At 45.5% G+C, this 60,948-nt stretch overlaps 7 protein-coding genes across 12 annotated transcripts; 4 read left to right on the top strand and 3 right to left on the bottom strand.

The window, feature by feature from the left end:
- Positions 1–1,785: 1,785 nt before the first annotated feature.
- On the top strand, positions 1,786–17,296 carry LOC120951240 (progestin and adipoQ receptor family member 4). Of its 4 annotated transcripts, none has more exons than XM_040369848.2 (8): positions 1,786–2,505; positions 5,707–5,996; positions 6,084–6,974; positions 7,336–7,551; positions 10,274–10,377; positions 10,468–10,605; positions 12,190–12,330; positions 13,475–17,296. In XM_040369848.2, exons 3-8 carry the CDS (start codon positions 6,707–6,709, stop codon positions 13,580–13,582), a joined length of 975 nt encoding a protein of 324 aa, XP_040225782.1. In that variant the 5' UTR covers positions 1,786–2,505; positions 5,707–5,996; positions 6,084–6,706; the 3' UTR covers positions 13,583–17,296. The 4 variants fall into 4 exon arrangements, with proteins under 4 accessions (XP_040225782.1, XP_049461147.1, XP_040225776.1 ...); XM_049605190.1 differs by having other exon boundaries at positions 6,081–6,974; XM_040369842.2 differs by having other exon boundaries at positions 5,707–6,974.
- Positions 17,297–19,561: 2,265 nt separating this feature from the next.
- LOC120955350 (probable cardiolipin synthase (CMP-forming)) lies at positions 19,562–21,355 on the top strand. Its single transcript, XM_040376177.2, has 2 exons — positions 19,562–20,750; positions 20,884–21,355. The coding sequence occupies exons 1-2, from the start codon at positions 20,004–20,006 to the stop codon at positions 21,130–21,132; spliced, it is 996 nt and encodes a 331-aa protein (XP_040232111.2). The 5' UTR covers positions 19,562–20,003; the 3' UTR covers positions 21,133–21,355.
- A 2,366-nt stretch (positions 21,356–23,721) lies between these two features.
- Positions 23,722–25,072, bottom strand: LOC120956052 (complex I intermediate-associated protein 30, mitochondrial). Its single transcript, XM_040377432.2, has 2 exons — positions 24,352–25,072; positions 23,722–24,261 (listed from the first exon to the last, which is right to left on the bottom strand). The coding sequence occupies exons 1-2, from the start codon at positions 24,907–24,909 to the stop codon at positions 23,845–23,847; spliced, it is 975 nt and encodes a 324-aa protein (XP_040233366.2). The 5' UTR covers positions 24,910–25,072; the 3' UTR covers positions 23,722–23,844.
- Positions 25,073–27,382: 2,310 nt separating this feature from the next.
- On the bottom strand, positions 27,383–37,279 carry LOC120956150 (uncharacterized). Of its 2 annotated transcripts, none has more exons than XM_040377528.2 (5): positions 36,963–37,279; positions 36,469–36,690; positions 36,326–36,383; positions 28,934–29,491; positions 27,383–28,856 (listed from the first exon to the last, which is right to left on the bottom strand). In XM_040377528.2, exons 1-5 carry the CDS (start codon positions 36,999–37,001, stop codon positions 28,681–28,683), a joined length of 1,053 nt encoding a protein of 350 aa, XP_040233462.1. In that variant the 5' UTR covers positions 37,002–37,279; the 3' UTR covers positions 27,383–28,680. The 2 variants fall into 2 exon arrangements, with proteins under 2 accessions (XP_040233462.1, XP_049461133.1); XM_049605176.1 differs by lacking the exon at positions 36,963–37,279 and adding an exon at positions 36,765–36,909.
- LOC125906417 (uncharacterized) lies at positions 29,549–36,207 on the top strand. 2 transcript variants are annotated; one of them, XM_049605147.1, is made up of 2 exons: positions 29,549–31,858; positions 31,999–36,207. In XM_049605147.1, the coding sequence occupies exon 2, from the start codon at positions 32,114–32,116 to the stop codon at positions 35,783–35,785; it is 3,672 nt and encodes a 1,223-aa protein (XP_049461104.1). In that variant the 5' UTR covers positions 29,549–31,858; positions 31,999–32,113; the 3' UTR covers positions 35,786–36,207. Both variants share the same exon structure in this region, with proteins under 2 accessions (XP_049461104.1, XP_049461106.1).
- Positions 37,280–39,755: 2,476 nt separating the features above from the next.
- On the top strand, positions 39,756–49,352 carry LOC120951313 (ras-related protein Rab-40C). Its single transcript, XM_040369972.2, has 3 exons — positions 39,756–40,830; positions 40,927–41,124; positions 46,077–49,352. The coding sequence occupies exons 2-3, from the start codon at positions 40,998–41,000 to the stop codon at positions 46,736–46,738; spliced, it is 789 nt and encodes a 262-aa protein (XP_040225906.1). The 5' UTR covers positions 39,756–40,830; positions 40,927–40,997; the 3' UTR covers positions 46,739–49,352.
- A 298-nt stretch (positions 49,353–49,650) lies between these two features.
- Positions 49,651–53,162, bottom strand: LOC120951311 (sodium channel protein Nach). The gene is made up of 3 exons (XM_040369958.2): positions 52,135–53,162; positions 51,517–52,020; positions 49,651–51,393 (listed from the first exon to the last, which is right to left on the bottom strand). Exons 1-3 carry the CDS (start codon positions 52,899–52,901, stop codon positions 50,748–50,750), a joined length of 1,917 nt encoding a protein of 638 aa, XP_040225892.2. The 5' UTR covers positions 52,902–53,162; the 3' UTR covers positions 49,651–50,747.
- Positions 53,163–60,948: the final 7,786 nt, after the last annotated feature.

Raw genomic sequence — 60,948 nt, 5'->3', positions numbered from 1 at the left:
CAACAGTGCAGTGCTGAAGACGCTTGTAAGGTTTTCTTTTGACAGTTGCAATTTCAAATTTCAAATTAAAAGCGAAATTTTTCATTGACATATTTCAAAGGCATTTAATTACTGCTAAATGCACTGCTGATCGCCTTCAATTCGCCGGCGATTACAAGGCGATTAGAAGGCATTTAACGGAAATTTGCTGGTAGGGAAATTAAGTAAAAATTACCGTGTTATCAATTGTATTTTGGCCGAAAACAGTGAATTTCGACACAAGCAGTGTAACTCGGGAGCAGACTGTAGTGCAGATAAAGGAATGTAAATTAGGAAGTATAGTTATGAGTTAATTGTTATAAATAATTGGCCAAGGGTCATGAAATTTATCTAAACATTAAAGGCTAAACATGGTTAAAAAGGCTAAACATTATTCCATCCCAAGCAGACCTCCCAAATCCCCACCACCAATCCCCACTAACTTCGGATTCATCCAAATCCGGGTGCAGACTCGTTTTGCCCATCACTAGTACGCACATTTAAAATAACCGTTCCGTATTATTTGTAACGAGAGCAAACAACTGTAAACCTTTGGGTGTGTTAAACTATTTCTTTCTATTTCTCTCATATTATCCTTTTCTTAACATATAAAAACAAAACAAAAAGCTGTCAGATTTAAAAAAAATTATGCTCATTTTCCACCAGGAAGTCAAGTTACCGGCCAAAGGGTGTAAAGAACAATGAAACAGCATGTGCTGCAAAACCGAGCCCGCTTTTCCGGCTGATTTTCCTTTCGTTTGAATTTTCCAATCGAACGCTTCGTCCCATTTGTTCTCCGCTTCTCTCGATTCGGCCACCCGCTCAGTGCTCTCTTGTGGGGCGTACGCCATTCCGCTCGCACGAACGATACGAAGATACCAAATTTGCGCTCCCCTCATCACCATTTTTCCGGACCCCCCCTTACCCGCTCTCTTGTCATTCCGCTGCCCGAGAGGGGCACTGCAGTTCGGCAAGCACCGTGTGCCTGTGTGTGTTTGCGTGGAAAACCGCCGCATACAGTGGGACAGAGCAAAGACAGGGAGGAACGTGCCAACGCATGGTCATGCGCACACGGTGTCATGGCAAGTAGCGAGCTTGGAACGGGCCCGCTGCTAAAAAGAACCGGCACAGCGGCCGAACACACACACAGATTACGAGGAGGAGGAGGGAGAGGTGCGGGGATGTGAAAGCAGTGCGAATGCGTTCACCTTTGTGGGTTCCGAAAGGACGCGGTCGAGTTCGATTGATGGAATTGGGGGAAAGCAAGGGCCAAGAGTGATAACTAAACGGCAAGAGAGAGAGAGAGAGAGAGAGAGAGAGAGAGAGAGCTGCACGAGAGTAACAGTCACCGATGAAAAAAGCAGCATGGTTCACTTTTCATCTTGTCTCACAAAGATGGGCCGATCGATTGATGTGCGGGAAATTTGTACCGGGGAAGGTGGTGGAGGAGGAGGGAGTGGGATGCGAGGGAACGGGGTTGGTTGGGAAAACGGTTTCAGTAAAATCGGGAGTACGATTTGAAGGGATGATTAGAAGGAGAGCACATAAATGAGTATAATAAAAATAGAGAAAAAGAGAGAGAGAGAGAGAGAGAGAGAGCGAGAAAGAGAGAGAGAAAGAGATAGATAGAAAGAGACCTGACACACACACGCGCTCGAGAGAGAGAGAGAGAGCGTCCAAGGAGGTTGATTGTGGATGTTGTGAGTGCGGGGTAAAGGGGGGTGGGTTGGAGAGGGGAGAGGGAAAGGGGGGGGGGGGGGTGGAGGCATGCGCCCGCTAAAAAGGGAAACGCCGAAAACTGTCGAAGCCGAAAAGAATCCTGCCCGGCGGCCCGATGGGCCGATTCGTCTAAAATGTGGAAGGGGGGGGGGAAGGAAGTGAAGGCTGAGAGGAATGAGGGGCAAAAACGGAAAATTGGATCCGGCGACGAATCGCGAATCCAGTGTTCTCCCGTCCGTCGCTCGATCTAGTCCTGCGCGCCCGCACCGGCATATATGTGTGTGTGTGTGTGCATGCGAGTGTGTGTGTGTGCGTGCGTGTGTGTGTGTCCTCGTGTATGTGTCGTGCGTGTGAGCGAGTGAATGTGTGTCCGTGTGTGTCCGTGTGTGTTTGTCCGTGTGAGTTTCTAGGATAAACGGCCGCCAAGGTGCGATCATTGCCATCACATACGCGGCACAAAAACGCACACCCACACACACACACACCCATCCACAGAGAGCAAAAGTGATGCTGCCCGGCGCGGCACCGCATCCTTAGCTAGGTGGGTGGTGCGGGCGGTGAGGTTCTAGCGCACCGCATGGCGCTTGGTGCACGCTTGCGTCCCACACCACACAATCACACAGCGTCACCGTGCCGAAAGGACTGGAGGAGTCAAGTGCAGTGATTCAACAAAACCCACGGCCAGCGAGACAGAGAGAGAGAGAGAGACAGAGAGAGAGAGAGAGAGAGAGAGAGAGAGAGAGAGAGATAAAAAAAAGCAAAGCGAAGGTAATCATGTTTATGAGTGTGCAGCCCCGCACTACACCTTACCCCGTTTCTCGGCCTTCCTTATTTAAGAAAGCACCTGCAGCAACCGCAGCACGTGCACACGGTGACACTTCAAATCAAATTCCGAGGCTCCCCGTACATCATCGTTTGCTAGTGAAAGTGGGCAAAACTGTCTTTTTGTATATTTTCGCTTTGTTGTTGCTGTCAAGTAGAGCTGCTGTAAGTGTGATCCGTTTTTGTTTATGGTTTTCGCCCGAATGTCCCACAACTCAACCCGACAACACGACCCAAAGGTGCACAAACAACGAACCCTGGGAGGAGCTGGCTTCCCTTCGCGAGCCGTCCGCTTTCCCTGTGCGGTGTTTCGCTTCAAATCCTCTTCAACCATCAAACACCCGCAAAGGCTCCTTGCCGCTCTGGCCGGAGCAAGCCGCCACCACCACGAACCACCACGGCCGGGATTGGCCCATGTGGTGTAATCAACACACCACCACAAGTGTCGACGGCCCAAACCAATAAACGCGGCCGAAGAAGGAAAAAAAAACCTCCTCATCTTCCACCAAACTCCGGCCACCCCGGGAGGACATTCCGGGACAGTGTGCCGGAGGGCCGGAGTATTGAAGGCTCGAGCCTACCGCTCGACTACGGTGGTGGTGTGTTATGTAAAGGCTTCCGTAAAGGCGGCCGTAGGCGTGCGGTGTTTCGTGTGATTTTTTTTTTTTTTTTGCGAATTGGGAAAATTTGTCTCCATCACTGCGTCCGTTAATGGTAGCCGCTTGGGAATTTTCCTTTTATTTTGTCTTTTTATTTATTTATTTGGAGGATCTTTTTTCCTTGCCTCATGTGTGTCTGTGAGTGTGTGCTTAACGGGCGAATCATAAGGGCAATCACGTTGCAAAGAAAAAGGCCTATGTAATGGCGGCAAGCGTAGTGTATGAAAGTAAGCCCGAGCGAATGGGGTCTCCTCGCATCCCTTTTATTGGAATTCGAAGGCTCTCCTGCCGCTACGCTCGACACGAAACCCATACACACACAGACACACACACACACACATGCAGGGCATTTTGGCATGTGATGGCGGCCGCTGCGCCTTCAAACTTTCTCCGTCCGTCGCAAAGGGCCGTCCTGCCTAGAGCCGAATCCTCGGGCTCGGAAATGTCACGCGCGTACAAGCCCTTCCTCTTCCCTCCTTCTTCCACCCTCACCCTGGGGATCGTTCTGTGTCACGCGAGAGAGCGTACGTGAAATCACGGCAGGCAAAGGTGAGGCGCACGTGAGTGACAAAAAAAAAACAAAATAGTGCTCATGCTCCTCCACCTTCTTCTCGGCGTGTGCGAAATTCGTTTTTTTCCTCCCAACACAATTCCCTATCGCACACACACACACACACACACTGCCCTCTAAGTACGCGGGGCTGGCAGTTTTGATCTATTTTAAACCAGTCAAACTGTCAGTACCCCCACCCCCACCCCCCTCAGCAAAAAAAAGGCCCACACACACACATGGGAGAGCGTGCGCGCGCGCGCGCTCGCGCTCGTTTCGGAAAAACACACCACCAGTCGTCACACCGGGCACAGTGTGTGTTACCATGTGAAGGTACCAACCCCCCCCTCTCCCGCTCCCCCGATTCTGAGTCGGTTTATGGAGCACCGGATGGGAGGGAAAGGGGAAGGGTAGCGGGTGTGCGCCCCCGTACTCCCTTCACTCATCCTGCGGTGTGCGTGAAATTTACGAGCACGTGAACGGTGTGCGAAATGACGCTAATTATGGTTTGCCCAGAAGGGAGAGTAGTTAGACGTGGAGTGAAGGGGGGGGGGGGGGGGGGGGGGGAGATGCTAATGTCAACAATATGCTCGGACAGCAACCTTGGCGGAGTGCGCGCCTGGGTCGGGCCAAACTGCTGCACAGATTGCGCCAACATCCCCCCCCCCTACACTACCCGCGTCCCACCGCCAGTGTGTGTGTGTGTTTTAATAGCAATCGAAAGTTCGGGCGTTTGTTTGTTTTCCAGAAAAGTCCCAGCCCGGCCGACATCAAAAACTACTGCATCTCTGTGATTTAACCAACCATCTAGTGATGTGCTCTTTGGAACCGACTTCGGCTATTGTTAGTTCGAGTACGACTCCGGCAAAATCCGAACCAATAGTTCCACCGGGAGTCGGAGTCGTTTGGAGTCGTAGTTGAGCGGGTGGGAGTTTTTCGGAGTCATCCAGAGTCGCCCAAAGTCGTTTGGTGTCAGAGTTGTCCAAAGTCGGCTGGAGTCGGAGTCGTCCGAAGTGGCCCGAAGTCGTTCGGAGTTGTCCGGAGTCGTTTAGTATCAGAGTCCTTCGGAGTCGGCTGGAGTCGGAATCGTCCAGAGTCGTCCGGAGTCATCATGAGTCGTTCGGAGTCGTTCGGGGTCGCTCGGAGTCACCCGGAATCGTCTGGAGTCTCCCGAAATCGTTCCGAGTTATTCGCAATCGGATCGTCCAGAGTCGTCCGGAGTCGTGCGGAGTCGCCCGCAGTCGTTCGGAGTCGCCCGGAGTCGCCCGGAGTCGTTTGGTGTTAGAGTCATTTGGAGTCGCCCGGAGCCGACCAGAGTCGGAGTCATTCAGAGTCGGTCGGAGTCGGAGTCGGTTGCAGTTAACAGGAGCCGTTCGGTGCAATGTACTTGTGATCAGGCATTTTGTTTCGTTGTTTTTTGTCTTTCACTTTGCGCCTGCCCTTTGTATACAAGCCTTTGTTTCGACCCGGACTCTAACTGATTCCGGATGACTCCGGACGACTCCGGACGATTCTGACTCCCCAAGACTTCGAACGACACCGACCCAGACGACTACGACTCCGGACAATTCCAGATGACTCCAGATGACTCCGATTCCGAACGACTCTAAAGCGACTCTGGACCGCTCCGGACGACTCCAGAAGATTTCGGAGCTACCTTCCAGAGTCGATTCCGAAATTATCGGAGTCGGATTGGATTCAACTCCAGGTTTTTGCCAACTTTACCCATCACTACAACCATCCCGCACTCACACACATACCCCAGCACACGCGCTCGAAATTGTTGATGTGCCGTGTTTTTTGTTGTTGTGTGAACGTTCTGCACATTTTACAGCTTACACTGATTTTGTGCTCTTTATTTGCTCCCCGGCAGTGGCCCGGCTCATTTTTTTTTAATCTCATCTTCTACTTCTTCTTCTCATCTTTTCTTCTTCACAGCGGCCACAGCGCCCCGCACTCGCCCGGCCTCTGATTACATAAATAAACATGGTGGTGGCCACGGTTTGGCACGGCAATATAAGCAAACGGTGTTGGACCATGCGCTCGCCCGGTGAGGCCGAAATCTTGTGAAGGAAATCTCCAATTCTACGTCAACGCGGAACGCGTGGTGCACGAGAGACAGACCAGACTGTGTGTGAGCGAGAAAGAGAGAAAAGAGAGAGAGAGAAGATTTCGCATCAACGCGAGATTAACGCGACGCGAGAGCAGCATCAAAAGCAGCAAAAGAGGTGCGAAAACCCCTCTGGCGAAAGGAGAGTGCGGTTTATATTTCTGTTTCTTTCCTTCCTTCCTCTGTGTCACGGATGTCACAGTAGGCGCAGCTAGCTACTAAGCGGCAACGGCACACACAACTCTAGCACGGTACGCGGTACCCGTGGGACCAGAGAGTGAGTGCGAAAAAGTGTCATCAAGGCTGCTTGTGTTTTGCTCCTCTGATTGTGCTGGCCATTGGCCTCTCGCAAACCTCCGCACACCGTCCGCACAAAACGTCCGTTCGGTTATCAGTGAAGCAGCCCGAGCAGCCGAGAGTGTCGCGAGCGCCGATGGAGGCGGCCGCGTGCTAGAACCGCCGCTCAGGTGCTGTGTGCCAGTGTGCCAGTGTTTTCTGCAGTGTGTGTGCGCGCGCGCTCGTGTGTGTATCTGTGTGTGCGTTGACCAGCAGGACATTAGACCGGTCGGAGCAGCAGGCGCTAGAGTACGCTGCAGTCACGCGTTGAACGCGAACGGAAGCGTTTGGGATAAAGCCGCTGACTGTTCGCCGGGCTCGACGGAGTGATTTTGTGCGCCTGTGTGTGTGTGTGTGTGTGTGTGTTTGTACACGGGGCGTTCGCTCCGGGTGTTTTTCGCTGACCAAAACACTTAACACTTCCCCTCCCCCCGCACGAGCTTCGCACAGCGCACGGTGGAGCCGACGACGCCGACGGTCGAACCGGTGGCGATGGCCCCGGACACGGTGCCGGCCGTGCCGGCTGCCGAGGTGCAGCCGGACGGCGGGTCGCCGGCCAGCGAGTCGCCGGCCACGCTGATCACCCAGGTGCAGCGGATGCTGACGCCGCCGGCCGACCTGCTCGAATGGAAGGACATGCCGCAGCACCTGCAGTTCAACCCGTACGTGCTGACCGGCTACCGGCCGCTGCAGGGCGTCAAGGGGTGCCTCAGCAGCCTGTTCTACGTGCACAACGAAACCATCAATATTCTCACACACGGTAAGTAGGCCGCGCTCGACCGCCCATCAGCCGCCGCCGCCCAATCAGCTCAATTTGCTCAAACGCGCCCTCAACCGATCTCAACCAGCGCCGATCTCAATCAGGCGCGCCGGAACCGGAAGGCCGAAATGGCGCCAGGGAGGGTTGGCGCAAACTCACGTTGTGCGCCTGGTCGGCCATCCCTGCGCCATCCAGGATGCCAAACAATCCTGGCAATATCTTGGTCAATAAACAACAGCGCCGATGCACTGCCACCAGCCAAACCGATTCGATTTACCGTAACTCGTCTCCTTTTCTTCTTCTTCTTTCTCCCTAACCCCCTCCTCCTCCCCCCTCGTGCACGCCCCCGCGCACCCAAAAGGCATTCCAATTGTCTACATCCTCGCAACAGTGCCGGCAATGATGCCATGGGAGAAAGACTATCGCTTTCTGTCGTGGTGTCATCTGGTCGGTTCCGTTGCACCGTGGTGCGGCAGCTTCGTCTACCATCTGTTCATGAACCTGGAGAACGGCGAGGGCATCTACTATCGGCTGCTGCAGCTCGACATGCTCGGCATCTGGATTAGCCAAAGTTTCGGTAAGCCCAGGGTTCGGTCGCATCCAGTCGATCCAGCAAGACCATGCAAGTGCAAGCAAACAAAACAAACAAAACAGACCCGAGAAAGAGCGGCAGGGAGTGGTCGCTCCCGGCCGCTCTTCCTCTGGGACGCTGCTCGACGATTGACTTGGTTGGTTGGTTTTGTTATTGGTAGAATAATTTTAACCTGAACTGCGCTGCGTACACAGTTCGCGACTTTGGAGGCTAGAGTTGAAACTGTCGGTTGCGATTAGCGCACCAACAACAACAACAACAACAGCGCGGTAAGATGTAACGTTACTTTCAACCGTCATGCGTGTCCTTGAACGCTTTTACACGGTGCTTACATCCCCGGCTGGGGTTTGAGTGACGGTTGCCAGCATTACGACATCCCTGCTGTCGGTCAAACAAGAAGCGTGTACGTGTACGAGCGAAAATGCTGCCTATCGGTGACACACCGATGGTCATGTCTGCAGCGCATCCCGCATGCTCGATCGCGTGATCTCTCGCTGGAAAGTTTGCAACGGGCAGGTCCAACGCTAACGCTGCCAGTGAGTGCTGCGACCGAAACCCCTTCTGGGACCTATTACGGGTAACTTACTGCCTCGAGCGGATCACTAAGCCCTGGCCATCCCAGTCGCGTACAGTGGTTCCCAAGCGCTGTTTTCTATTCCTGTGCAGCATTTCAGCATTGGGGGATTTCAGTTTGTGCTTACATAGAAGAAGCTCAGATCTAGATCGGAGAGAATTATTACAAAACAAAGGGATGTTTAAATTGAAAGATGTAAGCTAGATATGTACTAGAAATTATTTAGTTTCGTCTCCACAATGCTGTTATGCTTTCTTATGGTAATATTTTATTTTAAAATACAATACAGTGGAACTTCTCATAACGAGTTTAATCCATTGCAGTGACTCACTTGCTAGACGAAAAACTCGTTATGCGGGAGGCTCTTTTACATATGAGTTGTATCAAACGTGAAATAACTAGTCCAAGGACCATAAAAATGGCATATACGCATTTAAAAAAAAAAGAATAATTTGTTTATCATGCTAATAATTGTGAGAATATTTGTAGTATACTATTCCTCGGTTGTTTTTGGTCCATTTTCTTGAAAAATTAGTCGATTGTGTTATGCTTTTATTTCAGAATATCCAAGGCTTTTTGATCGGTTTCTGTCGAAGGGTTCCACTATTTGACATTTCCAGCTAGACTTTATTTTTAAATAAACCAGTTTCATCACAATTGGAAATGTATTACGGTAAACATTCTTCAGCACAAATAAGTTCATTTTCCGATAAAATTCTTGGCATCAATGCTACAACACTCTAGCACACCACGTATGTGGTCATACGAAACTCCTCCAACAGATAGAAATTGGGAAAATCTCGCCTTCATGAGCAAGTAGGTTCAGAAAAATGCACTAAAAACACTCGTCAACATATACTACACACTTGTGTCTCACACATTGATACGATACTTTTCCTCCTAACAATAGTTTGATCTTAAACGATGCTTAGAATCGAAGGTCTCTTACTTGCCTGAGTGATAATCAAAATTAAAGATTTGTTTACCTTACCTTACTCAATGTTTACCGATCTTGATCTTGATTTCACATCGTCACCAAAAATACGCATCAGCAACACAAATTATATTGCTCTTTATGAGATATTTCACTTGTTAAGAGAGATATTTGTTGAGCATTTAGATTTGCTCGTTCTATGAAATTCGTTATAAGGGGTACTTATGAGGAGTTTCACTGTATTCTAAAACATGACCTTTAAAGAGGAACCAGACTCTTGAGATGAGTATGAAGCGTTTATAAGAATATTACAGTGTTCTTGATTGGGAACCTATTAGATATCTTCGTCTTCTAGTTGATCCTGACATGCCGGCCTGTGCAGGCTTTCGAGACTTTAGACTTAAACCCACGACGGGCACGTCCTTATATTTACCGTATCAGTATAACTAATTGTTATACCTACTCCTAAGGTTTTTTGCTCTATCCTTAAAAATAAAAACGAAAGCAAGCCAGTGTAGATTAGTAACATGTTTCAAGTAAAAGTTTCAAGCTGTTGTTAGCAGAGTTTTCACTGTTTTTAGCTTGTTTGAGCTTCCTTCTGCTTTGAAACATTCTGTATTAGATTAGAGTGATTAGAGACATCATCTAGTGTACCTCACGTCAAGTAGCCTTCTCATGTACAAGGTTTTTGTAATTGTTTTGTTTCACTGTCTTCCTCAAATTTGTTTGCGCCAATGACACATAAATTTTTATCAAAAATATTTAAAAAATAGTGGAAAATCCCCCAAGAAATTGTAAATTAGGATGCTACGAAACTCTTGGAGACATAAAACCCTTCGAGATAGCTAGTAAAGCATCCAACTCCAGAATTGAACGATTATTTAAGTAAATTCGCACAACTCTATTGGATTGGAGATTCCAATCAGCCATTCCCCCTCTATTTTTGTGGGAGCCACTGCTCCCTAATGACGTACTGCTCAACTTTTGCGCCTCCATTGAATATCGGAAGAAACATGTGTTACTTGTGTGTGTGTGTGTGTTCAGCATCCCAATATGCTGATCGCGTGTACAATTGCAACAGCACTCTTCGCAATTAAGCAAACGCTTGCGTGCCTAGCGTCCCTTACGGTGTACTATTGTTGTTATTTTTATTATTATTTTTCCTTTCCCTCTCTTCAAACAAAAACACCCCTCCACAGGAGCGCTACCGATGGTAACGGCAACGGTGTACTGTTTAAACTTTCCATTAAAATGGTTGCTCATCATTTCCTACTCGCTGCTGTGCATTTGGGGCCTGTTTAAGGTACGTTAGCGGATCCGAACCCGTAAGATTGATTCCTTAGTGAGTTTGATTTCTTTCTTCTTTTTTTTTCCTTGCTCCTATTCGTTCTAGGCAATGACGGCATCCTCGCCCTGGCAGCGACGGTTATGCTTTCTGCTGCCGTTCAGCATGCGCATCATACTCACGTTGCTGCGAATCTCGAAGCTCGGCGGCGGAAATCCTACCTCACTCACCCACGTCTTTCTGCAGGTAAGTGTTGGCAGTAGGCCTGCATCGTCGGCTACTACTGCTGTTGCTGTTTGCTGCTGTTTGCTACTGCTCCGTGAGTTCAATACCACGGCCATATCGTCCTGCGAACAGTGCACACACAATTAACTCCTCGCCAGGGTTGATCCTGTTGCTGCGAATGCATTCTGCAACAAACCATTTTCCCAATCCATTAGACGTTTGATCTTCCCGTCACCCCCCGCCCATATTCGCTCGGTCACGCGTAATGATCGACCGAGCGACCTCCGCACGCCTGCCTGTCCACATTATGAGTTGTCCAGGCCATGCATCGTTTCGCTTTGAAGCGAAATGTATTTTCCCCATCAAATACCATCGCGCTCAATGGCAAAACCGGGCAGGCGAATTAATTTTTAACGAGTTGGTAGCATTCTCTCCTCCCCCCTCTGCAACTGTCCGGTGTTGTTGGTTCACGAACCGCAACCAAGCGCTGGCAGGACGTAACGTACGCGTACCCCCACCCCCGGGGACGGGGGTAAGGGTGTTGCTGTGCACGGTTGTTGATGGTAACACGGATGGTGGTAAATAATGTACACTAATGATAGTTTTACCGTGCGATACCTACATCCTCACCTCCCCACCCGCTTGTGTCGATTGGACCGCCCATCCAACGCCCGGTGGGGTTGTAGTTCAGTGTAATGAATGCTATCCATTCCCGGAAGCTCGCCACTTACTCTCCTTACCCCCATCAGCCCGACCCCGCCTGCCAACGCTTCCTAATCAAAGCAAATGACCATTCCCGGGGACAATTGTGCGGGGAGTGGGAAGAGGGCGGCCTACGTGACGCAGTGGATAGAAAGTCCATAAATTACTAACGACCTTAATCGCTGTTTGAAATGTTATGGCTGTCATGATCACCGCGCTCCGACTGGCGCACCGTCCGATGGTCTTCAATTTAATGGGGAGAGCGACGTTCGTCCCAGGACTGGCCTGACTCTGGGCGAGGGGTTTGGTAATCGATATAGTGGGGGAGGGACCTGGCGTGCTGGCGTGCTTCGCTCACTCACTCAAGCCCGAACCGGTAATCAACCTGCAATCATCCTGGCCCCTCCGCCGCCAGCTCCCATCGCGCATATCCTTGGACGGGACGGGGCACGCGCGCATCCATCACAGGTGGGACACACGCGTGGGCGTCGCGTTCTTCCCTTTTTTTTTGCTGTTGTTTTGTTTTGTTTTGCTTCAAATAGTGGCAAACTATACTGCGAGGCCGGAGAGTGCTTATTAGTGAGGTTGCTTCGGCGATACGGTCCGGGTCCGGGTAGGGGGGAGCTGCCAGGACGACGCCGACGGTATCCATCGGGGTATAACGCGCGATGGATTTTGATTTGATTTATTCGTGCACTTTCTCTTCCCCTCTCTCTGTCTCTCTCCCTTTGGCTACGTATCATTTCATTGTTTCACATTGTATCATTATCGTTATTTGCTGTCGTGCCTTTTTGTTGCGGGGAATGAAAGGGGACAGCAGCAGCAGTAATAGCAGCAACAAAAACGCAATAAACCATCCTCAGAAATAAACACACCCGTGCTTTTGCAATATCGCCCGCACAGGACGCCGTGTCAGCCGTGGGTGGAGTAATTGGAGCGATGCATATCCCCGAGAAATGGTTTCCCGGAAGTGTTGACATCTATTTGAACTCGCATAACATCATGCACGTCCTGGTGGTCGTCGCCGTCTACTCCATGCACCAGGTAAGGTACCAGCGCTTCTCAGCACGCCCTACACAACCTATCGGCGGCGCCTCCTTCCAACCTCATCGGTCACGTGGTGGGTGCACTGGTGTGTTGCACCACTTTCCATCTGTGTGTGTGTGTGTGTGTGTGTTTTTTTATGTTTTGTTTGTTGCTACGGAGCTACGGAAATTCGATCAATACGCGAGCAATTTAGTTTCGGAGGAACCCGTACGAGATGGTCAAGGTTGCTATGGCAAACAAAAAAACACCCACACACACACACACGAGCAACGCAATGCAGTGGATGCACACGTGCAGGCCGTGCTTGTAGGAAGAAAAACTAAAAAAAAAAACAACATCTGAATCACAAGGAAAACCTCCCAGAAGGGCACACCGAGCGGTTGGCGTTCGTTTAGTGTGTTGCTCTGTGCTCGAGTTTACTTTTAGAATCCGCTCAGTCGATCGGTCGGTATATGAAGGTCAGCAAGGCACGCCCGGCGCATTGTGTGTTGGCTTTCCCGCCCTAGGTAGAGGCTGCTCACTGCACTCAGCTCTCCGTGCTCCGTATTGCGCTAAATGAATGCCGGAATACCGAGAATTGCCATATGCAGGAAGATTCCGCTGAATGTATTGAAATCGGATATTAAAGTACTGGGTTCTGCGAGAATTCTACGCTTCTGAAGCCGATGTTGAATTGGTTGCATATTGTTGGGTGTGCATCTTCACGCGAATACCAGATATGATGGATTTGGATACTACTGATAGGCTTATTAGACGATGGAAAGTACTGTCATCTTGATTTGCCACGATACATTCTTGATTGCTTCTGATAAAGCTCAGGAAATCTATAAATTGGATGGAAAGTGTGAGAATTCACAAACAAATTCTCATATCTTATTACACTTACGGCTGGATTTTTGTTAGTGTCAAAACCTGAGTTTGACAGAAAAATATCAAATGAGGATGACAGTGCTTTCCATCGTCTGATAAGCCTATGACGGCTAACAGCACTGGATTCTGCGAGAATTCTTCGCTTCTGAAGCCAACGTGAAATTGGGTTGCATAATCTTGGACGTGCATCTTCACGGGCACCCCAGATATGCTGGATTTGGATACTACTGACGGCTAACATTCTAATGTTATTCCCATTTCCCGTAAACAGGCGACCATACGCGACATCGAGTGGATGCAGCGGGCAGAATGTAATGGGCTTAACTATACCTCAACGCTGAACATAGACTCGATCAACGGGTCCCACCTGGAGCTATGACTTGTGCCAGCAAGAGTAGCAGAAGCAGTAGCAGCAGCAGCATCTACAGCAACAGTAGCCTGCCGCAGTGGGCGTTACTGGTGCAGCCTGCCGGACATCACGTGCCCGGCCCGTCGTCAATTTGGTGTTTGCGAAGCGTCGCACCGCCCGCAAATCGGTACACGATACGTTTGAGGGTGCCCTTGAGGAAGCGGCATCTGAGATAAGCTAATTAGAACCTGCCCGTTCGTTCAGCATAACCTGCAAAACAGCAACGGGGAAAAGGATCGGGGTTCGGGGCAGGCAGAGCTCAGTGCGCAGACCTGCCCGCCGTTGGGCTAATGGAATTAAGGGCGACGAAACGTTGGGGCCAGATCAATCGGGCACCTGACGTTAAGACATTACAACACACAATACGTGCGACACTCATTCAGGCTTCCTCAAAGTACACCTACACTCACATACACACACTTAGATACGTATTTTTCTTGACACACTTCTACGTCAGCCAGAAAGGGCGGAAAGCGAGCAACAGCCTAAACCAAAAAAAAAAACGAAAAAGAAAAGAAAAACAACCTAAGAAAGCTAGCTTAAACATTCTACTCCCCAAGCACTCGTGCAAGCTTGCCAATGCCAATGCTGGTGCAGTAACGGTACCAAACCCCCCCCCCCCCCCCCCCCCCAAGAATATACGGCCTCGGAACAGCGCTTCCCTCTTTATATTAACCGTACTGCACCAAAGGAAGAACAGCCAAGAATGCTGTGGACACTTCCAACCGCGAAGATACCGGACAGCCCTTACCTTGTTTCCTGGTGTGTCCTTTCTTCCTGTACTAGTAGCACACGCGATGTTCCGATACGCGAGTGATCGAGTGAGGTGCCTGAACGAGAATTTGTAATTAATAAAACACACACAACACACGTACTGGTGCGCGTGTTGTGGCGGGATGTGCGCCTGCGATACCCTGACATTAGTGCAACGCACCAAATTTCGACGAAACAACAAACGCCACAGTGAGGTTACTAAGCTCAACACTCGAACGCGATCGCGCGATACTAATCGTCTCTTTTGCCTCTCATCCGGTCCCTCTCTCTCACACACACTATTCCAGGTGCATCTACCTGCAGTGAAGAGTAATTGTAACGCTCCGGTAGTATAACAATATGGCGGAAATTTTGAGAGCGTCGCGTGTGCTTAAGGGTGAATCGCGCACACGCTGCCCGAGTGTGATGCACGAGGATAGTATTTCCTACTTGCTACCTATTACCAGTAGATAGAACAAAATTGAGACAATTCATGGCGTTGGCTAGGTCTAGTGGTAACGTGCTGCGCAGCACACCACGTAGCCCCCGCCAGGGGCCATACGGTTGATAAGCATTATTTAAAGCAAGGGAAAGAAGAAACGTAAACGCATTACCAGTTGGAGAAAGCGTTCCGCAATCCAGCATACGGCAGCAGCTGGCCTGATACGGCAGGTGTACGACTTGTTTTGTTGCTCGTTCCTTCGGTGCCGATTTGTGCGGGTTCACACCTCGTGCGCAACACGCGCACTGGCACGGTTCCGCGTAGAGCTTTCGTTAGAGTTACTTTTACTTTCCAACGGTTCCTGTGGTTCGTTGAGCCAATCTGCTCAAGCGGCAAGATACAAAACACACACACCTACATGTACTAGTCCCGGGAAACGAGTGCTTGTGGTAAAGAGGTGCCATCCTTCGTTTATCGTACCTTTTGTTTTAACCGTAGGAATACTAAACTATGAAACTGTTACGAAAGGCTGTTTAAGTATTAATTTTCCCAGATTGCTCTAGCGTTTAAGTAAGTAGACTTACGATACCGTAGCAACAACACATGGAGCTGTTGCTGTGCTTAGCAATTATATATATATATATTGAAGAACAAACAAAAAACACTCAGAATAGCTAATGAGAAAAATCACCACCACCACTACCACAAATAATACACAGTATCTTTCTCTCCTTCTGTCTATTTTTCTATCACCCGTAGCCTGGAACCCCTGCTCCGAAACCGAAACCGAAACCGTTCTACTATTTACTATTTTCGTTTACTATTTTCGTTTTAATTTACGTTCCACTTAGTGATTCGGTAGTGATCGTTGAAATTGTTGATTTTTATTTGCAAACATTAATTTCCTAACCAAAGTCAAAGTATCATTCGCATTGAAGGGGGTTCTCGGTTCTGTACTCAGCCAATCTAAGTGTGTTAAAAAGATATCTGTCCCCACTTTGGACTATCTTCGAGCCGATGTGATCGCTAACCTTAAACCTCCACTAAACGACAGCTTTATTAGTATCTATTAGATCAAGTACAGCTAGATGAACCTTTCTTCTATGCACCCTAAATAATACAGAGTGAACACACAAATTTTCCCTATCTCTTTCTTTCTTTCTCCCTCTCCCTATCTCACTTGAAGAGTCTTTTCTTTCTGTTCCTCAAAGCAGATGAGGTACTTGCAGGTGCGTAACACGCAAAGGCTCTACGCGCAGTTCCCTGTAAGATCATATGTTCCATATTTTACATGCCATCACTCCCTTTCCCGCATTTCAGTTTTCGGGAGCGGCATTCCGACCAGGTGACCAGGAACGGCATACATGCGTACACTTCTTTAGCGAAACAATACAAGCAAAACTAGAAAGGCAAATCCACCCCAGAACACTACTGTGCAATGTGATATTATATTTTTCGCGCTTTAAAGTGTTTGATAGGTTTTTCTCTCTCTGGGCAGAATAAGCGGAAGAAATAAATGGGAAGGAATACAATTTGCGAAACCAATGTCACAACAATGTGTGCTGCGATGCTTGCATGCGCTTTCGACACGCAGGGTACGCAAAAGCATCGCGTAGAGTTTGAAGGCATCAGCAAAGCTGTGGGCAATAAGGCGTGTTGCGTGAGCACCACCTTATTTCCGAAACTGCGCGTTGCAAAACGGTAACCTACTAGAAGAAACATACAAAACAAACAAAAAATCAATTAAGCTGTATAACTGAGCTTTCGGCGGACCAGGATCCGTATCCCGTCTATCGTAGATAATTTTCCAAAATTCCGAAAGGCGAAAGGCATCGCTGCCGGGCGTCACCGCGTGGCGTGTGAAGTAGCTTAACGGTTCCGTTGTGAGTTCACCTTCGCCAGACGAGCGGTCCTACAGACGCTTTCCGTTTAGGGTGATGTTGGGGATACTGGCTCGTCCATGCACTGCGTAATCTGTAGTAGTTGCAGTTTATCACGATCTAAGGTACTGTTTGCTTCCTTCCGCGTTATTTGTAGCAAATCCAAAAAAGAAGGTGAAGAAAATAAACACAGCAACAGAATAAAACAAATAAAATATACTTAAATTAATAGAACTTTATACATATGAAAAACTCACATAATTACTTCAATATTAACACAGACACACACACACAGACAAACAAATGCATGCAGATGTACACTAAAGACGGAACAACATTTAGAACAAATAAAAGGCAAATAATTCTGCATTGACCAAATCAATCACCTAGACAGATCATACACACGTACAGATTAGACACTTCAATCAAGTTAGTTCTAGAACTTGAAAATCGTACATTATGTAATCTAACGAACTTGTTTTAGTGAGTTTAGGATGAAACAAATACAAAACAAACACATATTAATGAAATAAAAACAACAAAAAATAAACAAAAACTGTAGGAAACCTTCCATTGAAATAAAGCAATAATATATACAAAGTATCAATACTTGCCGCGTTTGCTAAAACCACACCCTAGCGATGTGCTGGGTTCAGGGATGTTAGCATGACCCGTGCAATCGTCTTATCTGGTGTAATGGGATGCACTTCCACTCGTGCGTGATGCCGGAAAACATTGAGAACAGTTATTCTATCAAGGAGGATTGGCTTCATTTATTTATTTATTTATGTTTGATGAATCGTGCGGTGGATGCATGCGAGAAGTGTGACGTGCATAAATAATGTATCAATGTAGTGCTGTTACTGAGTGCGTCAATTCAAAGTCGCCTTCGTTAGATTTAAGTTTTTTAGCTTGAGCGATATCGATCGCCTCATTGAGTTTGATCCTCGGATCTCAAAGATTGTCTGGCCCAAGAGATGACCCTAAACCTATTCCAGTTTTCTTTAAAATTTTGTTGTTTTGTTCACTGAACCTATTCCAGTACCGTTTCTAAGCCAAAACTAGGACCAACGTGGACCTGCTCGTTTTTTTTTAAATGGGCAGATACACACTGTACCCAAGATTCGCTTTTGGTATGCAGTATGCGGACCTTGGAGAATTAGTGTGGCATGCAAGAGAGAGGAGAAGATAGAATGAGGGATAGAATAGATGATCAAACGAGAGATAATTGTGAGGGATAGGAAGCACGCAGCTGAAAACTATATAACGAAGGCTTTGGTAGGAATCTCCGCGTATCTCCGTACCCACGTATACTGCGGACGGCCGTTTATGCGGGTACCTTTTATCCGACTGTCCATATATCTGTGTTGTTCAGAATAGTGGTGGCAGCTCGGAATCGGAACTACCCGATTCTGATTCCGTGTTTGGAATCAATTCCGGAGCCGGTTGCGATGCTGAAATCGATTCCGATTACGGAGCCGACTTCGGAGCAGGTTCAAAAGCTGACTCCGGAGGCAATTTCGGAATCCGGTCCACCGATAAACGGAATCAGGATTGACTGCAGAAATGGAATTAGCTCCGAAATGAGAATCAGTTGAAGTTGAATTGAAGTTTCAGAAGCAAAATCAGTCCGGGAATCTCCATGGGAATGGTTCTTTTACAAGTAAATTTTGATTCTTTGCGGCTATCAATACATAGCATGATTGGACCCTAATGCCTATTCCTATGTAGATGCCAAAACCGATTCCGTTTGGAAGCCGATTCTAATTTCTGAGCCGATTCCGATGCTGGAGCCGATTTTGGAGCCGATTCCGGAGCCAATTTTGGGGCCAAATCTGGAACGAATTCCGAAATAGATTCCGGAAACAACATTTCCCCAGGATAACCAGGGCAAAACTATACGACGCTATGAGCTTTTTTGGAATCCCGGCCAAACTGATAAGGATAGTTCGAATAACCGACGTCACTTGCCAGGGTGGATGAAAAACTCTCAGAGCCTTTTGCTACCACCAAAGATCTGCGTAAGGGGGACGGGCTTGCCTATCCCCTATTCAACTTGACGCTAGCGAGGGCCATCGGGGACTCGAGGGACTTCGGGAATCATCTTCTATAAGTCAACCCAGATGCTAGCATATGCAGATGATATAGACATATTTGGTCTGCCGCACTCCTATGTAGCAGAAGCCTACCAAGGGATCGAGCAGGCGGCAGAGAACCTTCGATTGCAGATAAACGAGGCAAAGACCAAACTGATGGTGGCAACATCAGCGGCCCTACCATTAAATAATCCAAACATGAATAGGCGTGACGTACAGATGGCTTTTTAAGTCGTCCCAGAATTCACCTATCTCGGGTCACAGGGCAGCAACGACAACAGCATGGAGGCTAAGTTGCGCGCAAGGATACTGTCCGTGTCTGCCATTAAGGCCGGGATAACAGATTGGCAGACGAAGGCGCGAGCCCATGAGTGGTATTGGACACTCTAGAGGCAGGCCAAGACCACAAAGCGGTTTTAGAGCCGGATAAGTAAGAAAGTAAGTATGCTTCCTTCTATATTTGTTGAAACGAAATTTAAAAAAATAGACAAATTAAAGACAATTTTTGGCAAAAGCAGCAGCAAACCCTGTATTTACATAATTATTTCCATATGTTTTATATCATTATTATTATTTTACATCATTTTTTTCAAACAATGCTCTTGATGCTTTATTTCATATTGCTGCCATGCAAAACTAGAGCTATCTTGGAGATTCAGCTAACCTACCCTGCTACACTTTCAACATAAAACAACCGATTTCGTGGAAATCGTGCAGCGAATGGAGAATGGCGAATTCAACCCTTTGAAATAAACGCTTCCGTCAAGCTGTCAACCAACAGCAACATTGGCCGCTGGGCAAAAGAAGGATTTATTTATTTTCTTCGCAGTAAAGAGAGGCAGAGGAGAGAAAGAAAGAAAAGAAAAAAAACAAAAGCCAGTCAGGAATTGCTCAACAAGCCGGGACCGAAATTGCTGGACCGCAAATCCGATTCCTTCCCGCCTGCCAGCGTGATCAGGCAGTCGGTGTGTCTGGGTGTGTGGGACTTTCCGTGCGGCAGTCGTGCTATGGTTGGTGACGAGAGATCCCACCTGGTGCCCACCTCTGCCCTCCGTCAAGTGCATCCCGGCAAGCAGGGTTAACGAGTCCAGCGGTGTCGCATCGCAAGAGAGAAGTGCAAAAGGCAACGCAAAACCCCGCCGTTCCAGGTCGCAATCAAATCAACCAACTCGCGCGATCAAAACCAAAACAACCGAAACGCCGGACAGCAAGCCAAGCAAATGCTGCTAACGCACGGCACCCACACACTGCACGCCGTCGCCGGCCGGACAGCACTGTCCGAGCTGGTGCTGCGTGCCGCCAGCCATCACACCTGGTTCGGATCGGCCCCGGGCCGGCTGGCCTGCGCGGCACCGGCTGCATGGGGCCTTCGGGCCCGGGAGCAAACGCCCGGCATCAGCCTCGCCTACTACTGCGGGCAGCGGCGCTACTGCTCGAACCTGAAGAAGAAGCAGCCGCGCGTGGTCGCGGTAAAATCGGTCGAGGGCTCGGAGCTGCTGCAGAACGTGCTGCAGAAGAACAAGCAGCTGCTGCAGGAGAAGCGCGACGGGCTGGTGCGCGACATCCGCGAGCGCAAGGACAAGGTGAAGGAGCGGGTCGAGGAGGTGATCGAGCGGGAGAACGTGGCCACCGTGCCGAACCTGCTGTGCATCGGGCGGATCGTAGCGTCGCCCTACCTCGGCTACGTGATCGTGCAGGGCGACTTCCGGCTCGCGATGGGCATGCTGATCGTGGCCGGGCTGACCGACCTGGCGGACGGGCTGATCGCGCGCCACTGGCCGAATCAGGCCAGCCGGCTCGGCTCCTTTCTCGACCCGATGGCGGACAAGGTGCTGGTCGGGTCGCTCGTCATCGCAATGAGCTACATCGACCTGCTTCCCCTGTGGCTGACCGCTATGATACTCTTCCGGGACGTGTTTCTGATCGGGGCCGGCTTCGTCATACGCTACATCAGTCTGCCGCAACCGGTAGGTGCCCGGCATGTTTTGTGTGTGGGGAGCTACAAGCTAAACAACTTGTGCTTGTGACTGTACATTGATTTTAATGTTATTTTTTGGTTTGTATGATCACGTTCACTTATCGATCCGCTTCCACTTCCAGCGCACGCTGTCCCGATACTTTGACGTGACGCACGCCACCGCCCAGCTGGCGCCCACGTTCATCAGCAAGCTGAACACTGCCGTACAGCTGGTCACGGTTGCCGCCACGCTCGGTGCCCCGATCTTCAGCTACGTCGACCACGCGTACCTGCACGGGCTGTGGTATCTGACCGGCTTCACGACTGTGGCCGCCGCCGCCAGCTACCTCACCAGCAAGGACACGTACAAAATACTGCGCAAAAAGTCGTAGTGCCCGGCAGCGCCCATTGATGCGATCCCTTTTTACCCCCGCCCCACCCCCTTTCCTCTTTCTTTCATTCGCACCCCTGCCCTGTTGCGTTGACGATTGAATGCAAGTAGTGGAGAGGGTGGGTGGGTTTCGCTGCACGCCCACCGCGCTAGAGGCACACTGGTCGATTGATCCCGGCAAACAGATGTAAATAAAATGAACATAGTTCCTGATGGTTAGACAATTTTTGTTTTGTCTGGCGCGAATTGATCGGTAGCTTCTCTGCACGGAGAGAAGTTACTGAGGAGGACCAAAGAAAAGATATCAAAGTAATTTTGTAATTGTGTGGGTCAACCTATTCGCTACGATGCAGATTGGTCTTATGATCTAATATCACTTACATCTTGGATCATATAGTTTTTTAAATTGTTTTCCTATTTTTCCTCCACTATGTCACGGAGCTCATATGTTACATTAGTGATCACTAGGCGTTCACAATGTTTATATATTCCTTTTGAATTTGAAAAAAAAAATTAAATGCTGCTAAAAATCGTTTTTTTAATGAAGCTTAATTATGGCTATGAAAATGTAATGCTCGTCACATCGCCGTGTTTTGCGAGCATTATTCTCACCAGCTTTCTCAAATGCATCCTACGCTTTAGATTGCTTTCTCTCCTCTGTTTCTATTCGTTGCTAAGGTTTGCTTAATCGATTGTTGTTTAGCTTTCTCTCTTCACGTTGCACTTCTTTAATGCACTTGAAATAATCCAAGTAACCATGTTCAGGAAACCATAAGTGTAAAGCTATAAACGGTTCAATGTCTGGTAATAAATAGTAGAATGCGTCTGATTAACGAAATATCAAACGCAATTAGATGAGAAATGCAAAAAAAATATAAAAAGATTAAAAACACGTTTTTGACGCACTAAAAATGCCTTGAAAACGTGAGGGTTGTTTCATTGCTCACATATACCATTATAATTAAAATTTGAATGAAAATAGCAATGAAATTTACCTCACGTTTTTGAGGCATTTTTTAGTGCATTAAAAATGTGTTTTTAAACATTTACACACAAACATTTTTATTTATCCTACTAACAATCAAACCTTATTCGCCGAAACTCATAGAAACATTTGACTATAAACGACTAGGCTACAACTACGCTGAGTGTGGTTTATCAAAGTAGGATGTACAGCCTTTTCCCGAGTTACGCCAATTCTGTTGATAAATGTTTGAGACATATCCGTATAAAAATATACTAATATACGTACTTTTGGTAGCAAATTTTGCAAATGCATTTGAACTTCTTGTTTGAACTGTTCTTGTAATTACATCCAACTGGTAGCTTTTGAATAGTGGTTTTTAATTAATTAAATAAATTTCACTGCAATCCCACGTGAACGAGAAATAAGGAAGAATTGAAGGATTTGTCAGACGAACGGTAAACCAAAACTTATTAAGAGGTCATTAAGAAAGTTAATAAGAATAATAAAAAAATAGATTAATAATGCAATAGCAGTAGGTATTGCAACATTTTGGAGAGAGATTTAGAGAATCATTCAATTTTATCACAAATCTCTCTAAGGTGAATCTCGAAAGGACCGTCAGCTTAGAGAGATATTCATGTAGAGGAAAACTAATGAAAATATTGCTATGAAGTATCCAAGAAATCACGAGATAGGCATGGTATCCTTTGACCAATATTTTTGTGAACTACCACCCAAAAATTCTTCTGAGAGAATTTCGGCTGCCAAATCGCATATGCAGGTTGGATAATATTTAACTTAGGGAGGTATTCATCTTGTAGAGACACAAAATGTATGTGATGGGTCTAAATGTTCATCTTAAAGAGACTTCATCTTAGAGAGATTTCACTGTACTTGAATACCTAAAAGCCTTCTCTGTAAACATTTTGAGCGGCGGATTTGGGATCAGAGCACCGATAAATTCTAGTGTTGGGTTCCACAAATCTTTCGTTGATATTCATTCATATGAATCTTCAGCGATGAATGATTCGAATCTTCAAATAATCTTGAATTTCTAAAGATTAATTAATTTCTAAAGATTCCAGAACCTCCAAGGATTCATGAATATTGAAAGTTTGAAGAATCTAGAAAATTCATAAATGTCCAGGGATTTATGCAGCTTCAGACATGTATGATATTCAAACTATTGAATATGGGCGATCCCATGGTATAGTGTTAAACTCGCACGACTGAACAACATGCCCGTTGTCGGTGCAAGCCTCGCATGGATCGTTTTCTCGGAGCAAAACAGACTTGGTACTTACCAAGAAGTCTCGAAAGCCTGTATAGGCTGGCCATAACCTTGTAGGTTGTTACGTCAAGACGAAGAATAATAAAGAAGCTCAAGCTGTATGATTTTTTGGAGATTTATCAATGCCCTAAAATTCATGAATCTTTTGAAAGATTTATTCAGATTCATGAATCTGAATCAGATTTACCCAAAACTAATAAATTCGCCACTGTAGACTACCACCAAAAACTTGTTGATTCTCCAAGATTACAAGCGTTAGAAGATATTCGGAGAATTATCTTTCTGCAAATCCATCGCATTTGATCAGGCATAGAAATCAAATCGAAGACGTGTTGCCGTGTGCTGTACAAATTAGCATAGAGATAAGCGTATCTATTTTATTACATGAAAAACCTTCATCCTACAACTCCCCTCAAACGTTAACCATGGAGCATCGAGTCCGTCCGGCCCGCTCCCTACGTCGCTACGATGTACTTCGGCTGGCGGTACATCTCGTACGCAAACTCTTCCTGGTGCGACGGGTCAAACTCCACGCCGATAAAGTCGAACTCGAGCCGGAAGGAGCCCTCGTGGCCGCCGCGCGACCCCACCGAGAAGCCCACGTTCGTGATGCGGTTCAGCGGTACCGGGCCCTGCTGGTCCTGGACCCGGCCCTTGGACGCGAGGAAAAACTTGGAGAACGGTATCTTGGCCACCTGCCAGTGGGGGCCGCCCCGCGTGTACAGCACGTAATGGTAGATGTCGTTCCACAGGATGTCGTAGTAGCCCTCCGCGGTCAGGTTGATCAGGTAGGAGCGGCCATCGCCCCGCACCTTCAGCACGAGCGTATTGTACTGACTCCAGTCGTAGAAGGCGTCCCGCTTGAACGATTTCTACGTGTGGGGAAAGCGGAAAGCGGTAAAAACCAGCATCTTGCAACAGCAACGGGATGGCGGTTTTGGCACGGCAAAAGGTCAACTTACCCGTACGCGCAGGCTTTTGATGTTGGCGTAGCCGGCCCGCTTGATGCGGCCGTCCTTCGGTACGCGCGACTCGAGCGTGCCGTGAAACAGCCCGAACCCGGCCGGACTGCGCTCGAGTGCGGCCTGGGAGTAGCCTTCGCCGTGGTCCCGGTCCGTCGTCACCACCCACCGGTCGAGGTCGGGCTGGCTCTCGAACCCGAACACCACGTCGATCTCGCCCGGCCGGAACACGACCAGCGGATCGCTTTCCAGCTTCTCCTTCCACTCCTGCTGAAACAGCGCAAACTCGGTCCGCAGCTCCTTCAGCCCGTTCACGATCAGATCCTTCGTCGAGGCGCGCTGCTCCGTCTGGTAGCCGCCCTTCCGGTGGCGCTCCCAGAACAGACCGCTCGCCAGCACGGTCGGCCGGACCAGGTTCGGCGCGAGCTGGCGCACCAGCAACCGGTCCCTGTCGGTAACACCGGCAGCACCCCTGCACATCGGGGTCAGCCCATGGTACTGCCGCTCAGCGCCACTTCTACCCAGCACCGCCAACCACCGGTGCCGTAGCCTAAACATCCTTTCGCGTATGGGGTTTGGTACGCGGGGCGTTCTAAACGAAATGGCCACACAGCATCCCGCCGGATCAGCCCGGTGTGCGCCTTTTTCTCACTGGTACTGGCGGAGCGCACTTTGTTTTGGCTCGACCAACACTGACAGCAAAATATTATGGTGCAATCAACACGGCCACCCGACCAACCAGCACACGCCTGTCACACGGGCCGCATGCGCAACGCACACAACGGTCATTTGAATCGGTCGCTGCCGTGCTTTAGGAGAGGTAATGTTTTAAAAAATAAGTTTTAAAAGGATGTTAAAGTGTACACAATTTAGCATATTTGTATTAATTTGTCAATCTGCCATGTTTGTCTTCTTTTTATCTGCCTCTCTATTCTAATTTCTAGCTTCCAATTTTAGCAAAACGAATGTCGCTATTCTTTTTTAAATATTGTTTACTATAAAATAAAGAAAACAATTATTTTGTAGTTCAACTAGCTCGTTATGTGTAGACAAATATAACAAAAAAAAACTACATGAACAATAGCCACTTGCAATCCTCCGAAACTTACACCTCGACCCGCGAGAACTTTGTAAAGTTTTAAATAAATGGTTCATTATTCTCAAAACTATCAAAATTATCCAAAATTTAATTTGTGCTTTTAAAAGACGAAAATCAAGCTTCAATAATAGAATAATAGCGCTGAAGACTTGTAACATGTCTTATCATGTTTCTTATCAAAAAGAATTTTAAACGTTCACTCTTAGCCAACAGCAACGTCAAAATGGCTCACAAAAACATTACTCTTTGCGAAGCAATGCGGCTCGCTAACTGAATTGGATGAACACTTGGTATGCATTAGAGGAGCCTTTTAACTAGCTAATAGCTCCATCTAAGGTCGAAAATACACGGCCGCATACATTTTTAGCAAGAATTCTGCGGCCGGGAAATTCCGGTCCGTGTATTTTTGGCCTAAGAAATCTCATTCCAACACTATTCCTGCGCTGCGCTTGTACTAACGGGTACAGTTTGTCGACTGGAACTGAAACTGTATCGGTTACAAACTCGGACTAAGTATTCAAGAATCATTCCGAATCCGAATCTACAACAGTTCCGGGAACTGTTCTAGAAAATAAATGGAATGAGCCAATTCTGGATCGGTATGAGTTCACTATCGGTTCCAGGACCGGTATGGGTTCGTCATAGGTTCTAGGTCCGATATGGGTTCAGTTTCGGTTTCAGGATCGGTATTGGTTCAGTATCAGTTCCAGTATCGGTATGGGTTCATGATTGATTCCAGAACTGATTTGGGTTCATGATAGATTCCAGCACCGGTATGGATTCATGATTGGTTCTGAAACTGGCATGGGTTCATGATTGGTTCCGAAACTGATATGGGTCCTTGCTAGGTTCCTGGACCGGTATGGGTTCATGATAGGTTTCAGGACCGGTATGGGTTCAGTATCGGTTACAGTAATGGTTTGGGTTCAGTATCGGTTACAGTAATGGTTTGGGTTCATGATTGATTACGGAACTGATATGAGTCCAAGATAGGTTCCAGGACTGGTATGGGTTCATGATAGGTTCCAGGACCGGTATAGGTTCTTGATAGGTCCCAGGACCGGTATCATAAACCGATCAGTGCCAGGACTGATTTGGGTTCAGTATCGGTTCCAGGACCAGTATGGGTTCATGATCAGTGCGAGCAACGCTATGGGTTCATGATCGGTTCAAAGACCAGTATGGGTTTTTGATAGATTCCAGGGCAAGTTTGGATTCATGATTAGTTCTTGGACCAGTATGACCAGTTTTGCTTCCTGGTCCGGTATGTATTCAGTATCGATTCCTGGACCGGCATAGATTCGGTAACTAGATTCATGACCGGCATTAAGTCATATGCAGTTCTTGAACCAAAAAATTTGATGTATTGGTATCAGGACCAGCATGGGTTTGGTTGTGGTTACTGGTACGTAAAGAGGGTGTCATACAGGGTTTTCCAGGGGTTCTCATGGTTATGGGACACTTCCTTGTCTATTTCTTATGGGAAGTGAACTTCATATGATCGATTTTTGATTCTATGTCAATCTTATGAACAGTAAATTCCTATTGGATTTGTCCAAAAAGGTTACTATAGAGTCCAATTCCCATTATATTAAGTTCATTTCACGTAAGAAGGAGTCAAAAAAGTGTCGTACAGCTATGAGATCTCCTGAAAAACCCTATAAATAACTCATTTTAATTGGGTTTTGAGACCATTAGTTTTGGCGTATTCTTTATATTAAAGTTGATCTTAGTTTAGTTTAATTTAGTTGCGTTGCCCTGTAACCTGGCCAAATTTACTAGTAATTACCAAACAAAACGCAAAACACAGCCCAAAAACCTTTACCTGCCATCGAGCAGTTTTAGCTTGTCGGTAAAGACACGTTAACTATAGTACATTTATTTCTTTCCACCGAACACCCACGCTGCCCACGTTGCAGCAACATTTTCACATAAATTATTTGTTGTTTTTATTTTCGTTTTTCCTTGTTCATTGTTCACACAATTATACAACGACATTACTAGGTGCACAGCTATATGTGGTTGTTTAGTACCAACGGTTTTCGGTTTTGCTCTACAAACCAGCTTTTTTCGGCCTCTGAAATCGCTATTCGCAATACACATGCCCCTTACACACGCACGCATTCGTCTGCAAATATAAAACTATTCTTCCTGGTTTTACACCTTTTTTTTGGTATGTTTCTGTTTCCTTTGTTTGTCGTCTTCTTTCCATGTAGATATACATTTAAATATATATATATATATATTTAGACCGTGCTTCTTGTTTCTCGTCCCATTAGGGGAGCAAAAAATGGGCGCACAGGCGGCTCGCTGCCGTAATAAAGGATATATACTGTACTAGGAAAAGGGATACGTCTGGCTATCCCTGCTAAGTCTTTTTTTTCTTTCTTCTCCTTCTAAGAGATCCGGTTTACATATTCTGCCCCCTCCTCCGATATAGGGTTGTATAATGGTGTAACCAAAAACACGATTGTTACGGATGCTACTGCAAAGGTTTGCCTTCCTTTTTAGGGTCTAGCTTCTAGGTCCTTTGGTTTTCTTGTAGTAGTAGTAGTTTAGTAGTGGTGTAAGGAATCTGATTTGCTCTGTTTGCCATTTCGATTCTATTATAGCGTAGCCTAAGGTCGATCTACTTGTTCCCTTTCATATCTCGATTGATCTGCAAATTCGGCATTCACCACCGCTTTGCATTCTAAGCAAGCCTGTTCGCAACTATACAGCGCTTGCAGAAAATGTTGGAATGTTATTGTTCTTTTTTTTTAATGTGGCATGAAAAATGAGAAATCCGATACTACACGGAGTTGTGCTATTTTGTGCAATATTAGGGGAAAGCGAAACACGTACAACAGAAAGAAAATTGACGGCTCAAATGGTATGTCTATTTTTTATCTGTTCTGCACATAGTTAAATATCTTTTTTTAATGCCTCCTTCCTACAAACACACATATATTTATATAGTTTAAACTAATCCCTAAACTATATTTCCTAGCCGCTAGCTGCTAAGCTAACTAGTCAGTGTACCAGAGTGTTGTACGCAAAATGTATTTAGTTTCGAGTTGTACTAAATGGCCCACACATGCACACATACACACACAAACACATCCACGCACACTCTAGTACGGAGAGATCAATGGAAATGAATACATAAGGCAAAGAAAAGCATCCACAATGCGTTCGAATGTGTGCGTGAAATAAAAATGCAAACTTTCCATTTGTACGATGCATCCCCCTCACTCACCGCCACCCGTCCGGGAGGGTATTACTTTGGACCGCAGCATGGCCACCAGCCGGGACGCGAAGACCGAGGCAGTGGCAAGGTTCGTGGTCGGGACGGGCGGCTTGACGGCCGGAGCGGCTGCTACTACATCGAGCGGCGTGTAGCTGTTTTCCTGCGATCCGCCACAGTCTGAAAAGTACAAACACAGAAAGAAGCAGATAAAAACGTGTGCAAACGTGTGCTGCTCATCACCCATCGGCCCTAACCGTTGGATGTTTCATCCTCCTCGATGTTGAGATTGGAAATGTCCGACAGGGTGAGATCCTTCTCTTCGTCCTCCAGCAGCAGGCTCGAGTACGACTGGGACGTGTTGTTGTCGCTTTGCGACCGCGAGCCCGTCCTTGCGACCGGCTGCACTGGCAGCGCCCCGCCGGCGGCACCCTCATTCGCCGCTGGATGGCGGTCGCCGGCGGGCACCTTTGGCCGGGCGCCCTCCGAGCCCTCCGGGCAGGAGCAGCAGGCTTCGGACGATTCGTCGCTGTCGCTGCTGCACACCATGATCACCTCGTCGATGGGCCCGTCACACCCGGACGAGGACGAACCGGAGGACGAGCGGGAGGAGGAGCGGGAGGACGAGCCGGGCGACGAGGAGACGGAGCAGGACGAGGGCGTCGAGCCGGATGATGCCAGCGGCGAGCTGCAGTTGAAGTTGTAGTTTTCGTCGCTCTCCCCCGACTGCTCGTTGCTCTGCATTTCACTTATCTTGGACAGGATGTGGGGATAGAAGTCGCGGGCCGTCGTATTGTTCGGCTCGTACTGCAGTACTGGGTTTGGTATAAGGGTAAGAGTGGGGAAGGGGAATTTTGGAATTATTAATGTTTATACATAAGAGTTAGGATCGGCGGAGGAGATTGCATGAAAGAGAGTTCAGCAATAATACAAGCAATGCCATAATTAGAGTGCCATAATTTGGCGGCCATCAACGCGTTGGTTGGTGTGCGTGAGAGGGCAACGGATGAAAGGTGATCGCCCGAACAGCGGGAACCTTCTTCTTCCACGAACGGCAACGGCAGCGATCGGACGCGCGCAATCCGTCTAGGTTTAAGTTAGTCGTTAAAATAAATTTATGTGAAGAAAAATACCGCAACGTCCAGCCCTAGATTGATCATATGGTGCCGTGACCAGGATTGAAAACCTTTTTCGAAAAGCGCTAAGTGAAAAGATTTATTCGTTGAGCATTTTTTTTGTTTCGTTTTGTGATTTAGTGCGTACCGTGCAAAGGAACTATCGTTAATACGTGTTTGAGTGTACGAACTTTGGCGGCCAGTAAATGTGAAATTTCAACCTGCAAAGGGACAATCGTGCCGTTTATTACTCGTCATTGATTGCGTGTCCGCGTCTCCGTCGTATTCAGTCCGTTGCCAACAAGACAGACTAACTACCGCCTTCTTCGGCGTCTTGCCACGGCCATCGTAAAAGCTATAAGAAGCGTTCTACCGCAGCCATCGCGTTTTTGGATACAATTCAGCGATTCACCGCAGTCGCGTAAAAAAAGCTGTGAGGCGTCTTGCCTTTATTATAATATAAGATTTCGTTCGTCTTTGAATCGTGTAACGTCTTGTTACAAAGAACACTAAAGTTAAGTTACTGTCCAATCCGTTGAACATTAATGTGAGAAAACGTCAGCTTATCTTCCGTGTCGCAACCGGTTGTTTTCGCGCGTGTGATATCCGTCTTCGTAATCGTGTGTTTCCCGCCAGTCGCAGTTTGGAACAGCCATCCGTCATCATCTGTGTGTGTTTCCCTGCCATCGTCATTGCAACTGTTTTCCCGAATCCTGCCATCTCAACAGGTCAAGTATAAAGATGACCGAAATTGCGAGCCTAAGACAACGGTTGAATTCTTTATTCACGAAGCTGAAACGAAATGAGGTTTTCATAGCGAACTTCCAGCCTGAACAACACAAGCATCTCGTGCCTGTCAGGCTCCAAACGATTGAAGGTATGGAAAAGGAGTTTGAAACGGCTCATACGCAATTGTGTTTGTTAGCGCCCAGTGAAGCTGAGAAGCTAGAAGAAGAGGAGTTGATGGATAATTTTGAGGAAAGGTTCATAGCTATGAAAAGCGCCATGCTATCGCACATGCCTACTCAAACAGCTCAAGCCGTTAGCTCTGAGCTTGGCTCAAGCCACGCTCAAAACCCAAGCCACTCTCCCATTCAAAACCACGTTAAATTACCAGCCATCTCTTTGCCCGAATTTAACGGTGATATAATGCACTGGATGGCATTTCATGATACCTTTGAAGCATTAGTTCATAACAATGCAAGCGTTTTGGATATTCAAAAATTCCATTATTTGAGAGCTTCATTAACTGGTGAGGCCGCTAGATTGATAGAGTCGATCCCATTGTGCGCATCGAATTACTCCATCGCATGGCAGGAGCTCAAGGAGCGATTCTCAAATGAATACCTTCTGCAAAAGATGCACTTTAAGCAAATGTTCGGCATCCCACAATTACGAAAAGAATCGTCAGCTGACTTGCATAGATTGGTAGATGAATTTAATCGGCATGTAAAAATGATTCAAAAGCTAGGAGAGCCAACCGACCAATGGAGCTCAATGTTAGAATATGTTTTGTGCTCCAAACTACCAGCGGAAACTCTTACACATTGGGAAGACAAGGCAGCTAGCATGAAAAAGCCAACATATGAGGCGTTAATAGAATTTCTGCAGAGAAGAATGAAAACATTAGACTCTGTTTATATGAGTAAATCTGCGGATGTAAGCTCTACATCGGTGCCTGCCGTAAGGCCTTCTTCGCATCTTTCGTACTATTCGTACACCGCAAATAATACCAAACGATGTCCTTGCTGTCGACTAGATCACTTATTATGGTACTGTAACCAATTTATGCGACTTCCGCAATCTGAGCGCCTTCAGATAGTGCGAGCGAAGAGTCTCTGCATTAATTGTTTAAGAGTCGACCACAGCATGAAAGATTGTCCTTCGACCAATCGGTGCAAACATTGCAACCAGCAACATCATTCTTTATTGCACTCCTTTGATTTTGTACGCCGGCAGCACACCCACGACCGAACACTACATACTAGCCCTCAGGTAGCTCCTAGCGCTTCATTTAACAGCACAGCAGCATTGGAAAACGAAAACCGAGCAGCGGACCAACGAGAGGTATTCTTACTCACTACTATTGTCATTGTTGTGGATGCGTTTGGCAATCACCATCCAGCAAGAGCATTATTAGATAGTGCATCACAACCTAACCTAATAAGCAAAAGATTGGCAAAATTAATAGGTCTACCTACTTCCAGATTGGACATTGACGTTAAAGGTGCTGGTTGTGCTACGACGAGGGTGCGGGAGTCCGTGTATGCTGAAATTCGATCTCGCACCAGCCAATTTTCTTGTGGAGTAAATTTCCTGCTAATGGATGAAGTAGCTGCAAAACTTCCTTCCCACCACATTAATATAAGCCGCTGGAACATTCCGCCTGGACTATCCCTGGCGGACCCTCATTTTAATCAGGCCGAATCAATAGATATGATAATCGGAGCAGAGCATTTTTACACCTTTTTTCCAACTGCAGAGCGTATTTATCTGGCAGATAAATTACCAATACTGATCAACAGCGTGTTTGGGTGGCTTGTAGTCGGTCCAGCCAGCGAGGAGGTCGTTAATCCTCACTCAAACCCAACACGAGTATCAATGGTTTCTTTAGAAGAAAAAATAGAGCAGTTTTGGAAGGCAGAGGAGCTACATGCATGCGAACCATATTCAGTAGAAGAAAAGCATTGCGAAGAGCTGTATAGATCGAAGACTGGAAGAAATAGTGACGGACGATACGTGGTGCAGATGCCTAAACATCCAGAGTTCTCGGTACGCTTGGGCGAGTCAAAAGGCCAGGCGTTGCGCCGATTCTACTCATTAGAAAAGCGCCTATCCCGAAATTCGCAATTGAAGAAGGAGTATCATGCCTTCATGCAAGAATATATAGATCTCGGACACATGCAGCCTGTTAATGAAAATGCGTCAAGCCCAACGAAAACCTTTTATCTGCCTCATCACCCAGTCATAAAGGAGAGCAGTTCCACTACTAAGGTGAGAGTAGTCTTTGACGGCTCCGCGAAAACATCTACAGGCTACTCCCTCAACGAAGCACTATGTGTGGGACCTATAGTGCAAGATGAGCTGTTGGACATTATTTTGCGTTTTCGCACCTATTTTGTGGCCTTAGTCGGAGATATCGAAAAAATGTACCGTCAAATCCTCTTGCATGAAGATGACCGCGCATTAGTGAGAATATTGTTTCGATTCTCATCAACATCACCAGTAAAAGAGTATGAACTGAATACTGTCACATACGGTTTGGCTCCTTCCTCTTTCCTAGCTACGCGCACCTTGCTTCAATTAGTGCAGGACGAAGGAAGCAATTACCCTCTTGCTAGTCGTGCGATTCGCAATTTCTACGTAGATGACTTCATTGGCGGGGCATCATCTGTTGAGGAAGCTATACAGCTCCGATCGGAGCTAACTGGAATGATGCTAAAGGGCGGCTTTCCATTACGAAAGTGGACCTCAAATCGTTTGGAGGTTTTGCAAGAGCTCGATGCTTCTCAAATCGGAACCAAATCATCACTGCAGTTTGATACCGACGAAACTATAAAAGCCCTAGGTGTCTGCTGGGAACCTGAGCGCGATAATTTATGCTTTGCATCAAGCATCAAGCCACTGCAGTTACCCTCTACTAAACGGAGCATTTGTTCGGAGATAGCTCGATTATTTGACCCGTTGGGTCTTATCGCTCCTGTCGTAGTGCGAGCAAAAATAATGATGCAGCAGCTTTGGGCGCTATCGATTGGCTGGGATGAGACTGTACCAGAGTCATTTGGGCTGAAATGGAAAGATTTTTATGAGAAGTTGGAGATTCTGACTTGCTATAGAATCGAACGATACTGTTTCGCCTTACGATCGAATGTGCAACTGCACATATTTACTGATGCTTCAGAGTCGGCATATGGCTCATGCGTTTATGCAAGGTGCGAGGATGCCGAGGGGAATATTAAAATATCTTTGCTTGCATCGAAATCTAGAGTAGCTCCATTGAAGCGTATAAGCCTGCCTCGTTTAGAACTCTGCGGTGCCGTATTAGGGGCTCATCTGTACGAGCACATTGCCAAAGCCATTCAGCTTCCTGTGCAGTCGGTACATTTCTGGTCCGATTCCAGTATTACACTACATTGGATCAAAGCAGCTCCAAATACCTGGAAAACATATGTGGCAAATAGAGTAGCAGACATTCAACAATGTACGAAGGGCCACACATGGAGGCATGTACCTGGACAGCAGAACCCGGCTGATCTCGTTTCGCGGGGCATGACGGCACCCGATTTTATAAAAAGCAGCATTTGGATCTCTGGGCCAGCTTGGCTGGCGCTACCTTCTAATGAATGGCCTACATCTGAACCTCTACTACCGACCGGTATCGAAAAGGAAACGCGTTTGCTAGTTGCTGTTGCCAGCGCATCGCCTGCAGTTAACCCTTGGTTCAAAAGGTGGTCATCATACTCCCAATTACTGCACATTATTGCATACTGCAAGCGATTTATAAAGAATCTAAGGCTTAAGGCTAGAACGAAGCCTGCTGGTGACCCGGTATCCATCGTATTGACACCAGAGCAGAATGAGGAGGCAAAGGCATTTCTGGTCAAGACTGCTCAAGACGATGCCTTCCGAAACGAAATTTCAGCCCTTCGGAACGGCCAACCTATAAAGAAAAACTCGCCGATTAGGAATCTCAACCCGTTTTTGGACAACCAAGGTGTGCTTAGAGTCGGAGGAAGGTTAAACTTAGCTGATTTGCCGTTCCAGTCAAAGCATCCTGCTCTCCTTCCAAAGGGGCATCCGTTTACACGCAACATAGTGGTTCACTATCACTGGAAACTACTTCATGCTGGAGGGCGAAATCTCATCAGCAACATAAGAGAGGAGTTTTGGCCTTTGGATGCTCGACGATTAGTTAGAAGCATAACGCGGGAATGTTTCCGGTGTTTTCGGTCGGATCCTTTTATCGCATGCCAGCGAATTGGACAGCTACCCGCATCCAGAGTGACACCTAGCCGACCTTTCAGCAACGTGGGAATCGACTACGCCGGCCCATTTTATTTAAAACCGGTACACAGAAGAGCGGCCGCCTGCAAGGCTTATCTCTGCCTTTTTGTGTGTTTCGCTACAAAGGCGGTACATCTCGAGCTGGTATGTGACTTGTCTACATCAGCCTTTTTAGCAGCGCTACGAAGATTCATTGCTCGCCGTGGTAAGCCGTGTCACATTCACTCGGATAACGGAAAAAACTTCGAAGGAGCTAGTAACGAAATAACAGAATTGGCATCGCTCATCGCTAGAAAGGAAGAAGAACAGCAAGTAAATGAGTTCTGCACGTCCCAAGGCATATCATGGCACTTTAATCCCCCAAGGGCTCCTCATTTCGGCGGACTGTGGGAATCTGCGGTGAAGGTAGCAAAAAGACATCTGTATCGTATCCTCGGTGCATCTCGTTTGTCATTTGAAGATCTTTATACGATACTAACACAAATCGAAGCGGTCATGAATTCGCGACCGTTGCTTCCTCTTTCAGAAAATCCTGATGAACTGGCGGCGCTAACTCCGGGCCACTTTCTGATCGGCACCTCCATGCAAGCACTTCCCGAACCCAACTTGTGTGACGTTCCCTTAAACCGGTTGGAGCACTATTGGAAGCTACAAGCCTACGTGCAGCGTTTCTGGGTCCACTGGAAAGGCGAATATTTGCAGGAGCTGCAAAAGGACACGGTGGGACATGAACAGAATCCTCAGTTCACGATAGGCAGGATGGTCATTCTCATCGATGAGCTGTTACCCGCAACCCGATGGCCTTTGGCACGTATTGTTGAGACGCATGCTGGAAGGGACGGAATAACGAGAGTAGTATCTGTGCGCACCAGTAAGGGTATATACAAACGTCCCATAACAAAAATATGCCTGTTACCGATACCATCGTCAATAGACAACGCAGCTTCAGAGGAGGTTGATTTGAGCAAAGAGAAATTGATAGGAGAATAGTTTGATAGCGCTGAATGCACATGCAGCAGTCTGTATTTTTGGTTGCACCGTTCTGACGGGAGTTTGTTGTGTTGTGCTTGTTCCGGTAGCAATCGATTTGTTGATATGCCATATCAAGGGGGGGGAGGATGTTTATACATAAGAGTTAGGATCGGCGGAGGAGATTGCATGAAAGAGAGTTCAGCAATAATACAAGCAATGCCATAATTAGAGTGCCATAATTTGGCGGCCATCAACGCGTTGGTTGGTGTGCGTGAGAGGGCAACGGATGAAAGGTGATCGCCCGAACAGCGGGAACCTTCTTCTTCCACGAACGGCAACGGCAGCGATCGGACGCGCGCAATCCGTCTAGGTTTAAGTTAGTCGTTAAAATAAATTTATGTGAAGAAAAATACCGCAACGTCCAGCCCTAGATTGATCAATTAACGCGCACATGTATCGATGACTGCACCAATTTCATGCAATCATTTCATCCCTATTGGATACAGAGGTTTATCCCGAATATCCCGAAATCTTATTAGAAAATTAGAAAATACTCACTCTGCTTGCAGTACTTGAGCGCATTCACGTAGTCACGTATCATAATGGCAGAAAGAAACTGAAATTAAAATAATAAAAAAAAAAAACCTGTAGAGATTAAGCACAACCAAACGATTGTTTGTGTTGGTGCTACGTAGCATTACCTCGGCCAGCAGTTCGGTCGGGGCTGATATGCTTTCGTCGGCGTCCGTGTACTCGGACAGGCTTTGGCTCAGATCGTCGTTCGAGGGGGAGTGCAGCATCGCGACCGAATCGGCAGTCGTTGGGGCCATCCCACCGCCCACGGTGCACCCGTCGCCGGCCCCTTCCACACCGGGCTGGTTGTTGATGTTGACCGTGTTGCCGTTTGTGTCGTCCAGAAGAGCCTTGCGGGAAATGAGGAAAAGGTTATTAATGGATGTGCCGAAAATAGCACCCACAGCTTAATGGTATAACAAACAGAGGAAGGAGCGTTTGCGAAGTTTCAAAGCGTTTTGTGGATTCTCGGACCGAAATTGAAAATTGGCACAAAAGTTGCACATCCGCTTCACCAAACAAACCACGTCGCAATTAACGTTCGTTTACTCCCTCACAATACCCGCAGCAACGCAACCGTACCAAACATATTGCTGTGGAAACGGACTGCAGATCGACCTACCATTTTCGCACAATAATCAGACATCGGCTCGTAGCACATTGAAGCACGGGAGGAGAGACGGCTGCTCGACTTCGCCTTTAATGCATGATGCGTCGATCGGCCTGGACCGAGCCTTTTAACACCGTGGAAAAGATGGCACGAAAACAACTGCTCTGCTCCACTGTTGCACTGTTGTTTTTTTTTTTTTTCGTCCTTGCCTTCCTTTGGCAATTGGTTGATTTTTGTTGTTTGCTTTGGGGCAGCTTATCGGCTGGAAAAAGGGGAAGTTTGTTTCCAACGGTGGAAAACAAAACAAAGCACGCTCTGTCCCGCTCTGACTCATTGAGTGACAGTGACATTTCGTTTTTTTATGGCACAAGATCGTTAGACACAAGATGGATGGATTTGTCATGTGAAATGTTTTGAAAATTGACGAAACGTTAACAAAATAGCTGCGGCGCCACGGTAGTGATAAAATTACGTAAATGTAGTCAACCTTGCCCAAACAGTTTGGCAATTGCAAAAAGGAGCTTTTCTTGAAAACATTAGGCCGAAAATACACGGACCGGAATTTTGCGGCCACGGAATTCCGCATGCTGTCAAACCCATATACAGGTGTCCCCCGAGATACGACCCAAATAGCCAGAATTGCTTAAGCAGCTCATTTTGGCACGCTAAAGATCGCTGCTCTAATTCGCCTTTTGCAGTAGATAAACAGCATCAAAGTTCCAGGCGGTCCTTCTAAATAGCGCCTAAGGCAGCGCTCTAGCAGCAATCGAACACGACATCGAACATGAAAAATATATGGGATTTGACATGTTCGATTTGATAACCAACAAATCGAACATGTCAAATCCCATACATTTTTCATGTTCGATGTCGTGTTCGATTGCTGCTAGAGCGCCGGGTAAGCAGCTTCCTTAAGCTACGGTGCCGGGGATTATTTTTCTTTGTGTTTTATTTTCAAGCAAGTGTCATCGATGAAATAAACAACAGGATTTGTTTTGTTTGTGTACATGTGTATATTTTTAAACCCTTAATATTCATAAATTACACGAAACGTATCACAATTTAATGAACAATCACAATCACTTCCTTCAAAATCCCTTCTTCAAAGAACTCATCTAACTTGTACAGCAGCAATGAGATGATTGGCGGCGTCTGTCTTTGACACTTTGACAAGACCCACCTTGTACCGATGTCATGCATTAAAAAAGCTATGAAGTTCCACCAAGTTCGGTACACGTTCTTAACAAGCCTTCAAGTTCCATCATGAACCCTACACATAGTGTTAATCAGCCGCAAAGTTCCCAAGAGTACCATATGCCTGTTAAAAAGCTCCATAGTTCCGCAAAGTACCGTCTATCTCTTACAGGGTTTCCCACGATTTATTGGTTGGTTCCCACGATTTATTGGTGCGTTCCCACGATTTTTTGGTCATTTCCCATAATTTTTTGGTAGCAACCCACGATTTATTGGTCGGTTCCCAAATATTATTGGTCGGTTCCCAAATATTATTGGTCGTTTCCCAAATATTATTGGTCGGTTCCCAAATATAATATAATATAATACCGACCAATAATATTTGGGAAACGACCAATAATATTTGGGAACCGACCAATAATATTTGGGAACCGACCAATAAATCGTGGGTTGCTACCAAAAAATTATGGGAAATGACCAAAAAATCGTGGGAACGCACCAATAAATCGTGGGAACCAACCAATAAATCGTGGGAAACCCTGTAATCAGCCACAAAGTACGACATCGGAACGATTTTTCGTTAAACAGCCCTAAATCAGCTATAAAGTACGAGCGGGCTATTTGGGAAGAAGAAGAATAAGATTTGATTTTCCAGACGTTTAAGTTTAATTTGTGGCGCTTGGGTAATCCGCGGCACCCTGGCATAGGGAAGCTGCTTAGGCGCTATTTAGAAGGACCACCTGCAACTTTGATGCTGTTTATCTACTGCAAAGGCGAATTCAAGCAGCAATTTTTAGCTTGCCAAAATTGGCTGCTTAAGCAATTTTGGCTATTTGGTGATGGACTTTCACCCAAACTGCCAGCTATTCTAGAAGTTTCCACTCCAACGTTGACGAATAAAAAAAATTAGACCAATCGTTCAAACTGTCACCGTGGTTGTCAACCACTGCATTGCCCTCTACGTGTATCCGTAGCAATAGACGATGCGCAATCTCAGATTGCGCATATATTCGTTTTATCAAAACATAAGTCATTTCGCGTAGCCAACCCTGAGCTATAAACGTCATTTCCATACATTTTCAGATTGCGCCAAGATTGCGCATAAATTTTCAAGATTATATGTCCGAGGTATATAAATTTTTTTGACAGATAAATATATCAAACCGACCCGTTTGACAGATAAATATATGCGCAATCTGAGATTGCGCATCGTCTATTGCTACGGTCATGTCCATACATTTTCAGATTGCACCACGATTGCGCATAAATTTTCAAGATTATATGTCCGAGATATATAATTTTTTTTTGACAGATAAATATATCAAACCGACCCGTTTGACAGATAAATATATGCGCAATCTGAGATTGCGCATCGTCTATTGCTACGGTATCACTGAAAAAACTGATCTAATTTTTACCTTTTTCTATTCACCTCGTAGGTGAGCTACAAACCCGACTTTGTACATTTTGTTGCTCACGCGTACCTAAAAATTATCCCTTCTCGGTTGCCCATCGGACACCACCCAAAAAATGTTTTTGTAACCATTTGAATTAAATTGCTGCCTCGTACTACAATGAAACGATCATACACCGGGGTGGAAGCGATTCTATAAAAATAATACAAAACGCACCTTGGCACTGTAAACGGCGGCAAAGCGGCGGATCCCGTTTGACGTTTCGGTTCCTCCATCTGTCGAGCGCGCCTGACAGTTGGCATGTTATTTTCGTTTTCTTTGTTCCTGTTCCAAGTGCATTTTGCATGGCACAACACCAAAAAAAAAAAAAAGGGACACATTTGAGTGAATGCGTGTGCGCGTGTGTGCGCTCATTGTGCGTATCGTCTTCCTGTGGCGTTTGCTTCCTTGCTTGCTTGCCTGCCTGGCTACTAGATCACGGACGGCTCTGGCGTGCGTTGTAAACATCGAGGTGTACGGCTCGCCAAACAAACCGTGCAATTGCCGTGCAAAGTGAAACTTCCGACCGACCAGCTGCTGCTGCTGCCCAAGTGTGAGTCACCTGGCAGTGAAAGGGAGGGAAATCAAACGCACACCCGTCTCTGTGAGGGGAGGGGGGAAAACAATCTCCACCCCACCGCGCAACCTGTGGTGGACGCGGGCACGGTTGGAGGTGACAGTGGCGCTAGCCAAAAGTGAAGACACAAAATAACCCACGAAAACGTTTTCACGAAAGTTGTGACACGTTTCTATAGTGTGTGTATGTATTTGCGTGTATTTAAGAGTGCTCACAAGCCCCACATCCTGTGTCTGTGAGAGTGTGTGTGAAAGTCAGTGTGTGATTTTGGGGGGTGAATGGTTGCGCGGAGTGCACAGGTGTTGCAGGAAGACGGTGAGAATCCGATCTAATCACTTTACCAAGGCCGCTTAGAAGTTTGACAACAGTGGTGTGTGTGTGTGTGTGTGTGACCTTTCCGTAAGGGGAAAAGGCTACGAAGTTACTTACTCGCGCGAAGTTGCTAGCATGTACCAGTGCGGAGTTGCAGTAGCACTGTACGGCCATTGAAACGGTGGCCCCAGTACTTGGATACGGCCAAAGGGATAAGCTACTATCAACCACAACCCACCAGCCCAACCCAAACCCGATTATCCTTCAACCCAACCATGACTTAACTGTTGCGGCACAGTGCTGAGAGAGCGATGGTGCTTACACGAACCGAAAGACTTGTTTGGTATGCGTATGCAGCAGCAGCCGGGCAGGAGGAACGGTCAACATTCCGGACTAAACACTAATCATCCTTTTTTCGATTTTTGTTCTCTCTTTTTAGACGTAAGAAGAGACAGCATTTACACAACACCGCACCACGGACGAAACACATAGAAAGAGGCAAACCAAACGATGGCGAAGGAATACGACTATCTACTGAAGGTGCTGCTGGTCGGCGACAGTGACGTCGGCAAGCAGGAAATTCTCTCCGGCCTGGACGATGGCTCGACGGAAAGTCCCTTCTGCAGCGGTAGCGGCAGTACGTCACATTACTTTATCTGCCAGCCTAATCTATACTAGCAACCTACTACCACTACAACCATTTTGCGGTCTTGGTCTGCTGTAGAAGTGTTCGAAACTACTCACAGTTTCGTGCCTTCATTTGTCAATCCGTTGTGGCAGGTTTAAGGGCGGAAGCCTCCACGCCATCTGGCCAATTTCGGCCTAACACGCCCGCTTCTGTCCTCGTGGGCTTAAAAATACTTAACGGGTTGAGCTTTCTGTATTTCCATGCGTATTACATGACCAGCACGAAAGTGAATCTTGTCGTTGTAGTGGCTCCTCCAATGTCCTTTCACTCATAAGGAGCCCAAAGAAGAAAAAAGCCTTTCTAACTAGCTTGATAAATTTGGCAGTTATTTTAAAAGTATCCATACATTTTTATCGTCGTTTTATTTTATGGTAAACGACTTTGAAACTTTTGATCAAATGGTTCATGTTGTGTCGTTTTGCCAACATTTCATCTGCCGTATGGTGAGAATTTTCTCTTACAGAATAGTTTTTGGCTACCTTTTTCGGCATGAGAGACAAATCGATCCTGAAGGATTAGGAAAAATATTGTACAGGCGGTATTCAAAACGTCAGTACTCCTGTAGTTTTAACACAGACTGGTAACCTTTTCGAGCTGCGGGCCTCAGTAGTGACAAAATTGTCTTGGCGAGTCTTTCCCCGAGTTGCGCGAATAATGCGTTCCAGGGACAAGCGCGTTACTTGGATTTAATAATCTAATCAAATTTAATGCAGTATAGGCTCGATAATCTAGAAGAGGCGAAAGAACTCCGCAGGAGCCAAAGCCTCTCTAAACCATGCTAACAACAACAACAACTCGATAATCCATTCTCGATACACCGCACCTCAATAATCCGCACTTTTGACAACTAAATTCATGAGGTGAAGAGTGTTCGATCAAAAGCAGTGAACTATGATTAAAAATATTAATAATAATGACGTCAAAACGTCATTCGATAATCCGCACTCAATCAAGTGCGGATTACCAAGCGTATGCTGTAATCTACTGGTCATTATTACTTATTTCATACGATTCGTGTAGAAAATTCGGTTATTTCTGTGAACTTAGCGATTTCAAACTTTATGCAAAACTGCAATTTTTATGTGAATTTAGCAATTGTTGGAGGAAATTGTACCAATTAGACGTATGAATTGTCAAGCGTATGAATCACAATCTGGACGATGGGTTCAATTCATCGCCAGCTTTGTATCTGACACTCAACAAGGGTAGAAGTCAAACTATTAATGGGCTAGATGAGAAAGCTGATTTTGTTTGAATGCAATACGATTAAAAAAAAATGATTAAATACAGAGCAATCAAAATCTGATGAAGCTCATGTTCTTCCAATCTATATTCTGATGTTCTTGGCACAGCAACAGCTGATTTTCCTCTGGGGGAACTCAAAGGGCATGTAGCTGCTAATCTTTCTTCAAACCACCTTGTTATGTTAAGCAAGGATGGTCCAAATGTCAACCAAAGCCTTGAGAGCTAAATTAACAGCAAGCTGATTCGTGAAAGAGGATTCCAGCTCGTTGATATCTGCAAGCGGGTTGTAGACTTGAGGGTTGATTGATTCATCGACATCTTTAAAATGTTATTCTTGCTGAAGAATATTACTCACAAAAAATATTTTGAATTTTGATGAAATTAGCTTATTTTTGATTAAATTTGATTAATTGGCCTTTCCGATGATTAAATTTGTTAGCAACAAATGTTTGATGAACAATTCTTAACAGAAACAACTCACGATTTAGTTTCAACTTCATTCAAAGTCGTGAATGTCTTACTCATACGTATGTAGTTTATTAACATTACTTTTTTATTGTTAAACCATCAATCAAGACACTTGGCGACCAATTAGGCAATTTCTATTAGAACAAGATTTGTACAAATTAACAAAATTACTCAGCCAACAGGAATTAAAAACGCAAGCTCTCACACTTTTTTGGCATATTGTTTTGGAAAAAGTCGAACCCATCTTTAGGTAAACTAAAGAATAGAACATTATATTTCTGCAAAACATTTAGAAATCAGATGAAATCAGATGTCAGCACAAACACGTGTGACTTTTGATAGAATGTTACAAACGATCTCTATCAGGCTTCCATCTGGCTTCCAAGACCAATGTGATTAGATAAACTACAGGTGGACTTATGACACTGATTTTGGTCGCCATAATGAATGGAGATTTCTGGCATCTTCCACTCCTCTGTAAAGATCTGAACTGGACTGAACGACCCGTTGTAATTTACGGACTTTAGACAGCATCAAATTCGCTGCTTTAATTCCAGCTGAAAAATTTTGATAATCAAAATGACACCAATATCAACTTTCCTTTACAAAATTCACTGCTTTGTATTGGAACTAACGCGTCATGGCCATTTTTTGCAAATTATTTCTGCGTACTGAATCTTGTTAGTTGCTATTAAACTATGATCCAAATGTTGGAAATATCAAAGGCCTATGACTAATTAAAAAAATAGCTGTAGCAGATTATTTTCAAACTTTTTTTGCGACAATTGCAGAACTTTTTGCGACAATCGCAGAACTTTTTGCGACAATCGCAGAACTTTTTGCGACAATCGCAGAACTTTTTGCGACAATCGCAGAACTTTTTGCGACAATCGCAAAAGTTTTTGCGACAATCGCAGAACTGTTTTTTGCAAAAACACTGGCCAGAGATTAAACTTTTGTAACGTAACTATCATCCCAAAATGAAAAAAGCGGCTAATGATCTGATTTTGTATCATATCATCATATCATATCATATTATATTAATGTAAAAACTAGGCTGCGGCCCGTGCTACTATTTTCAGTGGCATTTTGGCCCGCGGGGTCAAATGAGAGCTGCTCTACTACTTGATGTACTTCTATAGAAACCACGATACTGCCTTTGGCAGCAAAGTTCTTTAAAATTCAAAGTTTTTTGTTTTTGTTTTTTTTTTTATAGAAACTTTGAGCCTACTGGCTTTATTCATCTTTGCTAAATTCAAAGTAAACCTATGTTTGCTAAGCAATTATAAATTCGGCGTCGAGACAACTCGATTGCAAGAATCGAATAAGCTTAAATATTATTTTTCTGGATGTTTTGTACCGCATCCTGCTACTAATCTTCTTAAATTGGATTACTTTAGTACACGTGCTTTTTTGGTGAAGATTGGTGCCGTTTTATGTTTCTTTCATCAGTTCAGTATCAGTTAATAAAAACGTTCAAAAATGTCAACTCAATTATTTACATAAAAATACATTAAACAGCCTTTCTTATCAATCGTTTTGTTCCATATATTTCAACGATTAATAACTAGAAATACTCTGAGCCGAACGTGAGGTAAACTCACTCTCAATCTAATAATATGCCCGTGATGGATTTAATACCCACGGCCAAACCTACCGAACATACCACTGACCTGCTATGACTAAAGCAATAAATGACTGATAATTATAATAGCGCTATAGCGCCACAGCGGTTAATGCAGGCGTGCAGGGAAGTGCTGCAATATGACGGAGGTGGGCTGGAACAGAGGCGGCAACTAGGGATATACAAATTTATGGAGAATGGAAGAGGTGGTGCGTTGATATTGTTGGATAGAATATTTTTGGTGGTGCGAAGCGCTCTTCTAACCTAACCATACCTAGCATCCGGCAACGAATTGAATAGGGTGACATCGGGGCACCAAAGTTTCGATTAAAAGCTCTAATTGCGAAGCGAGTGAACTTATTTTTTGATATCACCTAATCCTAGCATGGCGGTTACACTATCCAGAGTTATCTAGTGAACATGTTGTATGAATTCTGCGAGCATTAGGTCGCCCAAAAGACTTTGAAAAGCATTTTTGCGTGCAAAGTTCGAGACCATTAGATGTGCACCACAAGGTTAAAAGAGTAGAGATGATTCTGGAGAGCACATTCGTCGTTGGTCAAGGATATGGGACGAAACAATTTGATACCATCTGCGGGGTAAAACATTTGTACAGTAATTAAGAAATCGAATAAATAAAAGCGGGCTGAGGTCGCTTCCTTGTGGCACACACGGAGATCTACGAATTTCCCATGACAGAGAGCTACCAACTCTAGCATGGTAATTTCGATTTGATAAAGAAGATGAAACCCAACTTAGCTACGGATCTTCAATTTCCAGTATATATTTGTATAGCTTTTCGACTAATGTATGGAGAATGCTATCAAACGTAGCATTGAGGTCTTTTTTTGGTACAGTTTCGAACAATATTATGGACTTGATCAGCATTATAATTTATAATAATATTTAACAGGCTTATTCTATTATTTTACCCGTTTCGAGTCGACTCGAGAAATTTGATTCGTAATAGGCAATTTCCTTATAGATAATCAAACGAAGTGATTTATTCTTATCTAATTTCTTGGAATTATCGGTTTTTTTCATATTGGTCCATTAAATTTGGTTTTACTGGTATAAAAATGAATTTCTTTAATTAATTTTAACACATATCAGTATTTAACTTTTCATAGCAAGTAAACTGAAATATTTTACTGCCGAAACATCCCATTCGATCCATTTCCCGCTAGGGTTTTGATGTCGAGAACGACAAGCTTGAATCGATTCTGGTATCGAAAGACCACTTAGATGTTTTTTATGGATAAAACTCTCCCACCAGACACATTTATATAGAAACCTTCAAACCGCTATTGGAAGCGGGATAGCTTAGTTGTTAAGTAAGGCCTGATTTCCATAGCAATATTCAACTCAGCGTCGAGACATCTCGATTTGCAAGAACAGAATAAGCCTGAATGTTTACTAAGCAATAATAATATGAATTTAAATAGGGCAGGCCACACAGACGACCCTCGCTGGGAATTAAGATTGCGACACCGTTGTTTTGCTGTTTTGCTACCAACCTACCGACAACTAATTTCTGTCCCCCGTCCGGTTTACCTCATTGCAGCGGCGCACAAAACGACCACGATCCTTCTCGACGGCAAGCGCGTGAAGCTACAGATCTGGGACACGTCCGGCCAGGGGCGCTTCTGCACGATCATCCGGTCGTACTCGCGCGGCGCCCAGGGCATCATCCTCGTGTACGACATCACGAACAAGTGGAGCTTCGACGGATTGAACCGGTGGCTGAAGGAGGTGGAGGAGCATGCGCCGGGCGTACCGAAGGTGCTGGTCGGCAACCGTCTGCATCTCGCGTTCAAGCGGCAGGTCGCGGCCAAGCAGGCGGAACTGTACGCCTCCCGGAACAAGATGGCGTGCTTCGAGATATCGCCCCTGTGCGACTTCAACATCCGCGAGTCGTTCTGCGAGCTCGCCCGGATGGCCCTGCACCGAAATGGCATGGAGCGGATCTGGCGCACGAACAAGGTGCTGTCGCTGCAGGAGCTGTGCTGCCGGAGCATCTGCCGGCGGACGAACGTGTACACGATCGACAGCCTGCCGCTGCCGCCGTCGGTAAAGTCGTACCTGCGATCGTACGCCCTCACCTCCTCCCAGTGCTTGAACACGGTGCTGAACAATTCCGCGTCGATAGCGAAGAATCTCAAGTGCAAAACGGCCACCTCCTACCATCTGAAGCACAACGTGCGCAACGGTTGCGTGATTTCATGATTGTCGTTTTGGGCGTTGGGGTCCGCCTAAGGGCGGACGCGCGAATGCGCACTCTAGCCCACGGTTACGGTGGTCTTGTATGTACAGGAAGGATCAATTACTTCAACCGCACACATCCGCAGACACATATGCACACACATACATACAACCACACGACACACACACAGTCAGCCAAGGCTGTAACTATATAACATGATACGGATGGAGAGAAGAGCGCACATTGCTTAATCTATTGTCTTTGGATTGGTGTGTGTGTGTGTGTATGTAGTGAGTGTGTGCGTGCGTGTGTGTGTATGTGTGTGTGCGTGTGTGGGCGAGTTTGTATTTTTTTTGTTTCGTTAAGTAAGGCATTATTTTAACACCACTTGCTCTTGATCCTCAGAAGTATTTCTTTCGTTGTTGCTCTTCTCTTCACAACTAACACTATTACCTCACACACGTGCTCGGTGCGCAATGAGTGGCCGCATGGCCAAGCCAAGCACACTAAACAGTTAGTTACGTGGCGCTACGGCAGGCAAGAAAGGATAATAGGTGCGACAGTGGCACACACCCCGATTACCTCTCGAAACTAATATTACCACCACCACTATTACTACTACTACTACTACTACTACTACAGTCACCACACGTCCATTCGGGCATTCAGCTAATAAGCCCTTGTTAGATTTTACGCCGTCAGCTTTCATCGGATTAATTGGTCAAGCAATGTTTTTCAGCCAATGTTCTGGCGCCACGGATGATTTTCACCTCATCTTTGTAAACAAAAAAAGCAAAAGATCTGAAACAAATGTGTTGAAAACCCATCCTTACGAAACGCAGAACAATAGTCACTGGGAAAAACTGTGCTGTTCTAGAAAAAATAGTACTTGAACCAAGAGATGCTATCGTGCGAGTGAGTCTCGTGTCTCACACCATTTTACATCACGAAAGGGCGAGCTCGTTTGCTCCGAACCGAATCACGCAAAAAAACAAACAAAAAAATACTTCTTAAGTGAATTGTTTGTTTACACACGTAAATGCACACCTAGTTTGTAGATCGGTCCCGTAAACTTTATTTACATCCTGTCTATTATCATCTATATTTCTGCCCCCTACATTCACCATCCCCTTGAGCGACTTTGGGCACAAGACAAGAAATGAACCAAATACTAATTTTATTAACACTTTGTCAATATATTACATTATACAAGAACAACAACAAAAAAGAAGAAAAAAACGAAGAAAACGAATTAGTCGAGCACACACAATGTCATGCTAGGCGCACAGAAACACTCCCACACAGCTACAGCGAAGGCGTCAGAGACGTTCAATAGACAGGATTGAGGCGATAGTGTGGAATTTAAGTTTTTTTTGTGTGTTTTTTCGATGCCCGAGGGATTTGTTGCGATTTTGTACGGCAAAAAGCAAAAATCAGAAAACAAAACAAAAAAAAAACCGCCAAGAGCAGAAAGGAATATCGACTAGACTAAAGTCAGCAGACGATAGAGAGAGAGAGAGAGAGAGAGAGAGAGAGAGAGAGGCGATGATTGAACACAGAAAAATAGACTGCAGCAACTTCCCTTTAGCCACGCATGCGATGGTCCCACCGTCGCGAATGACGGAAGCGTGCTTTTGTTTTATTAGTTCGTTTCGTTTTTTTTTTCGTTTTGCTATGTATAAAACGCGTATATATATGTATAGGTTAAGTACATGTCGGCACCACAGCAGAAAGTCATTCTTTAGCTTAGCTACTAAAAAAACCCTCTTTATTAACAGAAAACGGAACAGAAAAAAATACAGATCATCCAAAACATTTCGGCCACAAAACATCTCTCCACCCTCCCAATCATCCCGACTAAAAAAGCAACAAAAAAAGGAAAAACTCACAAACGCGCTACAATTGCGCCAGGTATTGATAGTTTAGCGGTGACGTTCTACTGGCGTTGGTGTAGGTTTAGTGTGTGCTCTAAGGTCGTCTGTGAAACCACACGCGCTAGTAAGAACACGATTAGCAAACAGGCGAGAGGTGCCTGGCGTAAGTCCCTCCGTGTTGGAAGGATGAAAACTTTTTCTACGATGTATTTGTTTTTTACCTACTCGAGAACGAAGGTGGATGCCCGCGTTTGGATGCACTTTTGCCCCACCGCGTGTGTGTGTGGGTGTTTGTGCATGTGTGTGTTTGGATAAATTCCATTAATATGCTTATTCCAGGTGCGATAATGTTCAGCATTAAAAATGATGTACATTTAAACTCAACATAAAAACACACACATACAAACACGTGATAACACCGCAAATAAAATCGCGCAAATAAGATTGCAGACGGAAGAGGAACAATACATTCTTACACAATGTGTAGGAAGGGTGAAACACAAAAAGTCATACATACACACAGAGACGCACGCACGTAAAATAAGAAAAAAAGTACAATCAAAGTTTGATTTTGTTTTTATGTAGTTTTTTTCTTCTTCATTTTCGTTGGTTCACTTTGAGTAGTAAGTGCAAACAAAAAAACGGAGAACAGAAACGCACAACTTCCAGCATGTAGTAGAGGCAACAACATGGCACGAAGAAGTAGGAGAGAGAGAGAGAGAGAGAGAGAGAGAGAGAGAGAGAGAGGGGGGGGGGGGGGTGGTCTGAGACTACCGAAAGAGGAGTTAAACCCAGCATCAAAACTCTGTGAGAGACAGGACAAACAAACAAACAAAAATGGAGATTCAGCGTTTGGAGCTATGATTTCAATTTATTTATGAGGTGTTTTTATTTCTTTAAGTAGCAATTTACGATACAGTACGGAAGGAAAATAAAGAATATGAATGAATTATTAATAAAAAAAAAAGAAAATTCGATTTGTGTGTATATGTCGGGTTGAAAATATTTCAAAGAAGACAAATGATTAAAAAAAGAAGTAACCAGACCTCGTTTTTTAATCTATCATGCAGAATGAATGAAGGAACGCTTTCCATTTTCCAATCCTGAATGTTTTTTTTTTGTGATGAATTGCTTTCATACCTATTGGTAATGAATAGTTCGATTAAAAATTCTCAGATATAGGGGAAGGCGGGTCAAAATGGCACTGTTAAGGATTTTGCTCTGTATCCCATTGGAAAAATCACTTTATGCTAATGTTTTGACTGATGGAAAAAATTGTAGTAGGCATATTATAAACTAATTAAATGTATAAAATGAAATTTAAAAATCAACAAAAGTCAGGAAAACGAATTGTGCGGGGTAAAATGCTCTCGCTATGGGGCAAAATGGTCATAAACTAAATTTCAAAACACATCAAAACAAAGGGGCAACGTTGGACTTTAGGCTTTGGTTTATGTTCTGCCATCTAGGTAGAATTGTCAGGCTAAAGATTACAACACTTCGATCTCTATTTAAGTGTTTTGTTAACTTATACATGCAATTAATTAGCTGGAATATTTTACTAATGCACGTCTTGATAGTCATTTTTCTTATCGAAAGAGTATACATACATACAGCATAGTTTTATTTATGTAAAACAAATATATTGTAGCGACCTTTTTTTACACCATAGCCTCATCATATAGCTCCAGTCAAAAAAGCCGCCGATTTTGCCCCAAGCTGAAACATTTCACAAACTTTTACGTAAAAAATGCATTAAATTAAAACAGTTAGATTTTTACTTTAATCATAGATACATGTCTTGTGCCTCGATACACATCATTTTTCTTCTATAACTATTTGCTAAATTCTTACGAAAGCTTTTTTTTCGAGACGGTGAAAATTAAATCGTTTTGAATTAAAACTTTATTTGCTGATTTATTAGTTCATGAAAAATTCACGGTGTTCTTGAACAACTGGATTTCATGTTGTTCAATCATTTGAAATAATTCATTCAAACGTGTTAATTTGCCAATAGTGCAGGTGACCATTTTGCCCCACGTTCCCTTAATTAAGATGCACCAAAATCTTTTCTGTTTGCTGTGTTGAAATTCCAGAATCTTCAAAGTTATCTCTGGCAAACAGATGCAAACAACGCAGAGTCGGTTCCACCCCGCTTTTACGGCAAGTAACCGTCGTAAATATATCCACCCCCGACACCACCACCACCATCGCCACCGTACTGTGTTACCTTTTTCTCCGCATACTTACTGCCGGCGTAGTTGGCGTGCCCGAGCTGGAACAGATTGTGCTTCCTGGTGCCCTGGCTGTGGAGCTGATTGAGCCGGTTCCGGTTCAGGCCCGGGTAGGAGGCCGGATCGGTCCCCTGGTACTGCAGGGCCGACTTGTAGTCGTTAGTGATCAGCTTCACAAACACCTGCTGCTTGTCGGCGGACGGTGGCAGGGTGACCGTATCGTACACGGGCAGGGTGTCTCCGGTCGGCACCACCGGTGGTCCCGCCGGGGCCGCGACTGGCTTGAGGCCGAGCTCGTGGCGGCTCAGCGATTTGATTACCTGCTCCCGCTCGATCGCTTCCAGCTCGTCCCGGTTCTTGTACAGCATGCAGAACGCGCGCATCGTGAAGAAGTAGATGAACTCGACGCCGGACAGCAGACTGAAGCCCAGGAACAGGCCCGCAATACCGCCGAACGAGACGAGCAGATCGACCCACCCGAACAAGACCTCGCGCTTGTAGCGAATGATGGGCCAGGTCAGGTACTCGATCGTAACCTGCGCCTCCTGCTGCTCCTCTTCCGTTTTCATGCTGACGTGGGACCACAAAAATAAATGGGAGATCCAGAGTTGTAGAGAAGAGGACCAGCGGGACTTGCAAACAGAGGCTTGGCTAGCGTCTTTCTTACAGCGAAGCTAGTGTGCGTGTACTTACATCTTGGAGTACTTCTCGATGTCGTACACGGTGTTGAGACAGCCCAGCTCACAGTCCTGGCAGCTGTGGATGCTGGTGATGTTCTCGGTGTACTCGCTCAGACACTGGAAGTTGCCGGTGGTACAGCTCGGGATGGTACGGACAGGCGCGTAGAACGGCGGCACGCACTTGCAGTACTTGAGGCTTTTCGAGATCCGGCACTCCTTCATGCAGCCGGAAAAGGTGTACTTGTCCTGGTAGTACTGGAGCTTCTCCTCGTCTGGGAAGATGCACTTCCGCTGCCCGATCGACAGCTGCTGCGCGTCCTCGGTCGTGTACGTCTGCTTCATCGAGATGAGAAACTCCACCTTCGAGTCGATGTCCCACATGACCTGGGGCTGAAAGTCCCAGCCCGAGATTTCGTTGTACGAGTGCACGAAGATGTTGCTCTCCCGGAGCGGCTCGAACGTCAGCGCCCACTTCTTGTCCGTCTCGAACAGCACGTACACCTCCGAGTTGAGAATTCTAGACAGCAACAAAAACGTTAACCACAAACGTAAAACAGAGTGTTAGGAGTGCATAGCTCATTCCAGGTCCCATGCCCTCCCCCATCGGGGAAGACAACAGCCAAACACTTACTCCACCTGCTTGTTATTGGTGTAGCGCGCGTTGAACGCATAGCAGAACCCGTGCTCGGTGTACATCGGCTTGAACATCTCGCAGCAATCGATATCCTCGTCCTTGTAGCGGCAGGCCGCGAACGTGTCGTTGCACCGGACCGCCGTCCGGAACACCAGCTCGCGCAGGCTGGAGGTGCGCAGGGCTGGTGTGCTCGGCATGTCGCTCAGCATTGCCGCCACCTCGCGGATGTTGTCGTACGACAGCTGGGTGAGCAGCTTCAGGAACGGTTCGTACACCTCGCTGCCCTGCTCGTACCCGCCGAGCGTTTCGTACGCCTCCCGCCGTACCGCGTCCTCGTCGTACGGGGCGGTCGGGCACACCAGCACCGTCGGAAAGATGACCTGCTGGTTGTGGAAGTCCGTATCGAGCCCGGTAATCGTCGGGTTGGTTTGGAACTTTTCCCACAGGCTGAAGATGATCACGACCGCCGCGATGAAGCCGAACGCGACGAAGCAGAACCACATGAACCGCTCGAAGAACGGCCGGCCCTCCTCGGCAATGTACCGGACGCCGTGCAGCGTCGAGTTGTCGAAGAACTCCTTCGTCTGAAAGATGAAGCTGCGCCGGAACAGGCGCAACGTGCCGAAGGACGCTTTCGACTCCCGCCGGGGCGCTACCTTCGCTTTGCCCTTCTTGATCGCTTTCATCGTTTTGGTGAGCCGGCGACCGCGCACCCTGCCCGGATCTGGACCGGTCGGGTGGTCTTTCTGCTTGCGCTGCTCCATCCAGGGGGTTTGCTGGCTGGCACAGTACTGACGGAAGACCTACCGCTGGCGCCCGTTATTCGAGACCCGTTGCGTTGCGTGTCATTAGCCACGACTAATTGTTATCCCTCGCCCATCAATCGCCTTATCCGATGCAACAGTATGTCACGCACGTGGCACAGGGGTTGTAGAACGCGCTCCAAAATCGATACCAGCTGCCGGGAAACAATAGGCGGCAGGGTAATCTGGGACATACATCGGACAAGCATCGCTAAGTGCACATTTGCCAGAGCTTGTATTGTATTGTAGCAATGTCCTATAAATGTTGATAACGGTTCCAGGCACCTCTGGACCACGATAGACCCTGACATTCTAAATCCGTGCTAAGTGATAAGCTAATAACTTCGTAGCACCAGGGACAACTTGTAGTCCTTCGTCAAGGACAATGTTTTGTAGTACTATTGACCTGGAATTTTGGTACCCTGTGATTCCTCTTGTCGGCAATTTTGAGCCCCAATCTTACATCTACTCTAGTCACTATCAATCTGCCCTCAATCTGATCTATAAATCTAAAATCAATGATCTAACCCAAAATGTTTCTGAGAATCCTCTATTATTAAGATTCTAGGTTTATAGTAAATCTTTGCAACTGTTGGAATTCAAGGTTAAATCAATCTAGCAAGTTATCGAGGTATTGTTTTCCATTGATTTTTTTTTCGTATTGCTACTAATAATCCAAATTAATCTAGCTGACACGACCATTCCAGAACATCTCCGGCAATCTTAATGGAAAATCTGACACTGCCAACGTGTCAAAAGGTCTTCCCAATGTCGTAATTGCTCGTTAGCAGGTAAATATCTACTACTTCCACCCCGCAGCTAGTCACACACACACAAGAATGGGATGTGCGCGCGTGTGTGTGGCTTTCATTTCCTTCTACCACGGCATTGCGACGGGGGTGCCGAGCCTCGTGGACCGACGCAATGGAACATTACACCAATGTGCTGGCAAGAGGGCTAATTGTACGCTTCGGCGGAATCCAACCGGTCGCCGGGCACGTCGGAGTGGCGTTGAGTAATTTTCTGGGTTTCCCAGTCGTAAATTAGTCACCCCGCAGCCGCACACACACACATAGTGATGGTTGCTTCGATCTGTGATCGTCTCCAATCTAGCGGTACTTCTGCATCGGCACACGGGGAGCAAATAGGCACGAGTGCGCGGATCGGAGGTGACATCAATGTTGACATTACAGCTGCAGCCCGGGCGGCTATGTTCATCATCATACACCCTCACATTTCGCCCATCCCATCTCTCCCTTGCTCTTTTTCGTCCTCCATCGACGTTTGCATTGGGGGAGGAAGTGACGAGAAAAAAAACTATTTACAGCTTTACGCTTCGAGCTGCCCGAGTGAGCGTTAGCGGGTCTTTACTAGCATTCACCTTTTTAAACAAATTATGGTTCCGGCTACCCCAAGACACTGCAGCAACCGTTGCCGGACGACGTCTTCTACCTGTATCGCACCACTCATGGGATCATGGGTGAACCCTGTTTGCGTATGGCACTGCCAACTGATTCCGCACCAAAAACCCATTTGCATATGTAATTGATCACCACTCTTTCTCTCTCGCTTAATGATGTGATTCATTCACGCCTCGGTACATGATTCACTGTACTTGAAATTGCACACGGGCGACCTTGAACAAGATCCGTTATGATTGAGCGCGGACCAAGAGGTGGTCGATTTATTTTACAGCAGTGCTTTAATTCGAATGTGGACCTTTGGTTCGGCAAGTGTCCGTGGAATATTGGAATGTTTGGAAATTGGATCATACAAAAATTTATTGCCATTCTTCATGTTATCGTATTACTTTGCTAGCTTTTAACCGATAATACACAGTCCAAAGAGGACCTGTCCGGTGGTTTGTCGGGTAGACGGGCAGGGTTTTTTGAAAGCCGGACTCAATTAAGTTCTATTTTGGATCGGACGCGTGCATAATAAGGTTTCAATTAAGTTTACGTGGTAAACTAGTATAACACACCGACTTGACCCGCAATACGCCCATTTGGGGGACGTATAATTAATTGGGATATGTCGACAAAACCCAACTGCATTCCTTCTTTCGCCAGAGTTATGACCAGTAGCGCCATCAATTTTTTTACAAAACATGCCTTTCTTAGGCATACGTAGGACTGACTATCCTGTTATGGGGGGGAATCAATTAGTCACTGAAAGCCAAAGCCCACAAGTGGGTACAGGCAGGCCTTGACCGACATCGGTTGTTGAGCCAAAGAAGAAGAAGAAGAAGATCTACAATTTAGTTTTCAAACCACTTGACCGACAGTTTTCCCAGTCATAATTCGTCATATAATTCATACAATCATATAGTCATATAATATTGTCACATAATTCGTGTACCATCTGACTGCTAACTGCTGCTCGTGAAGCTAACAGATAGGTTTTGTGAATGTTGTGAAACTAATTGTCTGTCCATCTCCGTGATCAAATGTACCGTATTGCTCTTCAATCGTTTAAAAGATGCTTTTTCGAAAATGGTTTAACGCTAACAAATTTAGTTTCTAAATGTATTTATTTATTTATGCATTTATTTATTTATTTACCAACATATATGTTTTGCACTCTTGAGGGTGTGACAAATTAAGTAATTAAAACCTATCCTACACCTAAGTCCTAAAGTATTCCCCTAACATCTCCCTTGATCCTGTGTTGCCAAAATTTAATATTAATAAGATGTTTTATTTAAATGCGTTGGTCGTTTTATTTTATTCAGGAGGGACGGAATGCGTTGGTCGTTAAATTAAAGTCAAAGTGATGATACCGTGTATTGAATTGCCTTGTCATAGCTAGTACGATATAAGATATAAGGTACGCCTGTTCTCGCCGACAAGTAAGTTACGAGAGCGAAGAGGTCTCGATGGCGCGTAGATATTGATCTTCTCTAGTAAATAAGGGCGTCTAATTCGTTTTTTAATATTTTGGCTACAAATACACATTGGTCAACCTTAAAATGGTGTTCCAGCGTCTGTAGGCGAAGCAGAAGGCAACGCGAGCGATAATTTGGCATGGTTGTAAGTCCTCTGAATTGGTCGCATTTTAAAGCAAGTCTTGTAAACTTCCGTTGTATTGCCTCTATTCTGTTAATCATCGTAGTGCAATTCGGCAACCAAAGGACCAAAGAATAATAGCTATAAATGAATTCATTTTACATGATTTACTTTTGATATAATTCATTACCGATAATGCACATCTTATATAACTCATTATCCAATGAACCAATCTATCTTATGTTCCAATCTTAAGAACCAATCTGTTTTTAATGAGTTTTATCTTAATAGCTTACAGTAAAACAAAATGGGGTTTGTTCACGAATCTTAAGTGTTGCTCTGGAAGGTACATTTATCATCTGCGATATAGGAGTTATGCTGGAGAAAATTTCGATTTCCTTATTGAAATCCATATTATTATCAGCAAAGCGCATAATATGTTACGTTTTACCAATCGTCATTCAACAACAACAACGGATATTTATTGTCTAAAGCTTCTGTAGTCATAATTTTTCCGGTTATTGGGGGCCTTAACGATTCTAGTTAGTTTTTTGTATGGAGTTTGGAAATTGGAGGCTGAAATCATGTAAACACTCCATACAAAACCACACAAAAAACTAGCTTGCGATTTTCAGTCCAGAAAATTTTAGCCTAAAAGCTAGAATTAGATTCGAGTACCTGCTCGAAAACACGGTGTTGTTTACATTTATCCCAAGGTGCATTAAAGAGATCAGGTGGTGGAATCTGGAATCAAAGTGTATGTCGTCCAGGTGGTCTCATAGCATTTTTTCATAACCAATTTTGAACATCACTTTTTGACAGAACGAGTGAAAACTTTTGCTCCAAGGAGCTTTCTGGAGGCTTGACGAATACCCAAAACACTCTTACAATCTTCATTCAGAAGCAGAAGCGATAAAAATCAGCCTTCTGAATTCATACACCTTGGGATAAGCCCACCTGTATATTATACTTAATTAGATAGCTGCTCGAAAACTGCTATACAATGCAAACAGATGACAGGCTGAAATTTCAGCCTACGAATTTCAAATGGAAAGGGCCCCATACATACAACCTAATATACAAACCGGGACATATACAATAGAAGTGCATTATAAGTTAGAGTATTACTAGGAGTATTATACTTAATCTTTTTAACAATATACCAAGAAGTCTAGTTCAATGTACATTTCCCTTCAATGTATTGCCTGTCCAATGTAATGAGGTGAAATTGGTATCAAATGACTTACATCTAATGCAACCAATGCACACTGAGGTGTTTATGACGATTAAATAAATTTAAAAACGAAGTTCAGGAATGTTGAAAGGTAATGAAGTAATATGCAATCCATTTACTATTTACTAAAGACCTAATGTCTCCGATAAATTCAAATTCGTTTTCGTGTCAAAAGAATTTGCCCCAATACGTACGGTCCAGCGAGGATCCTGACCAGAGTTCGACAAAGATATAGTACAATTGTTATGTGAAGAGTACATAAGCTCAGAAGCTAGTAGCTCGTACAAGCAACTCTGTTTTGGCTTAACCTTCAACACCTAAACCAGACCTAGAATGTAGACATTGATAATGCGAGACAAGCCTTTGAAAAAAGGCCCGAAACTAAACGCCACTCGAATCCAGTGGCGCACCATCAAATTATGGGCAGTGAACGAAGCCCCCCGAAAAGCCCAGGGAGAGCGCGCTAAGCATCATCAGCATGAAAGCATAAGCTGTTCACACTGGTAAATGCTCAGGCAAAAAAAACACACACACAGGGAGCAAAGAAAAACAGGAGACAAACGATCGCTTCCGAATGTGCAGTCAGAATATCTGAAGAAGTCGAAGGTGAATAGAAGAAACCCGCTTCGGTTATGTTACTGGACGAAGAAATTAACAGCAGCAGAAGCAGCAAAAAAGACATGTATATATCCTCTGAGGTTTTTGTCGAAGCCTTGAGCGAAGCCATTCATTAGAGAGATGCCGTTTTGGTTTGCCGAAAGTTGCAGCAAAAAGGCGACCGTGATGCAATCTGCGGGCGGGCAAGGATTTTGGGCGGTGCGCGATTCGTTTAGGTCAGACCCGACATGATCGCCAGGCGCGTCTTCGCCCTTTACTTTCGTTCTCAGGGCGATCGTTTTCCAGCTCAATCGGTCAATCATCGGTTCGGGGTCTCCCTTCTCCCGTTAAAAAAAAACGGTAAAGATTCGATGCGCTGGTTCCATGTGAGGATGGAAGAATCCGCTGGTTTATGGGTTTGTTTGCTGGCGCCATTTTTTTCGTGTTGCTTAGCTTGCGTTTGGCACGCCAACCCGGAACGGCCTTCGGCTAGCGGATAGCGGAGCTACACGCCGATCAAGGAATGAGACCTACCATTAGGATACAGTAAAACCTGGCCTGAGCGGAATGGAATCTTAAGTGTAATAATCATCCTTCGTTGTGCGCAATAGGCTTCGAAATCTTGCTTTCTCGATGGACCTGTAACCGACTTATCAATCGTTTCGGTGTTGCGTATTCTCACCTGGTAAGGACAAACTACGTCATTTCTGTCTGTCGCTCCAATTCAAAACATTTACACACGCGCCGTTATTGGCCCATTGTTGATGGAATGTGGCTTTCAAAGGTGTATCTCGAATTAAAAAAAACCCCTCACATATACCTAAAAGAAGGCGAATACTTCCCAGTCCGAAGCATGTTGTCACTGGGTTCGTGCGTCTATTTGCACAGACAGTCCAAAGCGGCGGTTGAAACTGCGTCTCCTCCTCATTTGGGTAGGCCGGGAAAAGGTTCCACAGTTTGGCGACAGTGGCTAAGAGACATTTGCGCAAATTGCACTTCGCGTGTGACGCAATTGCGGGCCACGGCCCACGGTAAACAGCGTACGGTCGAGGGCTTTGTGGTTGGTGGGCCGCGGTTGATCAATTGGATCACGGTTATGAACATTCCATGCCGGGCCGGCAGCATATTGACACATTGATGGGTTTGACGGCCATCACCTGTCGGCAATGCCTGGTGCGGGAAGACACACATGTTGAAGGTGTAACGATGTCCAAACTTCTTGCTCCAGCTTCAATGACCCAAAAATAACACATTCAACAGTATGGTTATGAGTATATGTTCGCCGCAAGAAAGATGCAAGAAGGCGTGATGTTAGAAATTATCTCGACTGTCCGTCCTCTTCTATAGCTACTGTGGGAGTCTAATAATTGATGTGAAGGGAGCACGGGGCCATTGCGATATAGGAGTTATGCTGGAGAAAATTTCGATTTTCTTTTTTCTTTTCCCAGTGGCCCCACTGCTACAGCATGAGGTATGAAATTCTAGCAACTGCCAACAAGTTATCGTACACTGACCATCGGAGAGGAATAGAATGAACGATTTAAACATAAATAACACCTCTCAGTCAATGCCTGAGAAAAGATCGTCAAGGCTTCAACGAAAGCGGTCAAGGCCTAAGGGATTTAATTATTATTTTATAATATCCAGAATTCATTTTACGATTGTATGGTCTTGAGATTTATTAAAAACTATATACAAAAAAGTCCAGTCAATTTAACATTTAACAACGATTACAGTTTTATAGAATTATAAAATTTTTCTGGATAGCATTAAGCTTATGGATTAAGTTATTATAAATTTTATTCATTCATATATTTCAATTCAATCATCTGTTCAATATCTAAAGTGGCCTAGGCAACTCTAAAACTATCCCACACTATTTATAAACTATTGACTTATCAACAGATGATTAAAAAGATTAAGATCAAAATACACATACAGGGTTTGCCAAGTCACTTTGCAAAGTGAGGTTGAATTCGGGTTGAATTTTGCTGCGGAGCAAAGATAAACTTTTATTATTTGTGAAACAACATAATTGTATCACTAATCAGCACTTAAAGTCCAAAAATTAAATTTTGAAAAAAAATATGTAAACATCGCGGACGACTCCAGCTAACATCACCTGTGAAAAGACTCCATGTAATGGATGAAAATGAATTCAGCAGAATAGAAAATTATTTCGGGCCAAATGAAGTAGCACGTCAAAATAGAAATACGCCTGAGTGAGATGTGCAGCTCACATCGCAAAGTAACTTGGTAAACCCTGTAAGACAAGTTAAAAATTTCTGTCATGGACCTTTATATGATCTATCCGGTCTTTCTTCCGAATAAAAAAAATCCTGATGTCTTAGTGCTCTAGTTGGTATATTGATGTTAGCACCTGGCAGATTTGCATATTATGGCAGATTATGTCGCAAATGATCAACATCAGATAAAGAGGGTCATTATACACCGGAAGTAAATTTTCCAATTACACCTAATGTCTCACATGATTCGAATACATACAAAGATATTCTGGATCTATGAAGATAATACTAGAACAGACAAGAATGTTGGTAGGGAAATATAAGGAAAAAGAAAGTGGTTTGGATCTGAGGAAACGATTGAACTCACTGATTCTTTAAATTGGTGATTCAAATTCATAACAAGGAACCACTTAAGCACGATGTCTAAAATTAAAAGCTCAGAAATACCAAAAGGATACGAAGGGAGGTCGTTAAATACACTAAATTCTTATAATAGACGTTTGTGAGTACTGAACACCGAGAAGATTTTCATTGATTTCAAATAAAATGTTACCATGTCCACACTGCCCCCAGTTCCCATGGATCATCGGTCTCCTGCGCACTCGCTCTATCACTCTCTCTCAGTTGCTTGTGTGCTCCAGTACCTTCCGAGATGTGCTCCAGTACCTTCCGAGATGTTGTTTTGTTTGAAACAGTACTAGCAGGGTTTTAGTTTTTAATATGTATAGACGATGGGATCATTAGAGTTTGGAATATGTAAGGGAAGGGATTGGCTGGAATCGGGTTTCGCTTCACTGTTGGATCCGCGTCACCCCATCCGGAGCTGGTGCTTGCAGTGCTGACACTCCGGTACGGGTCTCGTATTAGCCCTGGGATATAGCGCATCACCATCATAAGCACAACGACACCTTCAGATTTCATCCCAC

This window comes from Anopheles coluzzii, chromosome X (genome assembly GCF_943734685.1).
Source record: "Anopheles coluzzii chromosome X, AcolN3, whole genome shotgun sequence".
In the NCBI taxonomy this organism is placed as follows: Eukaryota; Metazoa; Arthropoda; class Insecta; order Diptera; family Culicidae; genus Anopheles; species Anopheles coluzzii.
Note: the sequence above shows the minus strand (reverse complement) of the source record. Positions and strands in the feature narration are given on the sequence as shown.

Coding starts and splice junctions, on each gene's coding strand:
- LOC120951240 (XM_040369848.2), top strand. CDS start 6,707: ATGGCCCCGGACACGGTGCCGGCCGTGCCGGCTGCCGAGGTGCAGCCG. Junction 7,552..10,273: donor CTGGATTAGCCAAAGTTTCG/GTAAGCCCAGGG, acceptor ACCCCTCCACAG/GAGCGCTACCGATGGTAACG. Junction 10,378..10,467: donor GCATTTGGGGCCTGTTTAAG/GTACGTTAGCGG, acceptor TATTCGTTCTAG/GCAATGACGGCATCCTCGCC.
- LOC120955350 (XM_040376177.2), top strand. CDS start 20,004: ATGCTGCTAACGCACGGCACCCACACACTGCACGCCGTCGCCGGCCGG. Junction 20,751..20,883: donor ACATCAGTCTGCCGCAACCG/GTAGGTGCCCGG, acceptor TTCCACTTCCAG/CGCACGCTGTCCCGATACTT.
- LOC120956052 (XM_040377432.2), bottom strand. CDS start 24,909: ATGTTTAGGCTACGGCACCGGTGGTTGGCGGTGCTGGGTAGAAGTGGC. Junction 24,262..24,351: donor TCAAAAGCCTGCGCGTACGG/GTAAGTTGACCT, acceptor CCCCACACGTAG/AAATCGTTCAAGCGGGACGC.
- LOC125906417 (XM_049605147.1), top strand. CDS start 32,114: ATGGATGAAGTAGCTGCAAAACTTCCTTCCCACCACATTAATATAAGC.
- LOC120956150 (XM_040377528.2), bottom strand. CDS start 37,001: ATGTGCTACGAGCCGATGTCTGATTATTGTGCGAAAATG. Junction 36,384..36,468: donor CGACCGAACTGCTGGCCGAG/GTAATGCTACGT, acceptor TTTTAATTTCAG/TTTCTTTCTGCCATTATGAT. Junction 29,492..36,325: donor GCTCAAGTACTGCAAGCAGA/GTGAGTATTTTC, acceptor TACCAAACCCAG/TACTGCAGTACGAGCCGAAC.
- LOC120951313 (XM_040369972.2), top strand. CDS start 40,998: ATGGCGAAGGAATACGACTATCTACTGAAGGTGCTGCTGGTCGGCGAC. Junction 41,125..46,076: donor CTTCTGCAGCGGTAGCGGCA/GTACGTCACATT, acceptor ACCTCATTGCAG/CGGCGCACAAAACGACCACG.
- LOC120951311 (XM_040369958.2), bottom strand. CDS start 52,901: ATGGAGCAGCGCAAGCAGAAAGACCACCCGACCGGTCCAGATCCGGGC. Junction 52,021..52,134: donor ACCAATAACAAGCAGGTGGA/GTAAGTGTTTGG, acceptor GTTGCTGTCTAG/AATTCTCAACTCGGAGGTGT. Junction 51,394..51,516: donor ATCGAGAAGTACTCCAAGAT/GTAAGTACACGC, acceptor GTCCCACGTCAG/CATGAAAACGGAAGAGGAGC.